At 36.0% G+C, this 62,026-nt stretch overlaps 1 protein-coding gene, 1 non-coding gene and 1 pseudogene across 2 annotated transcripts; 2 read left to right on the top strand and 1 right to left on the bottom strand.

Moving 5' to 3' along the window:
- Window positions 1-2,906: 2,906 nt before the first annotated feature.
- Window positions 2,907-3,398, bottom strand: LOC143582526 (ethylene-responsive transcription factor ERF011 pseudogene; annotated as a pseudogene).
- A 27,006-nt stretch (window positions 3,399-30,404) lies between these two features.
- On the top strand, window positions 30,405-32,889 carry LOC143582525 (uncharacterized). Its single transcript, XM_077065064.1, has 2 exons — window positions 30,405-31,248; window positions 32,384-32,889. The coding sequence occupies exons 1-2, from the start codon at window positions 30,405-30,407 to the stop codon at window positions 32,887-32,889; spliced, it is 1,350 nt and encodes a 449-aa protein (XP_076921179.1).
- A 941-nt stretch (window positions 32,890-33,830) lies between these two features.
- Window positions 33,831-33,911, top strand: TRNAL-AAG (transfer RNA leucine (anticodon AAG)). Its single transcript has one exon. It is a non-coding gene; the product is annotated as a tRNA-Leu (tRNA).
- Window positions 33,912-62,026: the final 28,115 nt, after the last annotated feature.

The raw sequence follows: 62,026 nt of genomic DNA, 5'->3' as shown, positions 1-62,026 counted from the left end.
TCGTCTTTAACAAACGGTCATCTTTCTAAACATAGTAACCCGTCATTAACTCGCTTGTCAACACGATTAATTTTGTGTGAGTTATGACATGATTGATTAAGATCCGATCCGAAACGACCTGACAACTTGTACTAGGTACCGATTAGATTGGCATTTTATTTCTTGTTAAGCTTTTTGTGGAATCCTGTACACACATTTTAAGGTGAGTTCACACTTTTCATTACCTGATTTTTAGAATAAAACACAAAAACTTTTCCAAAACTGGTTTTCGGGAAGTAAACACCAACGATTTTCATACACATGTTTTTTAGAAGAAAACACAACTCTTGTCATACACTTGGTTTCAAGAAAAAACACAAGTGTCATGTTTTAGTTTTAGTAGTTTCTCTTATAATACTTGTCTACTAGATGCTTTTATCACTAAAGTCCTTACATTTTTAACCGTTAAAGATGGGATTCGCGGAGTAATATTGAGTAGTACTACTAGATTTGGCAAACCCCCGCCCGGTCTAGTCACGCTAGCACGACTGTAAGTCGTAAAACGGGAGTAACATTGGCCTAACATTCATGCCAACGTTTTGTGACAGAACTGGTACAAAGGGAACAATATACATAATAATCAACTTCGATTCAATCGTCTAGTATCATGTAAATAGGCTAGCAACCTAGATATTAGAAATGTAATAGAAACCAAACCCATCATTTACTCCATAACTTATGAACTCAACAACCTCGTGGTGACACTTGAGTAATTATACTTTCCAGGTTGCTAGGCATTTTGTTGGATTCATGTCGCATGCACTTGCTTTAGAGTTGCACGTTTTATTTTAGACAATTTCTTTTATATATGTCTTGGTTTGAGATGGGTTGTGTGTGTTTAAGCACTTGTTAATTGTTTTTGAATTATTTTACTTTTAACGCTTCCGCAAAACTTTTTAACCGTTTGGTTTGCTTTATTTTCTCATGTTTGAATGAGCCTAAAATTCAAATTAATTACTTTGTATGGATGTTTGGTATAGCGAACGAGCTAGATCTTGGTATGTCACATGTCTCATGGTAAAACCACATTATCTGAAATCTGAGGGTGTTACGTATTTCGTCGATAAGTTGTTAGTAAATACCGACTATTCAATTAAGTCTTTAATTTATTTGTATGCCTAACGTCGGATTCCTTCGGCAATTAACGTTGGTTCTTGTACATCGATCATACTCCTCTTCTAGGAGTGAACTGGGAATTTTGAATTATAGCGAATTGTACGATAACAATGACATTTCAACTCGATATGATGATCCATCTTAACATCCGATTTTGATAAATGGTCAATAGTTTAGATTATTAAAACTCAGTTTTCATATATGTGACACATCAATAGTCACTCTACCATACGTGTATCATAGACATGGTCGTCCCCGTGAATCCCTAAACCCGAAAAACTGGGACGGGTATACCCGAAACCCGACGGGTATGGATAGGGTATGGGATTATGATTTAAAAGTTTTTGCGGGTATGAGTCGGGTATGGGATTAGATGATACCCGACCCGATTAACTGAAACCACATACCAGTTTACCCGAATTATATACCCGAAAAATTCTTTGTATTTTTTGGGTTGTAAAGTGTGTGTGTGTGTGTATAATTATATAAATATAAATATTATAATGATATTATTTATTTATTGCAACATTTATATATATGGATTGTGTATATTTTAATTTGTAATATTTATTGTATGAATAAAAGCTATAAAATAATTATAATGATAAAAAAAATGTACTTGAAAATTCCAACGAGCATACCTGATACATGCGTTTATGCTTGATACCCGACGAGTAATTCAATAACGATTTTCCCTACGGGTAATGGGCAGAGTATGGGGCGCGGTTTTACAAACAGGTTTGGACATGAGATTACTAATACCCGGCCTGAATCGTCCCATTGTCATCCCTATTTGGTAATATATCCATTATGTTAAAAAAAGGTTTTATAACTTGAAGAGTGGAATCGAACTTAAGCATAGCGATACAAGCAAACATGTTTTCGCACTCCATTATGTTAAATGTGTTGTATTTATGAAAACAAATCTATATGCATATATATTTAAATATATAACTTTTCTAAGTTTTGGGCCCAAGAAATGAGTGGGCCTTAGGCCATAGCCCTCCTCACCTCTCCATTGGGCCGGGCCTGCTCATGGAGATAAGCAAATGGGACCCCAACTGTGTACGTTTGGTACCCATTTATTGAGGTTTTAGGCTCGGTACCAGTATTTCATGGATTTTTTTTGTCTTTGTTATAGTTCCCGGTACTTTATCGATTTTTTTACATTGGTACGAATATCGAGCTCATTGCTATTGTATCGTAAAATTGGATGTTTCGTTTCTCCATTTCCTTTCATTCTGACACACTCGTTTTCTCCATTGCCAGATTGCATTTAAATAAATAACCTAGTGGGATAGTTTTAAGCTTCACACAGATATTCTCTTATATTTTGTTAAGATTCTTTGAAACTACCTTTAATACCCGAGTGAGTGAGTCTTTTGAATACGAGATATCAACGGTCTTAAGTATTGTTATAAAAACCTCATCTGACAAAAATCTTAAGGCGGCAAGAAAATAATCGAAGTATGATTGTCCATCTGTCGCTCAGTAAGACAGTGACTATCAATGGAGAAAACAAGAGATAAGCCATGAAGAAGCTACAACCATGATGATTCTAATTTCTTCTGGATTAGCTAAGGACACCACAACATTAATACAATAGTAATAAATAATAAACAATGGATGAAGGACATGTATTATATATCCTTTCCGTTTATAAACTACTTTCTATCTTCAAATATCAAAATACAATTAAAAACCATTAATATAATTATATCAACAAACATTAATCTTGATTCCATCTCACCTTAAACTTCCTCCGACGATTCCGGACTCGGGTACTCGTTTAAGTCCGGACCTGAATATGTCACCATCGACTGCGACTGATGGTGGTGGTTTGAGCCACCATTCTGGAGTTGAAGTTGAAGAGCATCAACTTTAGCTCCAACTTCAGTGGCTTTCTTTCTAATGGAAGCAGCCGATAAGTCATGAAGATAACCATCTTCTGCAATGGAGTCAGGGAAGTTGAGATGAGCCGTAGGACCACGGAGGTAGAAGACGGCGGTGTCGGAGGCTCGAGCGGCGGCTATGGGGGTGGAGTAAGAACCGAGCCAGATACGGGTTCGTTTGTTTGGTTCCCGAATCTCAGCCACCCACTTGCCCCACTTCCTCATCCTTATCCCCCTGTAGGGTTTCTCCACGTCTCTATTCTTTCTTTTCTTATTGTTATTATTATTATTATCACTGGTGGATGTGGATGTGGATGTGGATGTGGGTGAACATCTGCCGTCTCCGCCCATGTGTGACGGTGGTGCACGGCGGCGTTGACTGAAAGAAACTAGAGAGAAGAAGAGTTTGTGAATTGTGATACGAAACTACTAAGAGAGTAGATTAAGTTTTTATATGAAAAGAAGACGCACATATATCCCACCATATATTATATAATAATATGTATGTGTTTTTATCAGTTTTTAAGTAATTGGGCTGATGGTTATCTCGAGATTTATATAACATTATAGTAAAAGGGGGTTAAAGGATTAAACGTAGACACCTTGACTTTTTAGAAAGTAGATGAATATTGCAATTAATGTGTTCTGGATTTTTATTTTTTTTTTATTATATATAAGTAACTAGCTTTTGAACCCGTGTATTACACGGGATTTATAAAATAATAAAGATAAAAAAGATCCATTATCTGAAATAATGAATAAAATTATAGTTAAAAAAAAGATAAAATATATAGTACAAATAATAAGAATTATAGAATCTCAAATTTACAAATTCGATTTTTTTTATATACAACATTGCAAAAATTGTTTTGACCAATTACCCGTGAATAATTATGATAATGAGATGAGAGATTAAAAAATTAGAAGAGAAATTATAACCTATTTCTCAAAATCGTTCTGTCCCATGACCCATGAATAGGTAGGATAAATAAGATAATAAATTAAATTATAACACATTTGACAAAATTATTTTGACTAATGACTAATGAATAGTTAGGATGAATGAGATGAAAAATTAAAGAATTAGAAAGAAAATTATAACCCATTTATCAATATAATTTTGCTCCATAACCCATGGATAGGTAGGATGAATGAGAAGAGAGATTAGACCAATAATGAATGTAGGATTGTCACATCATCCTCATTATTTTCTTTTATTAGTATAGTTAGATTTGCAAAAATTGTTTTGACCAGTTACCGGTGAATAACTATGATAATGAGATGAGAGATTAAGAACTTAGAAAATAAATTATAACATATTTCTCAAAATCGTTCTGTCCCATGACCCATGGATAGGTACGATAAATAAGATAAGAAATTAAAGAATTAGAAATTAAATTATAATCCATTTGGCAAAATTATTTTGACTAATGACTAATGGATAGTTAGGATGAATGAGATGAAAGATTAAAGTTTTAGAAAGAAAATTATAACCCATTTATCAATATAATTTTGCTCCATAACCCATAGATAGGTAGGATAAATGAGAAGAGAGATTAGACCAGTAATGAATGTAGGATTATCACATCATAATTATTATTTTCTTTTATTAGTATAGTTAGATCTTATGTTTTATATCATAATTAAAGTCATTGGCTTGCGAAAAAACCGTGCATATCACAATTTCTTAAAGCACATGTATGAATGTAAATTTGTGATAAACAAAAATAATCTTGCAACTAATAGGTTTTAATCTCCTTTTAAGTGGTTCTAAGTTTTTGACCGAAACTTTAATACTTAATTCATCACAAGTTTGATCAAGTCCATGTTCTACTTGGAACGAGTGACATGTACCCCGTATTTTATTTAGCACACGGGACATGACTTATGGGACTGACTGTGCGAGTTGGACTTAATGCCCCCATGTTGTACCAGTTGCATATGTGTCGTGCCTTGCAGCTTATCTGCTACGCGCCACACATTATGTAATTGAATTAGTCGCACGCCATGCTCACACTCAATAGCTTGCCATGCGATACAAAGTTACTTGCATCGGTTAACTGGACCATCACGCCATTGTGATCCTAGATCCTTCAAAGGAGACAACTTGCACAGTGACTCGACACATCATCACCTTCATACCATGTCCCTCGGCTCCTCATGCCCAACATTAAGACCAACCGCTCCTAGTCAACGCCACGTGTGTTCCACAAAAATTGTGTGCTACCCATGTAGTACGCCCCAACGTGGCAGTTTTGTTTGCCACCTGTGTTTACACATGGTGTACTTGGTAAAAAACAAACGAAAATCTTAAAGTGCAAAATTACACAAGGCGCGACCATTTAGGGTCCCATTAGTGTAACAAGTGACAACTTGATCCATTGCTAAATTGTTTTTTGAAGTCATAGGTATATATTTTTTTATATTTGTATTAAAATATTAAACTTTTATCCTAAATTCATGAACATTATAATAAGGCATTTCTCTCATAATGAAATCAACTGTTTGAAAAATTTGGATTCATGAGTCATGACCGTAAATGTGACGCGGTGACCGCGGAAGACCCCTGTTAGGCTGTTACATTAAAAATATTGCGGCTTAATTTGGCAACTGTTACAAACAAAAAAAAAACAAATGGGCTGCATGATTTCGGATGTCGGTGCCTCGGTGGTGAGAATTACTTTCCGTGTAAGGAAATAAAAACTATAAATAGGTTGTATTTTCTAATTCTATTATATTTTTTTAGTTATTAAATTAATACCGACATCCCTTCCTTTTCTAGTTTTCTGCTCATTTATTTTATTCCACTTGTTCTATAGAAATGTCGTATAATTAGAAAAAGGATAATATTTTATAGGATTTGTCAAGTTAGTATGAAAATCAACTATATATGAATGTGAGATCTCATTACCGAGGTCCCCAAAGTTAAATTTGGTTAGTTAAGTGGTGTGCCTCACAATCAAAGGGTTAAATGTTTAAATCTTGGAGTGTAGATTAATGAGATGTATTTAATTAGTTTAGAGAATCATAGAATCGTTGTTAGTAAAACATATCAGATGAAAAATGGAATATAGTTTCTTTGGATGGTTTTGGAAATACGGACGTATACACAGAGACAAATATGTGAAAGGTTTTTTTGTCCCAACAAATGATGTAAAATTGAAGTTTGTTACTTTTGTCCCATACTCCTCTCTCATTTTCAAGGGATACTTTTAATCTTGATTGGAATTGAAGACCTTTATCACACCCCATATACAAGTTTAGTCTCAAAACATATTGCACAACTATGTAAAATATATTGCGGCGGTTTCGTAATTGTAATTCATAAGTTCATGACAGATTCTTAGATACACAGATTCGCAAAATGATTGTAAACTAAAGCTAATTTGAGAAAAGTATATATCAAGATAAAGAACAATAAAACTTGCTAACAAATTTTAAAATTCTGATAAATCTCTCACTTTAATTATAAAGTCAATGCAAACATGTGATTTGGGCCAATAACCAGTAAAATAATTAAAACCAGGTACGGTATTACGAAGGTCTTAAGTAAAATTGTGTGAATGAAGTCTTAATAAGAAAGTGGTAAAAGGTTATCCTACATCGAATTAGGAACAAAATAAAGAGTGGTATATAAGGTTGAGCTTTCACCACTTATTTGAATCTTTATGACATGTTTTACCACAAGCCCTACGCGCGAGCAGGGAGTGCAAATTTGGGTTTCTGGACTAGAAATTTATCGTACTCGTGTGTGCCCGCACGTCCCGCTAGCACGAATACAACCCCCAAAACCGGGCTCACGTGAGGCAAGTGATCGAGTCCGGCAGTGCTATGCTTTTGCTTCGAACCGGAATACCCTGGGAACAGACCGCGAATCTATTTAACACAAGCCCGGTTCACTGTTTCGTGTTTAATTCTGTTCTTCTTTCTGATTTTATTATACAAGATTTCTAACAAGGTATTATGAAGGTCTTTTAAGTGTAAAGTTTCCAATATATAGATAGGGATGAATCTTGCGAGAAGTGAATGTGTAACTCCATTAATCCCTAATTTCACTCTCTTTCTTATGATGCTACTTAGATGTATGTAGGTTGGTTGTATTTATGTCTTAGTTACACACATTCAAACCTACCTACACACATATACATTCGTACCTACACACATACAAACGTACCGAGCCACATTCAAACCTACATACATACACACATACAAACATACATACACATATACAAAAATACATACCTACACACGTACATACGTTTGAATGTGTGTAGGTATGCATGTATATGTGTGTAGGTAGGTTTGAATGTGTGTAGCTAAGACATAAATACAACCAACCTACATACATGTAGATAACATCATAAGAAATGGAGTGAAATTAGGAATTAATGGAGTTACACATTCACTACTCGCTCACTGTAAAAAAAACTTTTGAAATGATCCAATACCTATATATAGATAATGTAAAAGAAGTTTTTAAAGTTAGACAAAGGGCATCTATTTTCAAGGCACGCCTTCAATCGGGAATTGAAGCCCGTGACCTCGCCCCATATGCAACTTAGTCTCACAACATCAACAATGCAATCAATATCACAACATTCACAAGGCTATGTTATGGTTTTTAATGAACTGGTGACCTAACTAGTGTTATCATGTACTTATGATTTAACGTTAATAAGTGATTTTTTTAATGGCAAATTTATTTAAACATTGTCATATGCGAGACTTTAACCGAAGACTTCTTTTCCAAACCCATGTGTTTTAATTTTTAAAGATTTGGCTTTGGCAATGGACTACCACCCCATTAGTGAATAATTAAGTAATTGACACATTTTACTATTATTATTATTATTTGGAGATAAAACTTAAACTAGACATGTTAGTGTTTGCTTTTTAGGAAAATAGTGCTATCAGTTCTCTTTTAATTCATTTCAAAACAAAAAATATCAATTTTTACTGATTTGAGGGTTGGTGTGCATGAGTGCATCTAGACGAGAAGACATCGTTCACACAACACTATTCATAAATTCATAATTAATTATAGCAGCCTTTTCAGTTTTGTAATTAACCGTCATAGCAGCCTCGGTTAGAGTATCACCAATAAGGAGGTTTTTGGATGGTGTTTTTGTATGGATACATGACAATTGGCCCATCAAAAATGCATTTTCTTTCTTTCTTTTCTCCCTCTCTTCCATCTCCTCTCACAAATCAAGTTTTTAGAGATTCTTGGGAAAGAATCTCACCTCTACTTCTCTCCTCCACCTCATCATCTCTCTCTTCCACCTCACATTTTTTTCTTCTAAAAACACATAAGAATCTTCTATTGGAGATGGTCTTACACGCATAACTCTCAGAGTCCTTTTATATAGTTCTCTACTGCGAGTAGGGAATGTATATCCAACCATATCCAAGCTACTGACCTTTGCATCTTAAAATTTTGTAATACAGTAAGTAATATATGTTGTTATTTACATGCAAATGGCTATTTAGTAATTCAAGGTTTAACTTATTGATTGATAATAATTTATATCGATAATGTGACAGATGATACTAAGTCTTACTCTTGTTTTTAAGTTCAATCCAGTTAGAATAGTCATCATAATTTAACCCTTGATTTTCACTCGAATTCATTCAGCAATGATTATGTGCAAACTGGGGAAATGTACATTCTTTATAAATGAATCGAGTGGAAATCTATGATAATTTGTTAATGAAATCAGTAACAATGATAATAAAAGTAGGAGTGTCAATGCTTAAATTGTAACTTGTATGAATTATTTGGTCTATTTGTTATAACTTAGATTATTAATGTCCAATTTACCGACAATTATATATATATTAAAACATATATATTTATATTATTTCTTATCATGTTATAATTATTTATATTGTTTAAATATTAATTTGAAATTATAAATACGATGTTATAGAAAGCAAGACCCACAATAGAATTATAAATTACGCTGACGCACTTGGCAGAAAATTTTGTCTTCAAAATTAGAGGACTCATGTTTGTATTTGTGTATGTGGCCATTTGGTAGATTAGGCTCTTGCCTATTAGATGAGAGGTCTCGAATTCAAATCTAGATAAAAGGTATACATGCTTGATGATGAGAGGTCTCGAATTCAAATCCAGACAAAAGGTATACATGCTTTGGAGTAATGTAGGAGTCAGGTAAATTTGCCATTTAAAAATAATCATTACTAAAAATATATTACTGGCATAAGAAATAGTAATTTTGATGACTACTAGACCAAGTGATTAATAACACTCTTGAAGAGAACAAAATATATGGATTGATTTTTTTTCTAATGGAGACTTTCATTATGTTTAGGTCTTCATATTTCTTAAATTGAAGAGTCTCGTTGTATCACTTTGGTCAGACTATGTTGTTTTAACCGGACCCACCGCTGGTTTCAGAGTTTACCTTAGGCATTCCTCTGGAAAACGATACCGATGGCTGTTACTTGACGTCGTTGTCCAGCCAAAATAGCATAACTCTGTAGCGTAGCACACGGTGGGACGAGAATCCGGGTGGGCTCGGGTTTGAACTGACAACCTTGTTCAAGGCCTAACTTAAATTCTTTAATGTCTTAGTTTATCAAAAGTGACACAAGGGGGAATCAAACCTAGGAAGGTAAATTCAAAACAAGTTTAACATATTATTGTCAAAATATTATGGGTCATTGGATTTTAATAACCCCAGCTTTCACATGTTGGTCGTTACCACTCCTAACTAACCAATTAACCACCACCACTCTATACTTTAAACTTGTATTCTTGTGTCAACCCCCCCCCCCCCCCCCAAACACTAACCTAAGTTAATTAGTTATGGGAAAAAAAGTTTCATTTGCTAAGTTGATGGGGTAAAATGAAAAAAAATGTTTAACCAAGTTATCCGGCTAGTTGCAGGTTTATGGCGAACGTTACTACCACCATATCATCCGTTGGCACCCCCAACCATAATCTCCACTCCTTCTTACCCTTCTCCAACCTTCAGAAACCCCACACCAAAGCCACCACCACCTCCTCACCTTTTTTTTGGTGAGCTTACTACACCTTCGGCAACTCGCTAGAAACATTCACCAACAGCTTTTTTAGTCGTTAAAAACGTTTCACCACCATCGTTCATCACTTCTGACAACCAGTGACATTAGAAGCCACCTCCGACGGCCCAAACATTTCCGGCAAGCCGCCGGAGGTGTAGTGTTATCTTCATCATCCTGGTACCCGCTGAAACTAAATGACGGGGGCAGGAATCGAACCTAGGCACATGGAACACCAAATATCTCCTTTACCACTCCACCACCAACTCATTAACACACCATCAAATATTATTGGTTCAACGCCTTTAATTTTTACGATTTGTATAATGGAGTTGAATTAATACAATTAAGTTAAATTAAATCCATTTGATTATAAGTATATGTGAAGCAATTTGACTATTTACCGCATGACACTTCTCAACAAAAGAAACTTATAATTATATAATTTATATACTAAGCAAGTTGTCTTCTTTGAAAATGTCAAGATTGAATAGCCATCAACCGACCAGCCAAAATTTTGGAAATTATTGCGCACTCATTTGTCCCTGTTTTGGCTCGCTCCTTTCTCATATGTATCCGCATGACTGTAGACATGGAGCTAGAATCGTAATGAAGTTGAACTCCGGGAGTTCAGTGTATCCTGTAAATCAAACAATTGTAAGTCTCATTAAACTAAGGGTCAGAAATTTTCGGTGACCAAACTTCGGTGTGCAACATAAGTATCAATTGAAAGATGTAATAGACAAAATTCAGGGTCGTCTCTGAGAATCGCTAAAAGAATTTGGGTCGAAGACGAGTATATATTGGGGCCTTAAGCAAAATTTTGAACTTCGACCGTTGACTTGTATGTCTTCAATTTTCTTAGTCCAATCTTATATATTTTAAACTTTAAACAAAACTTTCAAATGAATAACAACTTTTGTTTATGATTTGGTATATAGTGTTGATAATTTGATTATAAGTTTGATTTATGAATGGTCTAGATCTGGTGGCTGGTGTTAAAGTTTAAACACAATCTATTTTTAAAAATATATATATTTATACAATTTTTTTTAGAAAAATTTGGGCCTACAGGACGATCGACCTTCCTACCTTCCCATCTAAATCGGGCCTGAAAACATTCATTATAATGTGGCGCTTTATTTGTGAAGAGAGACTTAATAATATCTTTCAAGAATGGACTTTAGAGTGCATAATGTTTCTTCATCATTAGTTTTCTCTCTCGACGCAACCACTAGCCGGCTCTTTGTTTATAGTGGATAAATTTATAACTCTACAGACCTTAGTTTATGTCACTCATTTGCATACCATTGAGATCCTTAGCATTTGACCATTGAGGTTGAGTAATATTGATAAGGTCTGGTCTGATTTTAATATCTTGACCAGCAATATTTGTTACTTTTGGTAGAGATCCTGGAGTTTGAGGTCCAGCTTGATGTCGGATGAACTCGACCTTTGACATGCACTATGTCGTCTTCCAGTTTGACCCGACTTTATTTGGTCCTGCCATTTGACCTACGAAGCTAATTACGGGTTAAATCTCGTTTCAGGCGTATGCTGACTTATGCGGGTTTAGTGAGTTATTATGTCAAATGCAATCCACAACACGGGTTGGTTGGGTTGACCCCCAAAGGTTATGTCATTAGGATACTTGGACAACTATATTTGAGACGTAGAAAATGAGTATCAAATACTTCATAATACAAACTTCTAGCGTCATATGAAACTTACGACAAATACGTTTTCACTCTGAATATATTTCTCTCTTGCTCCTCTTCATAAAATTCCCATTAGATGTCAATGACATTTTAGATCTAGCATACTAATAATATTTTGTTACAAATATGATGTGGACTAGCATGGAAAGTTAAACGAGAAATTTGATTTAGTGTATCCGAGGAGGGTTATAAATCTATGGTAACAAGCGCAAACGTTACATATCTTAGAGGTGATGTACGTAGTGGTCATTTAAGAGGCGCTAAAATGATGATCTGGATGTAAAATTCTAGCTAAAGCCACTACGCACTATGTAGAATTTTTTTCACCATGCCCATGGCGGAAAATCCATTAATGTTAATTTGTTAAAAAAATGCACTCCCAATCTCCAATGCAATGTTGTAAAACTTGCTAAACGGTCCCTAGGCAACCAACCCCCTTGTAAGGAGTACTCAGGGAGTACTCGGCTTGTACTCGTACGTGATAAATATAACATAAACTAATTATTAGATATCTATTTATAATATTTATAAACGAAACCCTTAAAAGCTACCGGTTACTCCTTACGTTCTCTCAAACCACCCGATTGCATTATTGTAAATGGAGGTTTCTCACTCATTTGAAACGAATTCACGGGTATGGGTCTCACCAAACCCAGATATTCCTTAAACGTATGTTATAACATCTCATTAAATATAAACTTAATCTCACCAAATATATTTGATATGAAAATCTTATGAAATATGAATACACTAAAATTAATATATGTTTTTTTAGAAAAAGATATTATTTATAATTAAGACCAACTTTACAGTAAAAAAAATAAGCGTGTTAAGGGTTTCACCAAACCTATATAGCTTTTAAACCATGTTATAATATCCCATTTATTTGTGAAAATCCTTCATCATCAAATTCTAAGTATATTATTCACTTCCTTTCAATAAATAAAATTAAAATACAAAAAATATATATAAATATTATAAACGAATAATATAAAACAACCACGTAATACATGGGATAAAAGCTAGTTGTATATATGTTAAGACAAACATAATTCACATCAAAATAAACATAATTCATATGAAAAAAAACATAATTAAAAAAATTCATGTTTTGTTGTCATTATTTATTTTTGAATAATAAAAAAAAATTGGTGGCGAGTTAATCGTGGCCGAGTAATCACGAGTACTCCGAATTTTGACCAACTTGACCCCTTGGCGATTAATGGTGGCTGAGTTGGGAAAATGCGGTTGATGTCCGAGAACTTGGAATCGTCGATTCCAATGCCTTGGAATCCGACTTTACAACACTGCTCCCATGTATAGTTATGTGAGAGCATTCTCAACAACTCCTTTATAATTATGTTAGAGGAATCTCTAAAATATTATAAGGGTTTTGAGTGGAGTTGAGAGAAAATTTTTAAGAGATAGAATATATTTGGATGAACACTATTCATCTCTATTTATATTTTAATTTTTTGAAAGTGATAGTGAGTGGAGTATAGGGAAAAAATAATGATAAAGATGTAAAAAAAGTATTATTTAATTGTATATGAGAGATAAAAGTGTTTTGTAGTATAATTATAAAGATAAAGATAGAGAAGCTGTCGGAAATGCTCTAATTCGTTACACAAAAAGTTCATTTTTCCGTTGAAGCTTAATTATCTATCTATGGTAAAGTTTAAGTTTAGTGTCACAAAGCCATAATTGGGTCAAGTGACATCACCTCAATGGACCAACATTTTTATTAATTCATTTATTTGATTAAAAAAAATTATTCGTAATGAACGTTTTGTTTTTTATAATAAACATCTTTTGAACTAAATAAAAATCAAAGGGAAAAACATTTTAAACGCAGAAAGTTTAAATAAAATATTATTAAAAATCATTTGTGGCACTGAGCTGAAGTTTGTCTAAAAGTATAATTGATTAACAACTTATTTAAGTAACAAAAAAAACTATTATGTATATAAAAAAGAAATTAAGCAATAAGCGAATTGAGTTAAACAATTACACTTGATTTAAAAGGGATTTTAATGAATTTACGTTTGTCTTCATGATGATTACATGGCATTTTACCTAAACATTTACCTTGTGTTCCTGAGTTTATTAAACAAGAGAAAGGAAAGGAAAGTTTTTCATTCCTTTCTATTCTTTTCCATTTCTTCTCCTTTCTCTCTTTCATTTCTTTTCCTTTTGATTCTTTCCATTTTGGAAAGAAAGAGATTCCATTAGTTTTCTTCTTTGTTTCTCATACTTTCTTTTCCTTTCTTTCCTTTAATGAATCTTGGGAACACAAAATAATCTTCCTTTCCTTCCAAAAAACTTGGGAACACACCAATCCTTTTCTTTCCTTTCAATCCTTTTCCTTTCCTTCCTTTAATGAGACTCGGGAACAACCTAATATAGTCTTATGCTAGTTAGCAATTTACTTTTTAATATATTAATTGTTTGGTGTTAATCTAATCATTATTCAACAATAAAATGGTAACAAAATAAAAAATAATTAATATTAACTTTTTTTGAACGAGCAATGAATCCTTCAAATGTGCTATTGGCTAAATTTATTACATCGGGATACATTGGCCTTTCGATCCAGGAAAAACTCTCACTTAAGGTGAACGTCCGTGAACACTCGACATTTAACACGACAATGCAATGCGATATAACTCGTTACGTTCAAGAATCCAACTAGTGACCGTCATCTATAACGCATTGTGAGTAAATGAATTGATGACTTTCTAAGATATAGTCATATAACACAACGCTTCACTATAAAGAATGTATTGTCCCGACTGAATTGGACAGACAACTCCATCGCCTTCGTGTAGCAATCCTAGAAAAATAAAAGATGTACAAGTCGATAAACGAATATGAGTAAAGTGCAAAACATTCCATATCGAATTTGCATAGAGAAATAAAGTTTTAGCCACAAAATAAAAGTGGTCTTCTAGGTTGGAATATATGAACCACTCGTGTCGTATTATATACATAAACAAATAAAAAGTAATAGTAGTGAACTAGAATGCAAGTATGTCCATGAAATGATGCCCCACATGTAGTCACCCCAAAGTGCATAAGCATATAAAAATGTTTTAGACATGTATAGGGTCCAGCTAGGATGAAACCGCACATGGATATCATATCAGCAAACCATCGTTTAGTTGATTAAAAATTGTCTTTTCGCTGTTTTATAAATCCCCACAGCTGCTTTGTTCTTGGATTTTGGCTGTCCGTCATCTTCCCTATAATAAGATGCTGCTTCCACCTTCCATATCTTTCCATTCGTGCTTAATTAACCGACACTACTATGGCACTTGCGGCAGACAAGATATGTCTCAAGATTAATTAGGAATTTAATTATTTTACTAAGAAATCTGTCTCAAATTATGACAGGAAGATAAGGTTACTAGTGTGGTGGTTTTGGATTTCGCATGTGACTGGATGTCTTTCTGAATCACTGTTTTTAGATTAAAGTATTTCGTGTATCATGTAATGACTAATTGGATAAGACAAAACGTTTTTTCAAAGAAAGAGAAATTCTTCTCAGTGAAAATTCTAAGTATGTAATATTGCAATTATGAAATCATACCGAAATCGGTTTCTTATATAGAGATTGAATAGTTGTAAGTTATATAACCGTCATAACAACCATTGGTATTTATATAACTACCATTGGTGATTATAATCTCCATAAATACCAGTGGTGAAGCCTGAGACCCCGTTGTTCATTGAGCTTCACTTACTATTAAGTATAAGTTCTTATAATAGTTTTGATCTAGTGTACACTACGCACTTCATAACTTGTATAAATGCATATTATAACTTCTCATTTTGTCTTAAGTAAACCTATAATTACCCATAATGGTCTAATGACACTAAAATCATTAACAACCACTAATATCCATCCTTTACATATACAAAATATAAAAACTTTTATTGTGAAACGTATTCCCCCTTTATTTCCGAGTTAGGACATACCTACTAAGTGGAATTCGACGTGCAAAATGTTAGAAAGCGCACTAAAACAAAAATGAATTTGCAAATGTTTATGATCAACTTGTCATTAGTGTTCGGGCTATATTTATACCGAGGCTAGAGCAAAAACTGGAAGAAAAAAAATTCTAGACTTTTTACGAACTCAACAAAATATATATTGGGAGTATATGAATTACTAGATATTGTTAATGTGGTATGGCAATAAACAAGTTTTGAATTTGAAGGAAACCATGAAAATGAAAACAAAGTTTATAAAATATATTAACAAATAACTTATAGTACTTGTCTCGTCACATGAAACTCTTCCATAGATATTGTCGGGGTTGAAACTTCTAATTGCAAAAAAAAAAAAATAAGTTGTGCAAAAACATTTAAAAAAGAAACATTTTAACAAGTGCGATCATTATTAACAAAAAAAAATATGGGTCAACAACCAACATACCCGAATCGTTAGGTTCATCATTAACTATTTCAAGTAGGAACCTAACTTCAAAAATTTTAATGATTTGAGATATAGTGTGAGTGAATGGCAAAGAGGTAATACACCAGCTAGCAAGCTTGAAAGACATGGTGGAACTGATTTTTTATCCACTGTGTGTTGTTTATATTGTGTACCTGGAAGATGGATTAGATAATATATTAAAACCTTTGATCTTGATTTCAATCTTCAAATAATCAGTAGCCTGGATTAATCTCTGAATCGTGTGAAAACTTTCAGATAAACCTATTTCGCCGGTTACACGCGATTGATTTATCGGATAAGACAGAAATTTCTCTTGTTACTAGAATTGGATTTGTATGTTTCTTGAGAACCCATGAAGAGCAAAACATGGTAACCAACCGTCTGTTCTATATCCAATCTATCGATCAAGTTACATGTATGTAGTCTCCATATATCTAATTAAAATGGATGTCATGGGTTTAAACCAAAACCCATTTAATTAGTAGCCCACAAGATTATCTATTAAGGCCCACGTTATTATATTAATAACAAAACCCAAATAACATTTAGAATTAAATCGAGCACGCACTCCAGCGTCACCCAACTCGTTTAATCTCTAACGTTATTTACTCGATCGACAAGTTAATCCAATACCCTAAAATACACGTTGATAACACTAAAATTACCAACAATCCTCCCCCATTTTAGTGATATCCATGATCAACTTAACAGTTCTCACAGAAACTCAAACGCATGCTTAAATGAAATGTCGTGACAATTGAATTTCACATTAGTATATTACACATTCCAAATATTCGAATATCGGGGTGTCACTACGGATTGAACCCTTGCTATTCATAGTGAATACTTTAAGATAATATGCACATACGTTTATAAATCCAAATTCCACTTGACACAATATTTTACTAGCCTGTGTCCCAATCCTTCAAAGAATATATCAAAGCTCAAGTCCAAAGCTTCTTGAAGCGGCTAAACTTCATAATCTTATAGGTAGTTCACTAATCTTGTACCCGCACTGCAATTTTTCAATGAACTATTAAGAAGCTATACTTCAACCTCCTTTATCTCGCGGTCCGAACACATACCTTGGGATGATGCTACAAATGTGTTCCAATTTCTAGATGTTAAGCTTTCCGCATTGAATTCAGCATCTAACATCATATTAGATGGGAATTGGGTATCTTAACATGAGAAATTTTATATGGACTTTAAACTCATCCCTATGGCTGATTTATTCACGAGATCTCTTCCTAACTCTTTAGTTAGATCATCAGCCAAATCATAATCAGATATCACACCATGCATGATGAATCATGCTTTGTATAATATATATATATATATATATATATATATATATATATATATATATAACCGTCTAGACTTTCCATTATACATCTGACTATAACTCATAGTCAGCACTATCACACCTAATAGATTTTGGTGATATCAGTTAACCACAATGGAATTTGATAATACTAGTTTCTTAAACATTCAGCTCCCTTTTATAAGTGGTTACAAATGCTACAAACTCACATTCCATTGTCAATCGATGCAAATTCATTCCTTAATTACCTAAGAAATGAAACCTTCCCCAAGAGAGAATACAACCCATTTAGTTATACAACTTGCGCCAGAATAACCTTCTAGACCTAAAGGAAAAACTTAAACAAAACATAATTCATGGTTCTTTTAATACCTTAGTCGAGAAATAAAATCACCTTTATTAGACTAGACATAAGTTTGATATTATGATCTATAGGATTAATAACTGGAGGACAATCAAACTGATTGAATTCTTTCAATACTTTCTCAATGTAATGAGATTGAGTCATAGCTATACCATTGTCACTCCTTTTTATGATCATAACTAGAATAACATCAACCTCCCCCATATCATTCATATCAAACAAAAAAAATAACTTCTATGTCTTATCAATCACTCAAATCCGAGTAAGTTTAAGTATTTTCTTCAAGATTCCATTTTTTCTTTCAGCCACACCATCATATTTGTGGTGTATAAGAAACCGTGGTTTAGTGTATTATACAAGTATACTCATATACACTGAATCATAATACTCTCCACCTCTATCATTTTTAGATTCTTACTCAGACCACCTTGATGACACTCTATTTCTTGTTTAAAGATCTTTAATTAATCAAGAGCTTCATCATTTGAACACAACAAACAGACATGCCTTTCATTCTAAAGGAACTAACATAATCTAACTAGCATGTCACAAAATATAAACATAATTTACCATGATTTGAGACGATGATATCAAACAAACAAATACAATATCAAACGAGACATGTTTATAAAGTTTAAACATTCAAAAATATTCAAATCTAACAAAGGTTTCATTTCAAGATAAACAACTCAATGATCTGTTTAAAACCAAAATCATTTAAAACAATCCCTAGAACATGCAACACGTAATCCAACAATAAATGTTTTTCAAAAGTAAATACAAGTCGAACTTCCCCATTCCTTTGATAGGATAGGTTGCTAAATTTCTCATCCCAAGTACAGATCTATCTTCAAATGATTTGAATTCTTCAAACCAACTCAGATTCTTGCATATATAACTTGTATCACCTGAGAATTTCCACCATGCAAGCATGTCATCATGTACATAAAGGGATTCCGAAATAAACTATCCATAATTCTCAACCGAATTATTTTAGAAACCATTGGACTTTTTTCAAGTCCAATAGCAAACCCAAAGATGAGTTTCGTTTATTTCACACCCAAAGGGTTTTCCCAACTTGTATAGTTCTAGTAGTTGACTATTACCCGGTTCATGACCCATCAACCCTATGTGGGTACCATTTGGACAAATAGTTTAATAATATTTTTATTTCATTCAAACTATAAAATATTTTTTTTTCTTTGAATCACATACAGTTTCTTATAAAATTAACATGTTCCAAGTTAATTATTGAATCCAAGATCCGCCCCATTAAACTTGTTTTAATCTGGGTAATTCCACCTTAATCTTAATTATTTTGAATTATATATGTTACGTCTATAAATTTAACAGCAAGAATAAACTTTAAAAAAATCACAATCCTAAAATTCCTAATTAAGAATTCCGAAAAACTTATTACCCAACTTGTTCACAATTCTACATTTATCCAACTTGTCCATAATACTAAAGGACCTAGGAATCACAAGACTTTAATAAACATATTTCTACATGGGAAAACATAATCCAAGGTTACCCACCAATGAGAAACCCTTTCATGTCTCATATCTTATTTGTACTTTCTAGTAAAATAAGAACAATGAAGTCTAATTGTCCATCCATGATACATGTATCTTTCTAAAACTTAAGATAGTGTTGAATTATCCATAGTTTCATGAAGTACTAATATCCTTCCAACGTACTTTTCACGCTTACTAATCTTTTTATGACATGTAATTACAATTAAGCAAATAACTATTTAACTACATATCATGCATATTAAATTACCTCCCATCTTTTGGTATTATAACAAGGATCATGTAGCTAGCATGACACAAATAATTAACCATGGCTAGTCTCTGTATCATTACTTTACCAAAATAGCATATTTGTCCTTGGCCTTAGATTTACACATGCAATGTAATCTAAAAGTTTCATGATCTATTACTGAAGATAAACATGATCTATTAAATCATAAACTAGCCATGTTATATAATATATCAATCATATCAACATGCCCTTGTATTTATATCATGATCCACTACTGAAGATGAATGAAAATTGTGTATCTTTGAGCATGATTTGATAAGGCTTGATATTCAAAGTACTTCAAAGTAATAATATTTCTTGATTCAATTAGATTTTTACTTCTAAATTGATCACAACCCCTTCAACATTATTGCATTTTACTTACGACCACAAACATGATCGCTTGCTTCTCATCTTTTTTTCCCATATCAGAATTCATTTAGAACAATCGGTTCGTGATTTTCGAACCCTTTAGAATCAAATAAACACTTTGTTTCAATTTGGATTTGAACATAACCATTATTTCAAAATTAATTAAGAATCCATTCAATACAGAATCTATTTGGGATGACTATATTTACCAAATCAATTCTTTTATTCCAAATATAAAACATCCAAATAATAGATCTAACTCAGAATAGATAGGCCATCCATAATTATTGATTTCGTGATTTTAACTAAACAATTTTATCTACCGTACACTGAACTTGCGTACCAGTTTTGAAGAACCAGAAATCAAATAACTGGAACCCAGATCACGTTGGCAAAATTAGTATTGCTGAACCCAAACATCAGTGACCAAAACAATTAGTTAATCATAATTTATTATTATTATTATTTAATATTAGTTACCATCAAATATCTTAAAAACAAATTTCCATTGCATTCATATTTTTATAATAACATGGTATATGCAATGCAATCAATTGAAACCCTAGAAATCAATTTTCATTTGCATTCAATTTTCGATGCACTGTCATCATTTATATATTCATCAAAACATTCCAACTTGTGTTGTAGGGTTCCAAATAATGGTTCTATTACCCAAAAAACTTCATAAAATAAATAAAATTTCAGTTCGTAAAACTGAAACTTGAAAACAAGATCACCAATTTCAATCACATCACTAGACTATTAATTTTACTAATTATATGCAATTAGGGTTTCTGGTAAAAAATTGCAGTTGACAAAGTTTCAATAGACATATATATAACCGTCCAATTGAAACTTAATAACCAAATTAACCAAAATAGGTTTATCTTTGTTGTTTATATTGTGTACCTGGATGATGGATTAGATAATATATTAAAACCTTTGATCTTGATTTCAATCTTCAAATAATCAGTAGCCTGGATTAATCTCTGAATCGTGTGAAAACTTTCAGATAAACCTTATTTCGCCGGTTACACGCGATTGATTTATCGGATAAGACAGAGATTTCTCTTGTTACTAGAATTGGATTTGTATGTTTCTTGAGAACCCATGAAGAGCAAAAAATGGTAACCAACCGTCTGTTCTATATCCAATCTATCGATCAAGTTACATGTATGTAGTCTCCATATATCTAATTAAAATGGATGTCATGGGTTTAAACCAAAACCCATTTAATTAGTAGCCCACAAGATTATCTATTAAGGCCCACATTATTATATTAATAACAAAACCCAAATAACATTTAGAATTAAATCGAGCACGCACTCCCGCGTCACCCAACTCGTTTAATCTCTAACGTTATTTACTCGATCGACAAGTTAATCCAATACCCTAAAATACACGTTGATAACACTAAAATTACCAACACTGTGTGCCACGTAGATTTGGTGGAACTAGATATTTTGGCTTGGTGGAAACAAGGGAAACCCCATTATCCCATTTTGCGCTATGACACTTGATTTACGAACCGTAAAAATCCACATTTTCTTTTAATGGAAGGGTTTTATCTGTCCACATGACTAGGCTCACTCCGTAGTCGATAAAAATGTGTTATGCGCTAATGTGTGTTTACTTAAAAGACCACTCTAACACGATAACATATTAAAAGTCACGAAAGTGAACTCATTATGAAAGAAGACTTGCATGAAGAAGAAATATAAATAAAAGTGTCTTCATTATTCCAAGGAACTCGCCTACAATCAAAGGGCATGCAAAACAATAAGCGAAGACAATGGCGACAAGGGGTGTTCACCGGATCGGATAACGGATTATTCGGGTTGTTCGGATTTGAAAATTTTTTGACCCTATCCGAAATCCGATCTGATCCTAATTATGAATATTCCTATCCGATCCGAATCAATTCAATTCGGATCGGATTCGGATATATCCAAATAATCCGAAATTATCCGAATAATCCGAAATAAACATAAAAAAAATTTCTATTTTTATGTTCCTAACATTTAATAATTTAGAATCACAATAAACATATAAACCGGAAAATACGAATTACTCTTAACATAAATTTTAAGTTTAAACTTCAAATAATAGTCTAATAAATATACCAAACCGGAAAATAGCACTAAAAACATGTTTTTTATTCGGATTAAGCGGATATCCGAATAATCCGAACAATCCAAATTTTTTAAATTTCCATATACGAATCCGATCCGAATCCGAATTAGTTATTCGGATATTCGGATTGATCAGATCCGAATATCCGAATAAGAATTCGGATCGGTTTATTTGGGTTTCGATTTCGGTTCGAATTTCGATTTTTTTCGGATTTCGGATTTCCTGAACACCCCTAATGGCAACCGTGATGATTTTTGTTGTATGGAGATTATGATCTGTTAATGCAAATATCTCAAAAATAAATAGAAACAGCTTTTATTGAGTTTTCTTTTTCCATCCCTCACTTGTCAGCTGTTTGTCAAGTAATCCTTTGGGGCCTAGCCTTGCACAATGCGTAGACTGATTTTATTTGGGCTTCAGATCTATGCTGGACCCATTGGTTGATGCTATGGAGTATGGACTATGGAGACACCTAAAAGAAGCACTCACTAATTATAGGCCTTCCCAAGTTCCTATCATTAAATCGAAATTTAACTTGTTCTATAAAAAAGAAAACACTTGTTTTTTAAAACCTTTCTTTTCATAACAATTTTTGGTTCTTTATAAAAAGTTCGATAATTATATAAAAAATTAATGCTTTGTATAAACTAGTTAAAACTTATTAATAAAAAACACTGTAAAAATATATAATATAAGAATTTTATAATCAAAACAATACATATGTTTATTATTTTACCCGTTTGCTACATTTAAAATGATTAAAAATTAAAATAAATGTGATGTGTTGCATATATATGGCCTATATGATTTAACCAATAAAAATCTATTTCACATAAACTTGAAATAAGATAAGATGAAAAATCCAACACAGCTCACCCAAAACGTCTGACTCTTTATCCCACAAATATGTCGTAGGCCGTGAGTTGGACACGATCTAGAGAAACAAGACTGCAGGTTTAAGGTTTTACTTGTCACCTTTCACTAAGATGTGTTGTGACTTGTGAGAATATGAAATGTGGTGGGGTGGTAATAAAAAATTGAAAACATAAATAGTGAGATAGAGCTGAGTAATTGCTTTTTATATTCATAAGTAACTAAAAAAATGTAAAGAATCATCATTCGTGCCCACCCCCGCGACACCCTCCACGCATTTGCCCTCCGTGCCGCATACATCGCGGCGTCACACCCAATATGCCCACGTGGTGGGGCTTAACGCCCAAACCACGATTACACAACAACACATAGCCTTAACAATATTTAGTGGATAAATCTTCTTTCGATCATATGCAAGCTAATGATCATAAAAGCCCATATGTGTTCCATCATTATCACGCTTTCAATTTAGACGATCTAGAATACTCAAATAACTGGATTGACGTGATAAGAAGGCTAGTGATATATGAAGTCTCTTACTAATTGAAATCATGTGATCAAGGATAAACAAATTCGGTCGCATGGGGGGTCATGTCATGAAAATTCACATATGATAGTATATTTTGGTATTTGGGTTATTTTTCTTTCTCAAGTCCGCGGTTTACACATGACATTCTTTCTCGAGATGACAGGTCATTCTACAAGCCTCTCACAATACTCATGTAGTCATGTTGGCAATTTGGCATAAATGCCTCCCATCAGTTCGTCAATGTTTGACCCTATTTTCTAGTACAATCTCGTCGACTTCCGAGATTACCTACAAATCTACGATGTATTCCAAGTCTATCTCTTTATGCATGATCCTAGTTAACCTCACTTAAACTCCTATGTTATTTGTGTATACCGATTGAAACTTGGTTGGCAATTGTGACTTACATATGTTGAATGTCTACATCGATCGGGGGGGGGGGGGGTATATATGTTGGTGTCTGGTACAGAAGTAATGAAGTTGAATATAGGGGCACCTTATGTAGTTGGATTTTATTGGCTTCGTAACCTTCTTATTGTCATATACTTTATCCAAAGTCAATGGTTTTATATGCTAACAATGTGGTTGTCTTTACTTGACTAGTAACCTAATACAACACTAGCATCATACATTTGGAATTGATTTAGGTGACGTTAGAGGAAGAATTTCTTTTGAACGTGTGCTATCGCCTACCAGTATCATCAACTTATGAAATTTACTACATATTTAGGGGGTGTTTGGGATTGCTTATTTTATGCAACTTACTTTTGAAAAAGTTAAATGTTGTTTGGTATTGTGTGTTATTATGATATGACAAGTTAATAAGTTACAAAGTTGTAACTTATTAACTTATAGAAAAAGTTATAAAAAGGTAAAATAAGGAATCCAAAACATCACCCCCCCCCCCCCCCCAAATCTTAATCTGTAATACATATTTATATTTCAAATTCTCTATATATGAATGAACTTTTAAGAAAATACAATAAGCGTGCAGCCGATTAAGTTTGATTATAACATAGCTAGGGTACTCGATTTATCTATTTGAATATCGTAGTTTCGAGATCAACTAATGAACTTTTGATGCACTTACTTCTTACGAGCAGCGAATATCAAAACATTCGCATGTGAACTGTGAAGGTTTTTTATTGTATTTTATTTTATTTTTTAATCATTAATCCATGGCAATGTCAGTTTTTGTTAATTACATTTTATTTAGCACTTTGATTAATTTTCTTACAAAGGGGTACATATCCTTATTAGTATTTTTATTTTTTCGGGATAACATAAACAACAATATATTTGATTTGTTAGGTTACTGGGATACAAATTGCTAACTGTTTTTATTTATCATTATATAATGGCGTTGACAAAATATAGGAAACTAATGGTTGTGCACCAATTTGTTATTTTAATAAAACATATGTGCCAATCATTAAATGAAAAAATCACAATTATAATTACTACTGGGTGGGTTACACCAACGCTCCATAGCGGAGTGCGGGCCTTTGGTCGTGCCATGAATAGGGTAACGGGTTAACTCTGGTCAAATCACTCGAATATCAAAACATAAGTGTAAGTATCAAAACAAAAATATATCATTATAGTTATCACTCTGTCGTAGAATCCCGAGACATCAAGGAAACGAAAGGATGAAAAGAAATAACATCAACATAACATAAGTGTATGTATCGTGTAGGGAGCTCCGCTTGGGTCCGAGTTTCAAAACGCAGAACGATAAAAATTGCAAGGAAACAACTATTACTTTGAAGCAAAAAAAAAAAAAAACACTTTTAAAATATCACCCTAAACCAGCCCTAGTTATATATCTAACTAGGAAATTAAACCAAGTAGAGAAATTAAAAATCAAACCAAGAAATATATATAAAAATGAAATATTCACTAATTAACTAACACCGACGTAGGGTTTTTTTAGAGTTTTCACGTTTGGTACGTTCATTCTTGTTCTTAGAATTTAGCCAAACATCATTGTAGGGGTATGGTACTAAAACCCGGTTTTACGACCCTAAATCTATTATGTTTGGCTTATTTTATTACATGGACTAATACAATGTTATTGGGCTGAGGGGGTTTTGTGGAGGTAACCCTAACTGGGCTAGGCCCATTAGGGTACCATGATAGTGGCCATGAGGCTCTTTATATAAGGAGGTCTCCACCTCCTTATTAAGGGGGATGCTCAATAAGAGCCACCACCACTTTTTTGTGTCTGTAAACAAGAGATCTTTTAGATTTCTTAGCAGTCGCCTCCACACCCCCGAAAAACCATTGCAGGTCTCAAGCCACCGGAGGAGAAGATCAAGACGAGGTTCGTTCATCTCGAAAATCCGTGGAAACATCGTCATGGATCAGGTCAGATTCATTTCATGCTTCGACAATCATATTTATATTCAAATTCCTTTTAACTTTTAAAAGTCTCAGATCTCATTCATTTTATTTCTCTCTTTATACTACTAAACAATATTTATCACGACCACTAACAAAAATTTGAGAAATGAATAGTGAATCCCTAATTAAAGAGAATGAGAGGTTATAGAGATAAGGATGTTATGTGGAGAAGGCGGCAAAGCTCTTAACAATCACCGACAAATGAATCTCTCAATAACCATCGAGTGTGCCTGTCAATAGATCTCCACAAACGTTTAAGTAAAATTGAAATAAGCAAAAACTCGTCGGTGGTTGAGATTTTGTCAAGATCCGCATTGTATTGATTACCAACGATGGATATACAGAGAGATCCATTCATGATGCATGCCTGCACCACCGGGAGATCTCGACAAAATCTTAACCAAAATATAATATTCATGTAAAAATTTATTTAAAGTATATTTATACATACGAAATATAAATATTGTGAAGTATATATATTATGAACAGGATTTAAATAAAATGCGATAGCTTTATAAGAATATAATACATAATTGCATGTAGGGGTGAGCAATTTAACCGTCATAACCGTTAACCGAACCATAACCGTCGTAACCAAACCGATAACCGTCATAACCGGTGGGTCGGTTTTAATGAAGTATTGAAAACAGCCAAATGCGAGTCGGTTTTGGTTATAGATACTTCCAAACCCGCCATAACCGAACCGACCCATTTATTTAATAAACAATATGTTTGGGATTTATTTTCAACGAACATATTGTCGGATTATACCATTTTGATGTGTTCGGTTCAACTTTTGTTATCAAATTAACTTAAATTTCATTGTTAGATTATATAATGTCATTTTTTCAACATTTGATATTAATGTTATGGATTATATATTTTGTTGAATTATGTCAAGTCATTTTTTCTAATATTTGGTATCAAACTTTTAGGCTCAATTAAATTGTTTTGGTTACGGTTAACCAACCCATAACCGACCCGCTTTAACCTTCAAAACCGATTAACCGAAACCGCCATAACGGATCAGTTATGGTTATGGTTATCCATTAACCGACATATCGGTTATGGTTATGAGTTTGGCTCAAAACCGCTTCAAACCGACCCATGCATACCCCTAATTGCATGTATCATTCTACTCTGTTAAATCAAAGTGGTTTTTTTAAGAAAAAAACAATGCATTTAATATCACCCTTTACAATCTCGGATCTAAACCAAGAAAGCTTTTGTAAATGTATTTTCGTTTTTTGGATTCATTCTCGTGATTTAGTGTACATATTGTAATTATGTTAGTGTTTTTGTTCTCCATAATGTTTTAAATTTCCATGCTATTTTATATGCAAATAGTGTTTATAGTGTGGTTTGGTTCTTGATGTTGTTCATAAATGTGTTTTAATTCTTTTTATGTTAAGATGAATAACAGAGGATTCGAGTTAGAAAAGTTACGTATCATGTTTTAGTTCGTGACACAAATGCAAATCCACTTGTTCACTGCGTATATGGATGTGTTTTAATTCGGAAGTGTGTTTTAGTCTGTCACTTTCAAACATTTTGTATAAATATTGTAAACATGAAAAATACGTTTTATATATATCTCGGTGTTTAACATTAAATCATTGAAGTTGAATATAATAATTATAATTCATATGAATAACGATTTACTATATGAACATTCTATCATTTATTTATATGACTTTTTTGTGTAGTAAAAAAATTAGCAACAAGAAGATCAATATTTAGCTTTTAATATTTTCTTTCATAACTCAAGACAAAAATGCTCCAGAAACATATATTTTATGACTTGGATTTATACTTTTTTATACATTCAAATATATTAAATTTAATATGTCTTATATGACAAATTACTTAATTAAAAGAATTCAAATTTTTAAACAAAAAAAAATCTGTTTCAATCCCTTTCCACTATTTTCGCTTTCCAAAAATCTTTTAGAATATGAAAACCTAGAATATCGTTTTCATCAGTTATTCATTCAAATCATTTCAATATTATATTACTTATAATTTTATTTTTAGACAAATATAATGATTTGAGGTTATGTTAGTGTTACCTGTTGGGTAGTACATAATTAAAGTGTCTATTATAGTTTATATTCAAAATAATAAAACTATAAACAATTTTTTTTTAAAAGAAGAATTTACTGTTATTTTAACATGACTTTAATGTTAGTATGTCTTTGTCATTTTTCATTCATATGAAATGAAACAAATTATTTTATTATATTTAAATTTGAGTTTTATATGTTTCTTGATTTTACAATTGTTAATTTTAATATATAAAACTAATTAAAATTTGTCATATGCAGAATATTAATAACAACAAATAATTTATCAGATTAATCAATTTCAGTGTCTAAGGATGATTATATATCCAAGTTCAGGTAATCTGTTTTTTTTGGATAATCATTTTTTTTTTATAAACATGAGCAAATGATCTCAAATGACATCATATATATTAACTAATCAAAATGTGTGCTATTTTATGTGCATGAATATTTTTTTTGGTTTCATGGATATATAATATAATTTATCTAGGGTCGCGGTATGTACTTGAATAACCTTATTTGTCACATAGACAACTATACATGATTATATATCAAGAGTTATAAGTAGACATATATGTTATCTTATAAAGAGTTACAAGCAAACATGGACTAAAGATTTTGATTTTTGATAAACAATGTATACCAACCAATATAATCACAAATGTAGTATAACATATTTGTGTAATCTTAGTTATGTAATTTCTATATTTTTCATATAAATTGTAATTGTATTAACAATATATGATCATTTTGTTAACTGTAATTCACTTAATGGTTAAAATTTAAAATTTTCAATTTTTATCAATTACCCGTGTAATACACGGGCCTCAATCTAGTTCAAAATATAAAACATACCATCCTTTTATTGACTAGATACAATTCTCCTTAACACCTAAGATCTAATGATCACCCCCGCATTTTTTTATACAATTTTTAGAAAATACTCTCTTATCATAATTCCCCACCCCATATATCACCATCATGAATTTTTAAGAGGGAAAGGGGTATCCATGGGTATTACTCATCTATTGATCAATCATGTACAACTACCTCATTTTTACCCTTAATTACCCACAAACCACAAAATTACGGGCAATATCTACCCACAAGTACCCTAGAACTTTTTTAATTCATTTTAATCCTTCAATGATCAACAATGAAACAAATTTATGTGGCAAACATTTGCCATTGATTGAAGCCATGCGCCTTACCCGCATATAACAGAATACTGATGTTGCCACGTGATTTAAAAGTCATACACCCTATCCATATGGTTGTTCCGTCATCTCTAATAGTTATGAAGACAAAACTAACATGAATATAAATAAAGCTTTGTAAATTAAAAGTATAACTGAACAACTAAAGTTTTTGGTTATTGATAAAATATATGTTCACATATGATTCAATGTATATACTAATGGTATTATATAGAGTACTCTATTATATATTATAATGGTAATAATAGGCATGTATTATAACAAAAGTAAACATTTAACCATATAAGATGATGTCATTGGTAAGACATGGACATTATATAATGTATTTTCCGCTCTTTTTAATTTGCTTCCCTTGAATGAGGGAGTGATATAAAGACCAAAAGGAGACAATCTAAGGTCAAATACCATAACAGCACCTTAATTAATTATTAGGGATGTGTATGTTTTGTCACAATCGAACAAACCTACTATAATAAAGAAATTCGGTTGATGTGGTCATAAACTTACTAACATAGTTAGGGATGTGTATGTTTTGTCACAAGCGGTCCTTAGATGCACGATTTATTAACTGGATCTTCATCTATATTTGTAGTATTCTTGACACTTAGACAGTAGCCATACTCAAGACATATTAAACAATACAACATCACCTTGGTCCAATCACAACCATATCAGCTTCTAATTATTTACAAAAAGAAAAAAAAAATTATATATTCTTAAACTAATAAGGGGCAAGTAACACAACTCCAATGTTTATACGGTTTAAAGCATGTGTGTCGGGAGAAGAAGAAAAAAAAAAGAAGGCAAAACAAAACAGGTGGTGTCTGGTATGGTGTCAGAATTAAGTAACAAATCAAATTATATTAGGAGAAGATTAACAGAAAAAACTATTTAATCGCTCATATTTTATTCCATAATTACATTTTTACTTAATTGCCGTCCCCCTTCACATATGATATAACATCTCACCACGCTTCACAATTTCAATTTCAAAATTCCATCACCAAAATTAATATTATTAATAAATATTGATACAATACAACTATACAATGCTCGGGTGGATACACATTACACTGGTGGCAGCATCCGCCGGAATAATCCTCTTCCTCCTCTTTTTCCTCTTCAAGTACATTTTCAGTCACCCTAAACCACCGCCGCCACCCGCAGAAAACACAACTGTTTCCCGACATGAAACAACATCCAAAAAATTAACATTGTTCAAATGGTCGGATAACCCCACACTCATAACAGACGCAATAGAAAACGGGTGGTCAAGATTTGCTTTTACTGATTATATCTCATCATCGTCCGTTGGATCAAGCCGGTTTCTACTCGGCTCATGCGCTGGCGGCGCTGGTGGCGTTGACGGCTCCGGAGAGTACGAGGATGACGTGGAAATAAGTTGGGAAGTTTGTCCGGGATCTGCGGATTTCATGCAAAAGATTCGGTTTAATTCCGGGTTGAAGAAAATCATCAAAACTACGACGTCTGCAATGTCAGCGGCTTCGGTTATAAGATCGGCTTTGCCGTTACCCGGGCCAGAGGTGGGGAATACGTCGCCGTTTCCGCAAGAAGCATATTTTGAAATTACGATTTTATCATGTTATGAGAGTGAAGATGGAAAGGGTGTTAATGGAAAAGGAGGGGTGAATATTGGAGAGGATGAGAATATTATGTTGATACAAGAGAATGGTGTAAATGGGAGGGGTGGGAATGTAAATATGGAAGAGCTGAGGGGTCGAGGTTGTGTGAAGGAGATAGGTGGAGGGGGGAATGAGGTTAGTGTTATGTTGTCGGTAGGGTTTACCGTCGGAGGTCCCCTTCCGGTGAAGCTTCCGGGGAGTTATCCCCGGTCTATTGGCTTCTATTCTGATGGCTCTATTTACTTGGATGGTATGCTCTATTTCGTTCTCCTTAGTACTTAAAAACAATCATAATCGACATAAAGTCATAAACACTTGCACACTAATTATTCTAGCATGATGTATATATAAGATCATTTGGGGCACGGGTTCGAGTTAGTACGGGATTATCTTAAGAAAAAAAATGTTCTTAGTACTTAAAAACAATCATAATCGACATAAAGTCATTGCACACTAATTATTCTAGCATGATGTATATATAAGATCATTTGGGGCACGGGTTCGAGTTAGTACGGGATTATCTTAAGAAAAACATGTTATTTTGATTCAGGTTAGAATGGTGTAGGGTAATTGAACAGTTAATACTGGTTTTATTGGATATGTATTATAATTAGCATGTATAATTCTTAACAAGTTAAATCCAACTGAATAAAAATTGAATAGTTAATACTGGTTTTATTGGATATGTATTATAATTAGCATGTATAATTCTTAACAAGTTAAATCCAACTGAATAAAAACAAATGTAAAGATTAGCAAAATCGTTGTTTTCACTTTTGCATATAATATTCTTTACTTTTCATTACTCTTATTTAAAAAATAACCTTAGAGTAGAAGAAAATGAATCTTCTTATACATTATCCTTATTCTAAGATGTATTAAGCAATGTAAAAAGAATATTTACATAAGACAAAATAATATTATTGTTTCATTATTATTTAGATGGAACTTGGAAGTGTATATAATATTAATATAACATCAAGAAACATAAGTGATAAAACAGCCTGGTAGGTCCACCTAACAACCAACAAATTCTTATTTAGCTCAAATAATTTCACACTTGGAAAAGTGTATAATAATTTATTTCATGCCTACTTTTCATGTTTCATTTTTAAAATAACAGCTTCTATGTTACGGAGTATATAACAAGGTATAATATGTCTTTATTAAGGTCTTTTCGGTCCTAACTTTCTTATATGCATTTAGATATTGAGTCATTTGTAATTAGATTTAGATATTATATATGTAATTTTATGTAATTTTGTTGTTAGTCTGAATACTTAATATAAATTTAACTTTCATTTAAGCTAATAATGCTTTTAGTATCTTTTTGAACTGATATTCCTTTTAAGATATTTGGTTTAGTAATTTACTTGATTTTGTAGGAAATAAACTCATAATTGAATCGAATATCGAAAGATGGGAAAGATCAGATAAGGTGATCGGTTGTGGATACAATCCAAATCTGAAGAAAGTTTTTTTTGCCGTAGATTCCAAACTTGTACATGAAATCAACTGTAAAGGAGACGAATTTGGAACCCCACTCTATCCGGTGTTAGCAACAAACAGTGATGTTGTGGTGCTTGTAAATTTCGGGCAAAGTGTCTTTAAATACGGGCCAGCAAATTTTCAAAGAACTCAAAATCCATGCTTCATTGGACCAATGGCAACTTCCTCATCATCGGGGTATGAAGATAGCAAAGAGCTTTTTTCCATGGGAAATATAGATTCACAATGGTTAAACCAAACAGCAAGAAGTGGATCATATCATGCCAATGTTAATAAAGGAAAGATGAAGGAATGTGATGAGGCTTCTGAAGGAGATTTGTTTGAGATCATGATAGAGAGTAACAGTTACCGAAAATCACCGAGCATACTGTCTAAGCCATAAATATTACTTATATGAAAGTCGATTCGTTGTTGGTCCAAATGTCCAATATATAATCAAAAGACTTTAACCTTACAAAATGAAGTATTGTTTGTTTGAGATGAGGTTTGAGTTTATTCATTTTGATTCAGATATTCAAACTAAGGTAGTTTTTTCTTGTTTTTGAGGTGTTTATTGTAAAATGTTGTGGACAAATTATTTGTCAGAGATTATACCAAAGAGAGTCATATTGACATTTTAAATCAAAATTTTTCAAGGTAGTAACATTGATTTCTCTTCTTCACCAATTCTCTTTGAAAACACATGAATTTTTTGTTATAACATCCTCTTATTAGAAATATGAAGCCATCATGGCATCATCAGGTATGCCCTAACACTTTTGTAATCTCAAGAGATGAAGTTAGAGCAACAACAAAATCGTCATGAGCTCCACTTAAACAGGGAAGTATGTCAACCGGGATGGGTTTTGATGAGAACCTTGTGTAATTAAAGGTGCAACCAGTTCCCTAAATTCTACTCGTATAATAGTATCAACTAGTACACATTCATTGTGTTCAATTAATAGAACCTAAAAGCATTTGAATACTCAAAGATAACCAATAAAGGTACATTAAATATCTTTTTATAACCATCCAGGATTGAATGTCCTTTTTAATGGAAGTTTTTAGTTTCAGGCTCATCAAGCCTTGCCACTTCCCTACAAGCCAAACATCCAGATAATTCAAGGTTGTTATGTGTTAACGTAATTCTTCAAAAAAAAACCATTTGATATATTTGAATATTTAAAAGTTCCATTTTGTGGTTTATGTAACTTAATTAGGAGGTATGAATTTAAACCTAACTCTGAATGTCTCAAAAAGAAAGAATAAGAACGCTCAAAAATGTCACTGACTCAAGAACTTAACCTATATATTTATATGTAGTACGTGCAAAAATAAATAAAAGTTGAGATGGCCGAGTTGGTCTAAGGCGCCAGATTAAGGTTCTGGTCCGAAAGGGCGTGGGTTCAAATCCCACTCTCAACAAACTGTTTTTTGTAGTTTTTTAAAAGCTGATTTAATTTCTTAAACTATGTTTATACAAAATGCATTTTTTTAATTTCGTCTTTTAATATGAGAACCAAAGGCAAGTGATTTTTTTTCTCTTATTTTGGTTATATTTTGGCAAGCGTGCTGATAAAGACCAACATATTCGATTGGCTTTCACCCCATCTTCATCTCCAACATGCAATATACCGAAGATTAAGGAAAAAGAAGTGCATTTAACAAAAAAAGACAATTTTATGTAATGATCAACTGAAAGTGAAAGTGTATCACGAAGGGAGGAGGCTTTTACCACTCACACTCGCTTAGTTTTACTCACTTAACATATGTAACTGTAAGTGATAATAATCATGTATTTATATTACTTTTTTATCCATCTGATGCAGTTTCGACTAGCAATCAAATGGCTTAAGAACACAATGATTTTATTTAAATGATTCGAACCGAATAATTCGGTTAACAAGCTTAAAACTTACAAATTCTTTATTAAAAAACAATCGACTAACTAAAACAAAAGACCTAACAATCATATTTATAAATAAAAATAAGCATTTGGGTCGGGCTGGGCCGGCTTAATGGATCGGATGCCTCCTGCATCATACTCCCCATCTTGAAAAAAACTCGTTCTCGAGTTTTGTCTATAACTCAAATCCACCTGGATCAAATGGAAAATCAATCCGCTTGTTGTTTAATGTTTATTGCCATTGCGGCCTGCCAAAACAGTTTACTTTCATGGCTTGTCTCGCCAGACTCTAGACATGACTATCTTATTGACTTGGTCACATACTTTAGCTCCAATTTTGAATACAAGTGGAAAGCCAATACCACGATTCTATCAGTAATTGGAACCGTGTTAAACGTCTTTTTTTGTTGGGCTGTAATATGGCTTCTAGTAGGCTTAAAGGACAACCCATGATCATTAATAATAGGCCCACTCATAGGAATTAATGGTAGGCATTGTTGGACACCACCGCGTATACTTGATTTATATTTTCATGCATATTTTCTTGTTGACAACCCCAATAATTTTCATATTTTGATTTTGCAAAACCATGTCATGGGATTTTAATTCCAATTCTTTTGAATTTCCACGAATTCTGTGAAACGAACACACCCTTAAATTATCCTTAATTATGAGCAAAGATATTGGGATTTTAAAATTTAAACCAAAATTACCAGTTGACTCCTCCATGAATGTCGTTGGCGTATTGATTGGAACTTCAAAAACCAGGTCAACAACCTCTAACCAATTCATTGCCACCGGTATCCACCGCAACATTACCAATCTCGCGAGCACAAGTAACTCCGCTAAGAATATTTTGCACAAACGGATATTCTTCTTCATCGAAATCACTCACATCTTCATCGAATATGGGTTTGTCTTCCAATAAACACTCTTCTTGATAGATCGGCTCGTCGAACCAAGGGTGGGGATGGTCGAAAGAATGCTCCTCTTCCTCGTTCACATCGTCCCAGACGATAGTTCCCGATTCAGTTTCCTTAACACGCATCTCCTGTTGTAACTCAAGATCTCGGACCCGATGGCCAAGCCGTTTGATCTCAAGATCCCATGGATCAGGATAGACTCCATCGTTGCCTTGGACGACGAATCTGCAAATAAGGAGTCGATATTCTCTACGAGCACGTGAATCGAACATACTTCTCTCGTTGCCTCTGGCGGCGAATCTACGATCGAGCAAGCATCTCTCCCCACGCAAAGCCATTTGAACCACCAAAGCTCTGATACCAACTGATGCAGTTTCGACTAGCAATCAAATGGCTCAAAAACACAATGATTTCATTCAAACGATTCGAACCGAATGATTCGGCTAACAAACTTAAAGCTTAGAAATTCTTTATTAAAAAACATTCAACTAACAAAAACAAAAGACCTAACAATCATATTTATAAATAAAAATAAGCATTTGGACCGAACGGGTTGGCCTAATGGATCGGATGCCTCCTGCTTAACATCTCATTAATATTAAATAATAAAAATAAATAACAATTAATTTTTAAACACTTATATATAAAAAGAACATGTACAAAGTATTAAAATTAATATAACGTTTTTAAACATTACTTATTAAAAAAGCACCACTTCAAAAAAAAAATATACATAAAAATAAAATAAAAAAAAGCCTAGTCATCATATCATATCAAAATCCACCAAATATGCTATATCAAAATCCACATAAAGGTTATATTTCTCAATTGCGAATCACCTTGTGGTTTGCTTGTTTCACTTCCTGACATAGTTGTAGAAACCTCAAATGAATCTTAATTAGTGTGTAGGAATAATGTGAGTGGTTGATTATGAGAAGTTTCTTTAGAGATGTTTGAGAGATGATCGGTATATAAAAGTGAATAGCTTGGTTTTTTACATGTCGTTTACATTATACAAATCCCTCTATATAAAGGGTTCAAAAGGAATCTCTCCTTCCAGACCGTTGCCTGGGGACACATCCTATTATCCAGCGGTTTTTTACATTCCTCTTTGACTTAAACAGACTTCTCTTTTCTATCCGCCAGACGATTCCCTTTTGCCTCAGACGTGCGTCATCTTGACCTGATACTTCCAGGCTCCAAAAGGGACCCTTCATTTGTTGACTTGTCCTTTTGTCTTGGAGGGGCCTTGGGCTTTAAGGACTAGGCTTGCTTTCTTGGGCTTCACTTGGGCCGGATCATATGTAATCTCTTCAAGTCCCCTAGTCTATTACTCATGTTATTTATGACATGAGCAATAGACTTAATTCTTGACCCACCATGATAGCTCTCTTGGTCTTTGTATTCGTTGGGACTCTGGGTTACTGATTTGTACAAGATGGGCCTCTGGGTTACTGATTTGTCCGAGATGGGCCTCTTATAGATGAATGATTGTCACCGGCCCAGCTTGGTTGATTGCAAAGGCGGTAAAAAGATATGGTGGAGATTGAATTACACGTTTTTTCACGCAGTGATTAATGTCCTGTTCCTTGGCGTCCCATCTCATAAATCACTCACTTCTTTTTACCTTTCTCTCTCACAATATCCAGGCGACCTTTCCTTCCCCCTTTGGCCTTCACTCTTCGATCAGGTTAGTGCTCTTTTCCTTTGATCCCATCTTTCCTCCTTCGCCATGAGCCGTGAAGGCTTGTCTTCGATAACCTCTATCTTAACTCAGGATCAGATGCTTCAGATATGTGCTCGTTATCAAATACCTTTGTCTTTGTCCCCTGTTTTACCCAAACCTCACGAGACGGCTCTAAGCCATCCCGAGCTGCTCACTTTGTATACCAAAACCTTAGAATGTGTCAATGTTCGCTATCCCCTAACGGAATTTCAGTTAGCTTTGTTGAAATTTCATAAACTAAGGTTCGATCAGGTTCACTCCCTAGGTTTTTTGCGTGTAACCCACTTTGAAATTGCATGTCGGGCTATGGAGGGCTTTGCAACCGTGCCTCTGTTTCGTAGGTTTTACCGTTTGTAGGTGGACGGTGATTGGTTCACCTTTGAACGCCGTCCTGTGAACAAATATCCCTCATGTTGTTCAAAGATGCCTACTAGGTTCAGCCCTAAGGAGTGGAAGAATAGTTTTTTCTTTGTGTCTCTTAATTTTGCTCCGGGTTTCCATAGCCGACGACTTACGGATTCTCTCATTCATGATACGCATCCTCGACCTCCAATGCCTCAAGATGATTTATACAGACTGTTGATTAGCAACCCCACTGAAGCTCTGACCTACCCTGAACCCTTGTTATGTATGGCTGGGTTGAGCCGGATATGGTCAGATCCTTCTACTCGTCTGGCTATATTCGACGGTGACCGAGGTTTCTGACCTCTTGTTTCTCTTTTGGTTTGCTTACTTGTCATTTTGGCACTCCTAACCTGTTACCTTCTTTGTGCAGAAATGAGTCTAAAAGAGCCTTTGTTAAAAGGTCCCTTGAAGGCTGCTTCTTTCGTGTCGGTTCCCATAACTCCTCCAGCTAGCTCGGCGACCGAGTCTGCTTCCTCAGGTCATCTTGCTCCAGGTACCCATACTGATGTATCAGATACCCCTAAGCGAAAAAAGGCTCTGGTTAACGTTTATGGAGCCTCCATGAAGCACCGTTTAAAAAGTTCAAAACGACCTTATCTGGGCCAATCGTCCTCATCCCGTCCCGTGACCTCTTCTGTCGAGCCTGTAAATTTAGAAGACGATTTCAAGTTTCCTGTGGTTACTCCTGCTGAAATGCATGCATCAGTTGGGTCAGACCAGGTTCAGTTCGATTCCCCTGATAAATATCTTGAAGGACCTGGCCCTGCTCCCCAAATTTCACCCGTCCAAAATACGGAGGATTCGGATAACGATCCTGTGTTCGTTCCTCCATGGGGTTTGAGGGTTGGGGCATCTGTCATGACGCCTCTGCAAGCGCATGATTTTCTTTCCTGTGCCATTCCTCCCGTCGATTCAACTAACATTCGGGCTTTGAACCGGGATCGCTTGATTGGTGACTTTGGGACCCACTTATATAGAGCTCTGGCACTTGGGGCAGCCACTCGTCAAGCCGTTATTGATGATGGTCAGGTGTTGCAGCAACTGAAAGAAGAATTTCGTAGGCTTGAGCAGTTGAATGAGAAGAATCATGGGAAAATTAAACATCTGAGACAGCAAGTTCTTCTGGCTCAGGGGGAGTCTCAAGGGTTGCCAGGGTTGAAGGCGGATTTGAAGAAAGCACAGGACGAAGCTGTCCGGTTGGGTGTGGAGCTATCGGAAGCTCTAGTTGAGCAGGATAAGGTTTTGGAGGTATTATTCTCCTCTTCTTTTCTTGTTTCTTTGCCTTAGTATGTAGGACTTATTTGATTTCTTTTGTTGTCATTTGGAAGCTAGTTTCAAGAAGATGTGTGAGGAGAACGAGAGGTTAAAGAGTGAGGTGGATGAGAATCGTGTTCACAAAGACAGGTTGATCGGGGAATTCCAGGAGAAGTATGAGAAGATGGAGGCTCACAAAGACCAACTGATCGGGGAACTCCAAGGAAAGTATGACACGATGGAGCAGACGTTCAAGGGTTCCCAGGCTGACCGGGCATGGATGGTGTCTGAAGGGTTCAAGTTGGTCTTTGGCAGGGCTCGGTCTTGCCGTGAGACTTGTTTGGTTAGAGATGCTATGACTTGTGCTGTTTTCTCTTCAGGATATCAAAGCGGTTTAAGAGAAGGTTACGAGTTCCAAGCTCAGGGTATTCCCCTTGCTGAGACACCCACCTATTCCGAGACCATGGAGGCAGAGGCGGCTTTTGGTACTTACGTTGCTTATGAACCTCCGTTTCTGGATCAGCTCTCAGCCATCCCTGACATATCGGTGGAGGAGATTCGAGCCATGTCTTTGGTAGTTGACCCTCTTACTCCTTCTCCCCAAGGATGATCATGGACTTACTCGGATCGTTATGGCTTTTGACAAACCCTCTTTTCTTTTGTTGTTTTTGTTGACTTATTAGATGTAAAAACGTTCGTATGTGTTAGCCCCCTGGGGCCTAGTACTTTTGGATGTAACCGATGTTTTCCCCCTTTAGGGGTTGGACTTTGTTTGCCACTGAGGTGGTTTGGTAGTTTTAATCATTTGAACCGTGCTGTATTTAGGGTTACATTTGGTTATGTTCTTAGTCCCACTAGGTAGCTTATGACTGTTTGATCATTTGATTTCGCTTGACAAGCTTTCTGGTTAACCATGTAGCCTACCGGCGAGGCTTCCCTCCCATCTTTTCGTGACAGAGGGGTATTTACTAAATTTTTGTTTGGTAATTGTCTCGGGGACAGGTTTTTTGGTGGAATAGTTAAGTTTCACAGAGAAAGCATAAAGAAAGTTTAATTCCATGTTTGGTATTAAATCGCGTTTAGTAGATTGATTTCAAAAAAGCAAAATAAAGCTTCAACGCCTTATTACATGGATTCCCTCTCGGAGAGGTAATTATTAGAATGTGACGTGGTCACCCAAAGGAGTGCAGTTGGATATCACAAAAACGTTATTGGGGATTTCTTTGCCTTGTCTCCTTTCTTCTCTCCCTTGATCGAGGCTCTTAAGCATAGTATTTCCTCAGTTGCATGGCATTCCACATACGGGGTACTTCTTCTCCCGTATGGTATGCCAACTTGTAGCCCCCCTTCTCTTCAGCCCAAATGATTTGATAGGGTCCCTCCCATCGAGGTCCTAACTTCCCCTGATTATCTTGTCGACTGGCCTCATTTTCTCGCAGTACCAGATCTCCTACTTTAAATTTCACTTCTCTCACCTTTTCATTGTAGTACTTCTCCATCGCCTTTTTGTATTCAACTTTTCACCGTGCTGCTGCCACTCTTCTTTCTTCGGCGAAATTCAAATTTAACCTAAGGTCACCTTCATTCTCTTCTTCACTCAGACGTGTCCGATGCGTGGGTACGTTTATTTCTACCGGTATCATTGCTTTGGTGCCGTAAGTTAAACTAAAAGGGGTTTCCTCATGGCTGACCTTCGGCTTGGTTCGATGGGCCCACAAAACGTGTGGCAGCTCTTCGACCCATGAACCCCGTTCTCTTCCCAAACGGCTGGAGATACCCTCCACGATGCTTCTATTAGCTCTTTCTACTTGCCCATTTGCCTGGGGATGTGCGACTGACGTGAAAACCTGCTTGATGTGCAGCTGTTCACACCATTCTCGATAGATTCCTCCCTCTAATTGCTTCCCATTATCACTCACAATGGTGTGAGGTATTTCGAAGCGACACACAATGTTTTCCCATACAAATTTTTTGACCTGCTGCCCTATGATTGTGGCCAAGGGCTTCGCCTCGACCCACTTAGAGAAGTAGTCGATAGCCACTACGAGGAACTTAGCCTTGCCCGATCCCTTCGGGAAAGGACCAACAATGTCGATCCCCCATTTTCGGAAGGACCAGGAAGAAGTAACCGGTACAAGGTTGAGCTTTGGCTTTCTCGTTACTGGGGCATAAATCTGGCAGCTGTCACATTTCCGGATTTCTCGCAAAGCACTCAGGAACATGGCTGGCCAGTAATAACCGGCTCGCATGGCTCGGGTTGCGACCATTTTAGCTCCCATATGGATCCCACATATCCCCTCGTGGATTTCCCGAATGATGTACTCCGCCTCATCGTAATTAATGCATTTCAATGACGGACCCAAGTAGGATTTCCTGTAAAGGGCCCCGTTTATCATCTCGTATTGCATCGCCTTAATTCTTAGTCTCCGGGCTTCTTGTTTCCCCTCGGGAACAATTCTCTCTTGCAAATATCGGATGATGGGGTTCATCCAACTGTACCCCGGTGTTTCTATACTTCCGACAGTATTTTCCAAGATTGATGGTTGTCCAATGGTTTCCACCCGGACTTCCTTTGCGAGGTGATCAAGGGCTACAGAGGCTAACTTACTGAGTGCATCAGCTTTCTTATTTTGTCCTTTGGGGATGTGTATCACCTTTGCCTCCTAGAAGCCTTGTAGTAACTCTTTCGTCTTCTTAAGGTACTCTATCATTTTGTGATCTTTCGCCTCATAGTCCCCATTGACTTGATTGGCTACCAGCAAGGAATCCACGTGAGCTTGGATACGTTTGAACAACATTTTCTGTGCCACTCGTAGGCCAACAAGTAAGGCTTCCTACTCAGCCTCATTGTTGGTGCTAGCAAAACTCAATCGTATGGTGTATGTGAATTCAGTCCCCTCCGGGCTGACTAATATCAAACCTGCTCCACTTCCATCTTCATTGGAAGCCCCGTCCGTATGCAACTTCCATACTGGCTCGTTTTGATCGCTCAGGTTTTTCCCCTCAGTATCCCCCCGGGAGGGGACCTTCTCGCTTCCCTCTGATGTTTCCCAGGGAGGAACCTCCTCAATTTCCAACGCTGGGGCTTCAGTGAGGAAATCGGCTATCACTTGCCCTTTGAAGGCAGTTCTTGGTTTATATTCGATGGAGTATTCTCCCAGTTCTATAGCCCACTTGGCTAACCTGCCAGATATCTCTGGCTTCATTAATATTCGTTGAAGGGGTTGTCGGTCAACACTTGGACGTCATGTGCCTGAAAATACCTCCTTAGTTTCCTGGCTGTGTAGACCAATGATAATACCAGCTTCTCAATTGGAGAGTATCTCTCTTCCGGGCCCTTCAGGGTCCGGCTTACGAAATATATAGGAATCTGAGCTTCCTTTCTTTCTACCATCAGCACCGAACTGATAGTTTGGTATGTGTAAGACAAATAGAGGGTCAACTTCTCCTTCAGTAACGGTGAGGTGATTAAAGGGAGTTCGCTTAAGTGTGACTTGAGCTCTCGGAAAGCCTCGTCAGCTTCCGTGTCCCAAAAAAACTTATTCTTCTTCATACACCTTCTTAATACTGCCATAAATGGGAGAGTTCGATCTGCAAGCTTTGAGAGGAATCGGTTCAGGGCGACTAACCTTCCTTGTAACCTTTGTACCTCCTTGATGTTCCTTGGGGGACTCATCTGAACTAGGGCTTCTATCTTCTCCGGGTTTGCTCGAAACCCACCCTTGGTTACAACGACCCCCATAAACTTTCCTTCTTCGACCCCAAATGAACATTTGCCCGGGTTGAGTTTCATGTTAGCTCGGCGAAGGGTATCAAAGGTCTCCCGGATGTCATTGAGCATCCTTTCTTCGTCTATGCTTTTGATGACCAGGTCATCCACATAAATCTCCACATTTCTTTCTTTTTGGTCGTCGAATAGTCGATCCATGAATCGCTGGTACGTTGCTCCGGCATTTTTCAGGCCGAAAGGCATCTTGGTGTAGCAAAAGGTTCCTACATCTGTGTAGAAGGCAGTTTTCTCTTCATCATGGGGTTCATCTAGATCTGATGGTATCCTTTATACGCGTCCAGGAAACATTGGAGTGGATATTGGGCAAGAGACTCTATCTTTTTCTCAATTTACGGGAGAGGGTATGAGTCCTTTGGGCAAGCCTTGTTTAAATCTTTAAAATCAATACACATTCGCTATCTGTTGTCAGGTTTAGCGATCATTACGGGGTTTGATATCCAACGGGGATATTTGACCGCCCTTACTATCCCGGCCTGTACTAGTTTAGCAGTCTCTTCCCGGACCGCCTGGCTCTTCTGAAGTCCCAGACTCCTTTTATGCTTGACTGGTTCCATCCGGTGAAATTCATCTAGGGTGTGTTGTGTCCAGGTTCGGGGGACTCCCGTCATATCCTGGTGAGTCCATGCGATCACGTCTGCGTTGTGTAATAACAACTCCTTCAGTCCCGATTTTCCTTTGTCGGATAATTGTGATCCTATCCTCACCGTCTGCTCGGGGTGCTCTCCGTTGAGCACCCATTCCTCCATCCCCTTCCTCTTTTGTGTGTTTTGATTGACGCTAGCTATTATTTCCGTGGAGGACCGGATGGTAGCTATTCCCTTGGGAGTGGGAAATCTCACGTATCCGTGGACCGTGGACGGGACAGCTCTTAGTGCCCTAATTCCCGGTCTACCTAAAATGATGTTATACTTCGACGGGGCCCGGACTACAGAGAAACGGAGGCATACGGTTCAGGTCTTCTCCCCGTCTCGAAGAGTGAACGGTAGATTGAGTGATCCTAACGGTTCTACTACCTCTCCTGAGAATCCCATCAATGGGCATATATCCTCTTCTAACCTTTCCTGGACCTCTCTTTGTAACCTCAGGAAACAGTGCTCATACATCTACATGCACACGAGCTACTCGGTGTCCGGCGACGCTAGACGATATGTTCAGTGGCATTTCCCTGGCTTAACTTTCGGTCATGCCTGGAAACGGACCTCAGCTTTTATCCACTCCAGATTTGTCGGCAGGGATTCTTTCCTCACAGTTTTGAGGGGCCGCCCCGGATTTCCCTCTTTCTCGTCTCTTCTTCTTATCATGTACACGAAGTGTCTATCTTCTTCTTCCTCTTTAACTCTGGGTAGGGGTTTCCTAGCCGGAGGTGGTAACTGTCTGGTTTTAAGGCTGCTTCCCATAACCTTTTTAGCTGGACACAATTTTCAGTGGTGTGTCCGGTGCTTTTGTTATAATTGCAATACCCGGTGGGGTTGGGCTTGTACGCTTGTTTAAATGGGCTTGGGGTTCTTATGGGATATTTGGCTTTATCTGCCACCAACACATCCTCCTCTCTTGGATTTATCTTTCCTCCGAAGGGAGGTCGGTATCTCCCTCCCTCGGGTCGTATACTGGGGAATCTAGGAGGGTGGTATGTTGTGGAAGGTACGTACCCTGAGTGGTGTCCCGGAGGTCGGTATGGCATGAAACCGGCTCTATCGAAAGGTGCTCGTATTTTACCGGGACTTGCACTTCCCACATTCTTTCCTCCCAAAGTCTTGGGAGGCCCCTTCTTTGTCTCCCACTCTCGCAGCTTGAACCCTGTATCTTTTCCCCTGACGAAAGCTTGAACCCGATCCATCAATTGATCGAAAGTGGTGGGAAAATCTTCCCCTAACTTCTCTGTGAGCTGAGAGAATCTAACCACGTTTATGAATCCGCTGATTTTCATGGCCTCTGGTACGCCTTTGATGTTCATGGTTTCCGCTACATATCGGTCCATGAATTGTTCTATCTTTTCTTCGTCCTTTCTTCGGATATGCAGGATCTCATTGGGATTTTTCATGGCTTTTCTCTGCTGACTGAAATTTCTCAAGAACTTTCCCCTCAGTTCTTCATAGCTATCTATGCTTCCAGGTTCTAGGCTGTCGAACCATACCCTTGCTCCCCCCATCAGAGTTTGGGGAAACATTAGACACCAAGCGGGCATGGTCCATCCGCTAACCATTCCTGCACCTCGGAAGGCGTGCAGGTGATCTTCCGGGTCTTGTGTTCCGTCGTACTTGTCTACTGTGGAAGGATACCAGAGCTTAGGAGGCAGGGTAGCCTCGGCTATGCGTCGGGTGAACTTCGACACGTCGGAGGTATCCGAGGGTCGATAAGGAGCATCTAGGGTGTTCGGGTTAGACCTATCTTTTCCTTTGACAAAGGACAGAAAAGTCACCAGCGAATCCTGAAGAACTCCGGGGTCTTTACTGGTTCCTTTATCGGGTTCGTCGTCATTCTGGGATCTCGAGGGGTCGAATGATAGACGCGTCTTGACTGCTGCAAATTTCTCTTCCTTTTCTTGTTCGTCCAGGCAGGCTCGGAGCGCGTCCCTGTGAGTTCGTATGAACTCTGGGGTTATCTCCCATTTTTCATTGGAGGCTTGGTCCTTCTCCCGCTCTTCTCTCGAGTCTTCCTTCTCCGTCACGTCCTCTTTGAGGACAGGTCCGTCCATTTCTCTTGTCTTTAGCATGTTTGCTTCATCATTGGCTCCGGTAATGGTGGATTCGTTTCCGTTGGTTGTCATAAGTTGGGATCCCCCCAGCCTGTTCTGCTCTGGGTTCGGATCGACCATCTTCTCTGAAACCGTAGCGTGGGATTTCCTGGTTGAAAGGGTCTCACGGATGGCGCCAATGTAGACACCTCAAATGAATCTTAATTAGTGTGTAGGAATAATGTGAGTGGTTGATTATGAGAAGTTTCTTTAGAGATGTTTGAGAGAGATGATCGGTATATAAAAGTGAATTGCTTGGTTTTTTACATGTCGCTTACATTATACAAATCCCTCTATATAAAGGGTTCAAAAGGAATCTCTACTTCCAGACTGTTGCCTAGGGACACATCCTATTATCCAGTGGTTTTTTACATTCCTCTTTGACTTAAACAGGCTTATCTCTTTTATCCGCCAGACGATTCCCTTTTGCCTCAGACGTGCGTCATCTTGACCTGATACTTCCAGGCTCCAAAAGGGACCCTTCATTTGTTGACTTGTCCTTTTGTCTTGGAGGGGCCTTGGGCTTTAAGGACTGGGCTTGCTTTCTTGGGCTTCACTTGGGCCGGATCATATGTAATCTCTTTAATAGTCATCACAACTATGCTGCTATAGAATACGCAATTTAATTAAGTATAACCGTAACTGAGTGCAACTAACCAGCATGCCATGTATCACATATGATAGGATAAATGCCGGTGATCTTGAACTTTTGTCCTTTTAGAGGAAATTGTAAGTATGCTGTAACAACTACTGCATAAATATTTTATATCATTGTATACACAAAACTCTCTAGGAGAAAGCTCGCTCGAAATCGGCTCGATTGTAAACGAGCCGAGCCTAGAATGACTCGATTTCTAAACGAGCCGAGCTTGAGCTAGCCCCGGCTCGACTCGAGCTCGCTCGATTGGCTCGAACTATTTTATTTTATATTATTATATATATACATACATGCATATAATTATCGAGCCCGGTTATTTTAACACATGGGCTTTCATTTAATCCAAACCAATTTCTTTTCTCAGTCCATAGTCCATATTCATAATTCCATATACGAAGAGTAACGGAGAGATGAGACTTCATAGTTCACATACTCAAAGTATACGTTCCATTTTCCATCCTAACCCTAGACGCTCATATTCACTTCTGTCGACGCTCATATTCACCTCCACCATCGGCCGCCGTTCATCCTCCGCCATCGGCCGCCAATTATCTGCTTAATTTTGTATTAGACGTATTTATTTGGTTTGTATTTGGTTGGTGTTGATCTCAACGTCATATTTATTTAGTTTAACTTGATGGTTGTATATAATTGTTATTATTACATGTAAACTCGAGCCAAATCGAGCCGAGCTTGAGCTCATATTTTTAGCTCGATTAAGAGTTCGAGCATGAGCCGAGCCAGCTCGATTGAATATCGAGCCGAGCTTGAGCTTGCCTTGGCTCGGGCTCGTCTCGGCTCGTTAACAGGCCTAATCTAAACTGTACTGGAAAACTAAAACTGGTTATTTTTTGGGAAAATTCCCAAAATAGTCCTTGTCAGGTGAAAGAATTCCCAAAATGGCCCGTCAGATTTCAAATTTCCATTTTAGTCCTCGAAATCCGTCTTTCACGTGACATTGGGAATTTCCCCGTGACTTTTCAAGAACCAATCATAATCTGACACATGTCAAAACTGTCCACCTATCACGCGAGTTTTTAGGTCAAATCCGTCTTACATGTTGGATTTCTCATGGAAACTTACCTGATAAAAACTGTTTTTAACGTGATGTTTCAAACGGTTTCTATCTTCCACGTGAGTTTTCAAAAAAGTTGTTTTTGGTTTTATTTGAAATTCATCTCCTAATATGAATTTCGGCTTTTGAAAAAACCCAAAACATCTTCATCTTCTTCATCATATTTATCACATTCATCATATTTCCGGCCACCGGCAACATATTCCGACCAACCATGGAACACAACCCTACCTAAACCCAACTGCCCAAGAATTCTGACCAACATATTCCAACCCTTTGACATATTATCCATACACACATCCTTACAACTTTAACACTCCACTACCACCACCACCACCACCATTGGTGGTTTATGTTCCACCGTCGCTACCACCACCACCGGTGGTTCATGTTCCGGAAAGATGATGGCGGATGCCCGTGGTGACGGTGGCGGATGCCCGTGGTTCATGTTCCACCGTCTCTACCACCACCACCACCGCCGTTAACAACAATATCGTGGATGTCCGTGGTGGCGGTAACCGGAATAATGATGAAGGTGATGGAGATGAATATGAAGATGATGAAGATTATTATCTTTTTCAAAAGACGAAATTAAAATGAAATTCATCTTAGGAGATGAATTTCAAATAAAACCAAAAATCATTTTTTGAAAAACTCACGTCGAAGATAGAAACCGTTTGAGATATCACGTTTAAGATTGTTTTCATCAAGTAAGTTTTCATGCGAAATCCAACTTGTAAGACGGATTTGACCTGAAAACTTGCATGGTAGGTTGACAGCCTTGACATGTGTCAGATTATGATTGGTTCTTAAAAAGTCAAGGGGAAATTCCCAATATCACGTGAAAGACGGATTTCAAGGGCTAAAATGAGAATTTGAAATCTGGTGGGGCTATTTTAGGAATTTTCCCTTATTTTTTCTTCTGTGTTTTTATAAGGGCTCCTAATTTTAGTTTACATCTTTCTTACATTCTATTAACTATATATGCATGCAACTTATAGGATTTGAACCCTTCAACTTTAGAATAAAAATGAGACACCTTATCATAAAATGTCCCTTGATACTACAATCAAAATTGTTAGTGGTGGTCTACAAATATTAGTTTGTATATCCGCAAGTTGTTTAAAAAATTGGTTGTAATCATTCTCTTCGGGTAAATTTACGAGTTATAATCATGGGAATAAAAAGATATACACAAAATTCGGCTAATTTTAAAAATATAAACAAAGAAAAATCTATCTTATAATGTTTAGGAAACAAAGTGGTACTAAACCAAATGATAAGACTGATCATAAACTAATTAAAGACACCGAGTAAAAGACCTACAAGAGCCAAAAGTTATTTTTACTAGGCAGTTTAAGAGTTACTATTTTTTTATGGCAAACCTTGCTAAAATATACGTTATTTCAAATCGATAACTTTTTAAACCAATTTGTTTTGATCTGAATTCTGTTTCGACCCGTACTGTTCTAATATGAAACATGTTCTAACATGGCCCCTTTCGACTTGAAACCGTACCTAAACGAACCGAACTAAATTAATCATTTTTTATCGACTAACTCTGACCAGGGGTGGACATACTTAGAAACTAGGAGTAGCCTCCGTTACCCCTCAACTTTTCGTCGGTAGTGTAAGTTTATGTCACACCCCCATCTTAGGCCTAGGCGTGTGACTCGATAGTTGGTACCATATTTGTATATAAATAAGAGTTACGGTTAATTAGCGGAAGACTTATAAAATATAAGGATCAAAGTTATAAAATATTTACATTACAAAAGATGGAAACAAGTTCCATTTTTGTTTACTTGTTTTAAGTTTACAAAACCACCATTTAGTTATATTAACATTTAAAATTTATCCGATCCATCGGATTCTTGAGCCTTCGTCCTTTAGCTCTAATCTTGGTTACCTGAAAAAACGTTATAAAAATACGTCAGCAACGAATGCTGGTGAATATGCTGATGCGAAAACATTTTCTTTTACTTTGTTACCCCTCGAGGGTTACGCGTGCCTCAGCCCATCTTGGCTTAGGAATAACAAAGTTAAAACAAAATCATTATAAACTTGAGCCTCTACCTAGGTCACCCTAGCAAGACACCGCAGCGTCCCGACGCACTTAGGTACCATAAATATACACAAGGTCATTCTCACTCGAACATACTTTGGTTCGGCCCATTGTGGCTGGAGGTCGTGACCAGGCGTGGTGCGATGTGCCCACCGCATTTTACCACATATGTAAGGATCCAGACAAACGTATACTACAGCTTGAGGGCTAGGCTTTTACTCTTATTAATAATGTTTTTTAGAGACACTTAGTCTCATATAAAGTTTTACACCTAACACGTTTATTTATTTAAAAACAAGTTTGTAAAAGTGGGGCGTATTCACCTTTGATCGGGATCGGTTTCCAACACCGTCCTTGCGTAATCTTTCTTGCTATCTCGCACCTATAGTACGAGTATAACTTTTATTAGTCGGATATACAATCCGGCTTAAGACCTTTAGTCTTATTACCTCGTTGAACCTTTAGTTCATTTCTTTTACTTCAAAACCTTTAGTTTTAAAAGCAATATTTATAAACCTTTAGTTTATTATAAAAACCCGACGTTTCTTCTTTTCTAAGAAACATATTCTTTTTCTTTTATCATATAAGAATATCCTTTATTACTTATATAATATTCATAACAAAGAATTATATATATTTCACACACATATATATATATATATACACACTTCCATATTTCTTTATTTTCTTTTCTTTGTTATATAATTTCTTTTCATAAACATCGAGCATAATTCCGACTTAGGGCATTAAGCCTTTATAATATTTTATTATCATATTAGTCGGGTAGTAAGCCTTACCTTTTCTCGGCTTATTATTCCCTAGATACTCGAGCATCACTTCTACGCCGCTTAGCCTTTTCAACACTTACCTTGATCGTCACTTCACTTCGGCATGCAAATCGAGACACCTAATATTCTCGGCACGCACTTCGAGGTGATCGTCGGGTTGTAAGAACGACACCACCTTCTTGCTCGGAACGTCGTCGGGGAGTGGTACGAATATCGAGGTATGGCACGTTTATCGAGGAATCGGGGCACAGTTTTCGAGGTGGATCGTTGGCACGAATTTCGAGGTTTAGAGAGATGTTTAGAGAGAGAGTTGTAAGCTGAGTTTGGTGTGAATTGTGAAGACCCCGGACCTGCTATTTATGGGCAAAAATTTGGATCCTATAGCGATACACGATAGGCTCCTTGTCACCCATCGCGTAGCGCGATGTAGTTTTGCATCGTTCTCACGTAGGTCTGCCACGTGTTGCTACGTGGCAGACGGTGTGCCACGTGTTAACACGTGGCGGACGATGTGCATGTGTTGCCACGTGTCGGGACACGTGGCGAGAGGTGTGCCACGTGTGTACGCGTGGTAGTCTTGTGCTAGAGGTGTCGGGACACTTCATCGCGATACGCGATGACGTAGGTTCAACCAGCGATCACGTATCACTTGACCCTTCCAGAAGGTTTGACCAAGCCCCATCGCGATACGCGATGGCTTGTCCCTTGTCCCCATCGCGTAGCGCGATAGGACAAGAAAACCAATTTTTCATTTTTAACTTTGGAGTTTGAATTTGGCAGGATTAGTCCCTTAACTTTGGAGAGTTGTCATTTTTTGCCCAAAATTCCTGTGATGTTACATCCTCCCCACCTTGAAATAAATCTCGTCCTCGAGATTGCTTCACGAGAATAAGTGGGGGTATTTCTTTCTCATTTCAGACTCGAGTTTCCAAGTATACTCGGGTCCTCGTCGGGAATCCCATTCACTATTTTCAAAGTTCATCTTTTGAGCTTCTTAAGTTTTGAATCTTCGATCTGAATTGGGCGCTCAACAAATTTTAAGTTCTCATTAATTTCAACATCTTTTAACGGCATTAAGAGAGATTAATTGGCTAAACATTTACGCAGATTCGAGATATGGAATACATCGTGTATCCCTTGCATTTCCTCGGGCAGTCGCAATCGGTATGCGACGGTACCAATTCGTTCAAGTACCTCAAATGGTCCAACAAATCGAGGACTTAACTTTCCTTTCTTGCCGAAGCGGACTACGCCTTTCCATGGCGAGACTTTCAAAAGAACTTTATCACCGACATTGAATTCTAACGGCTTACGACGGACATCGGCGTAACTCTTTTGGCGATCACGTGCCGTCTTAAGTCGTTCGCGGAATTGGAGGACTTTGTCGGTAGTTTCTTGGACTATCTCGGGTCCAGATAATTGGTTATCTCCAGTTTCAGACCAACACACGGGCGTTCTACATTTTCGACCATACAACGCCTCAAACGGTGCGGCTTGAATGCTCGCATGATAACTATTGTTATATGAAAATTCCATTAGGGGTAAGTGATCATCCCAACTTCCACCTAAGTCTATCACGCAAGCTCGGAACATGTCCTCCAACGTTTGAATTGTCCTTTCGCTTTGCCCATCAGTTTGTGGATGATAGGCGGTGCTAAGGTTAAGCTTTGTGTCGAGTGCTTGTTGGAAGCTTTTCCAAAAGTAAGACGTGAAACGACTATCTCGATCAGAAATGATGGACAACGGTACCCCATGTAGGGCCACAATATTGTTAACATAGATACGAGCTAATTTGTCCATTGAGTAAGACTCATTGATGGGTATAAAGTGTGCGGATTTTGTTAATCGATCCACAATTACCCAGATTGCATTATGTTGTCGAGTCGTTTTAGGGAGTTTAGTAATGAAATCTATAGTAATCAACTCCCACTTCCATACGGGAAGTTCGGGTTGCTGAAGCAATCCCGAAGGTTTTTGGTGTTCAGCCTTGACTTTTAAACACGTCAAACATTTCGCCACATGTGAAGCGACATCTTTCTTCATTCCATTCCACCAATAGTTCTCCTTGAGGTTATGGTACATTTTGTCACTCCCGGGATGCATCATGTACTTAGACCTATGGGCTTCGTTTAAGATCTTCTCACGCAATCCTCCCACAGTTGGTACCCAAATCCTGTTGCCAAGTCTAAGGATACCATCGTCACCTTTGACTAGCGAGTCAATGGTGCCATCACGTTTTTCATCAGAGATTTGATTCTCATTGATTGCTTGAGTTTGGGCGGATTTTATTTGGTCAACAAGATCGATTTGAAGTTCTAGCCTTAACGCTCAGACTCTTTTTGGCTTTTCGTGCTCTTTACGACTTAAGGCATCAGCCACAACGTTGGCTTTACCTTCACGATAAACTATTTCGCAGTCATAGTCGTTGAGAGTCTCCATCCAGCTTCGTTGGCGCATGTTGAGCTCCTTTTGATCAAAGATATGCTTTAAGCTCTTATGATCAGTGTACACGGTAAATCTTACTCCGTAGAGATAGTGCCTCCATATCTTAAGTGCGAAGATTATGGCGCCTAACTCTAGATCGTGAGTCGTGTAATTCTTCTCGTGTACTTTTAATTCACGAGAGGCATAAGCGATTACTTTCTTTCGTTGCATCAATACACATCCCAAGCCGGAATGGAACGCATCGCAAAAGACGACGAAATCTTCGATACCATCTGGCAAGGCCAGTATAGGAGCTTGGGTAAGCTTTTGTTTAAGTATATCGAACGCCTCTTGTTGTTTTGTTCCCCATTCATATTTTATGTTCTTTCGAGTCAAGGAGGTTAGAGGAACAGCGATTCGAGAAAAGTTTTCGATAAACCTTCGATAATAGCCGACCAATCCCAAGAAGCTTCGAATCTCGGTTGGCAACTTTGGGATCTCCCACTTTGAGATAGCTTCAATCTTAGCGAGGTCTACTTGAATACCATTGACGTTGATGATATGACCAAGAAATTGCACATCGTGTAACCAAAATTCGCATTTTGGGAACTTGGCATACAATTTCTCGACCCTAAGAGTTTCAAGTAACGTTCGAAGGTGATTCTCATGATCGGCCTTAGACTTAGAATAAATTAATATGCCGTCGATGAATACAATCACAAACTTATCTAAGTAAGGCTTACAGATACGATTCATCGTATCCATGAACGCAGCTGGCGCATTAGTAAGTCCAAATGGCATAATGGTGAACTCATAATGGTCGTACCTTGTTCGAAAAGCGGTCTTTGGAATGTCTTCAGATTGAATCTAAAGTTGGTGATAGCCGGAGCGGAGATTGATCTTGGAAAAGAAGCTAGCACCTTGGAGTTGGTCAAACAAGTCGTCAATTCGGGGAAGTGGGTATCGGTTCTTGATCATAACTTTATTGAGGGCTCGGTAGTCTATACACATTCGCATGGATCCATCCTTCTTCTTGACAAAAAGTATCGGCGCTCCCCATGGCAATGAACTTGGTCGTATGAATCCTTTCTCGAGAAGCTCGTCAAGTTGTTTCTTCAGTTCTTTCATCTCGGTTGGTGCGAGGCGATATGGAGCCTTGGCGATCGGAGCAGTGCCGGGAATGAGATCGATTCTGAATTCTACCTCACGATCGGGGGGAATGCCGGGGAGTTCGTCGGGAAAGATATCGGCAAAATCGGAAACTACAGGAACGTCTTTGATTTCCTTAGGTTTAGGTTCTTCGGTGACGTAGGCCATGAATGCTAAGCATCCTTGATTTAAACATTTGTTAGCCTTTATCATAGAGATTAGGCTAACTTGGCTAGCGTCCTTATCCCCTTCGATTCGTATGGTACGTTTGTCCGGGGATTGGAGCTCAATGATCTTGCTATTGCAAAGGATACGGGCATGGTTGTCGGATAACCAATCCATACCCAACACAACATCAAAACCAGCAAGAGTCATAGGTAGCAATTGGATGGGTAAAATGTAACCGGCTAATAAGATTTTTCCGTTTTCTAAAGCTTCGGAGATTTTAACAATTTCACCACTAGCGGTCTCGACGCTTAGAGTTTTATTAAGTTTGATTAAAGGTTCGTTTAATAGACTACAAAACTTATAATCTATAAAACTTAAATTGGCTCCAGAATCAAACAAGACTCTAGCATAGGCATTGTTAACAAGGAACGTACCGGTAATGGTTTCCGGTGTGTCAGCCGCTTTCTTGGTATCCAGGACGAAAACCCTTGCATTGCCCTTCTTGGGCTCACTCTTCTGACCGCTACCACCCGCACCACCAGTCGCGGGCTTATTCTTGGGGCACTCGAAGCTAAGGTGTCCCATCTCCTTGCAGTTGTAGCAAGTCATCTTCTTCTTCCAGCAATCGGCCGTGGCGTGGCCAAATTTGTGGCATGACTCACAAGGACGGGGAGTTAGATGGCATCGACCCCTATGGTATTTCTTGCAAGTTTTGCATTGTGGGATGCCGGAGTTGAAGCCTGACCTTCGTTGGTCGACTCCCTTACCCTTGAAACAGGTATTTCCATCCTTCCTCGTATCTTGTGTCGACACGACCTTCTTATCTTCTTCTTTATTGCGGATCATTCCGTCCATTAAGTATCCGGCCAATTCCATCGCGGAGTCGGCGGTTTGAGGCAAGTGCGACCTCACCATGTCACGAATTTCCCGCGGTAGCCCCCATATATAGCGTGTAACTTTGCTGGATTCCGGGGTAACCAGCTGGGGCACCAAGCGGCAATACTCGTGGAATTTGGTATTATACTCATGAAGGTTCGTTCTGAAGACCTTGTGAGCTAGGAACTTGGTTTGGATTTGGTCCGTTTCATGCATCGGGCAGAATTTTGACATTAACAGTTCCTTAAACTCGCTCCATGACAACCCATACATTGCCTCCCTTCCTCTACTCATGATTAGCGTGTTCCACCACTCTAGCACTTCGCCTTTGAACATGAGGGCGGAGTATTGAATTTTCTCATCTTCCGAACACTTGCTCGTGATTACAATCATTTCCATCTCTTCAAGCCACCTAACAGTCGCGATGGCTCCCTTATCGCCATGGAATTCTTTCGACCCATAATACTTGAAGTCCTTGAACGTACACCGACCAATCTTAAGCCTCTTAAACTCTTGACGAACGCCTCCATCGGCGTTTGATTCATGTACACTCTCATCTACGTGCGAGGGTCTAGAACGGGGTTTGGAAACAGATTTTCGGGACGGATTAACCGAGTGAGAGTGAGAATGTTTCGTTTGACGAGATTGGGACCTAGCCATTGATCCTTCCCTAACAGCGTCTTTAATCATCTTTTGAATTCGATCCATAAATATTTCGGGAATTGGATCTTCTTGTTCTTTTTCAGGTCCTTTTCCTTTTTCTTTTTGTTTTTCAGATTCCTTTCAGGAAACCTCAATGTTATTACTTCGTTGAGACATATTATCTTTTTCTTTTTATTCTTTTATATCTGAAATTTAACAAATGTTCTTTATTACACACACATTTTATTTCATCATTTGTATATACCATGCATGGTATATACAAAGATTATTACAACACACTTATATATATACATTCATATCCGATGTATATATATATATTTATTTTCTTATCCATACAACACATTACAAGCAAACTACATTACACACACATTCTTCCTACGCCATTTCCACCATCGTCTCAGTCCTTCAGAAACTTCTTGACAACCCTCGTCAGTTTGTTGCATTTGTGAAGAAGCTTCTCTCCTATCTTCTTCTTCTTTTTCCCTTCCTCAGCCATCTTCTTTTTCCAGTCATCAGTCTCGTGCAATGCGCGATCAAGGTGTTCCAGAAGGTTTGACCAAGCCCCATCACGATACGCGATGACTTGTCCCTTGTCCCCATCGCGTAGCGCGATAGGACAAGAAAACAGATTTTTCATTTTTAACTTTGGAGTTTGAATTTGACAGGATTAGTCCCTTAACTTTGAAGAGTTGTCATTTTTGGCCCAAAATTCCCGTGATGTTACAGTTTACTTTGAAATTACTTATGAGCAATTGAATATTTTTTAGAACAATGACTTTCTTGTGAGTTAGACCACCACACTATCCAATTTGGAGATTCATGTTGCCTCATTTTAGCCAGACTATATTGTCTTAACCGAACTCACGCTGGCTTTAGAGTTTGGCTTAGGCATTATCTTGGAAAACCATACTGCCGGCTGCTACTTGACAGTCGTTGAGCATGACTCTCTAGCGTAACACACGGTGGGACTAAAACCCGGTGGGCTCGGGATTCGAACTGACAACCTCGCAAGGCCCATCTCAAATCTTTCATTGCCAATATTCACCTAAAGTGTCACAAGTGGGGATCAAAATTGGGTCTCCATTTGAGAACCCAAGCCTGCTATCACTAGGCTTGAATTTGATTATGGTTTATTGGATATTTGGATAATGTAATTGGAAATGGTAATTAATTAAAAATTTAGGGTTTATGTCTAAATTAGAAATGTAATTAATTAGGTTTTTAAGGTTTATGTGTAAAATGGAATTGATTATGGGTTTAAGGTTTAAAATTTGTTTCTTCTAAAATTAGAGAACTTGAAAGATGAAACGAAAAGTCATATTAGCAATCTTTTTAAATGAAAATTCCAAGAAAATGATTATATTGGTCAAACACGAAATTCAAACAAAAAAAGAAAAGAAGGAATTTATTGTACGAGACACGGTAAAAAAAATCTATTCTTGTATAAAACACGACAAAAAAAAAAATTTTGTTTACATTGTATGAAATACGGTACAAAAAAAATTATTTAACTTTACCCCTGAAATTTGATCTAGATCCGCCATTGGCTCTGGCCCTAATTTCGTACTAGTTTTACTAAATTAGGGTCGGAATGAGTCGATGCAAAAAGGGATAATTTAATTTAGTTCGTGTTGGTACGGTTTCGAGTCGAAAAGGGTCAGGTCAGAACATGTTTCAGATTAGAACAATGTTGGGTCGGAACGGGATTCGGATCAAAACAGGTTGGTTTAAAAATTATCTATTTGAAATTACTGTATATTTCAGCTTTGCTTCTTGATTTTTGTCACCGGTTACACGTGTACTGCCTTTGCACGAGTTACACGTCTACATTCGGGTTATGTGTGCAGTGTCATCAGGTGAATCATGTACTGCAATGATTATGTGGTTGATGTCAGGTTGCGCACCACCCACACCGCCAGTATGGGCATCCATCTAATTTTATTAAAAGCTCCAGCTACTCTGCAAAATATCTAAATATTTCTAAAACGCTACAACTATAGTTTCAGCTTCTAGCCACCAGCTAGTTTTACCAAACAAACCCTAGTTGTTACAATGTAACATATGATTACAATAAGCCCTCTAGTCTATATATATAAGATTACGATAACCATAGCGGATCGGTATTTGACCAGGATGACGTCATAAGTAATTTAAATATATATTTACATATCTATAATATATATAAACAAAACCTTTAAAAGCTCTCTGGTTGCTCCATACATTCTATCAAACCACCAAATTGCATTATTTGTAGATGGGGGCTTCTTATGCATTTGACCCGAATTCACGGGTATGAGTGTCACCAAACCTAGATAGTCGTTAAACGGGTTATAACATCTGATTAAATTAACATAATATCACCAAATATTTGATGTGAAAATCCTATAAAATAGAATATATTAAAAACTAATATTTGTTTTTTTTAGAAAAAAATATTATTTATAATTAATAAATAATTTTATAGTAGAAAAATAAGCGGAACATGGATCTCACCAAACCTATATAGTTTTTAAACCGTGTTATAACATCTTGTTTATTTGTGAAACACTTTCATCATCAAATACTAAGCATATTATTAATTTCCTTACAATAAATAAAATTAAAATAAAAAAAAATATAAAAATATTATAAAAGAATAACATAAAACAACGTACCCCGTAGTATGAGGGATAAAAGCTAGTGCATATATATATATATATATAGAGAGAGAGAGAGAGATGTTAAAATAAAAAAACAAAGTTTCGTAAAAAGTGTAGGAAAAGATCTAGACCATTGGATTGAATATAACACACAACGACATTTTGGTCTATATTTTTCATAGTTAAATAAGGCAATTATTGGGTGTGTGACTAAATTTCTATTATTAAGTCTCCGCATAGTATCTAACAATTATTTATGGAGATTATATTGTTGTTAATCCATACAAGAAAGTCAATTTTCTTAGAAGTCTGATTCTTGAACCAAAAGAAAACCCAGCGTGTCCTTAAATCACAAAACAGAGGAAAAGAAACAATAATATTTTTGTTCAACAAGCAATAAATGAACCAACTTTCTAATTTAATCATGAAGAACTGGCACTCCAACAGCCAACGTCAACCTGTTCGATTCCAATCGCCAGCCACCACCCACCCTACTGTCTCCAGTTTTGGTTCTGTGGACGATGATTTTGTCAACGCCGGCACCGGCGCAGATTCCCTAACCAGGACCAGTTGCCGGAAGCATGATCCTCGCCACCGTCGCCGTTGTCAATGACCGATTTAAGGTAATAAATCGACACAACAGTTATTCTCATGTCATATCGTAGTTTTGATTTCTTAAGAAATGTAATCATTCTCACGCTTAAACGGTTAAAATAGTTTTCAAACAAGATTAACTAACTTTTGGCTTCTGAGTGTTAGTCTTTAGAAGTGAAAAGAAAGTTCAATTTTTATTATTGGATAAATAAATCTGAATTTCTTTATATTTGTTCAATACAATTATGAATGGAATCTTGGATTGGTAAAAAGTTCATTATTTACTTAATTTAGTTGTTTTGTTTGCATTTATTCAATACTGGTTATAGTGTTTTAATTCATAAACATTAACTTGTGTGTTTTATTTGGATCTTCGGTCTTTTATCATGCTGGTTGTCCATGTTTTTTATATTGGTTTATACTATTGTCAATCCCAGATAATGAGTTTTTATTATTTTGCTAGGAAACGATGACGATCAAGGATTGCAAAAATAAAACACAATGAGGATGGAGTTGTAGAATATAAAAACACTCATTAGGGGTTGAAGAACAAAAATACAAGGACATAACACTCATTAGAAATTGAAGAACAAAAATACAATGAAGACGAGATTTTAGAACTCAAAGGTAATATTCTTTATAGTTTGTTGTCGGTGTGTTTTAGTTCTAGACAAATGTTCATGATGATACACAAATTAGTTTGTTGTCGGTGTATTTTAGTTCTAGACAAATGCTCATGATGATACACAAATTGTTTTAGTTATTTATGTTGTGATGATCAAATGAGAACACAATATTATTTAAATATTTAGTTGTTTATTTGGGTGTTCTTATTTTTATGTTATAGTTTTTTTTTTTTTTTTTTTGAAATTTTGATTTTAAAATTGATATTTTCCATAAGTAATATAACACATTAGACGATTATGTCCTTTGTGTGTTATAAAATACAAAAATATAACACATCATAGATTAGATCAACTTTCCATCTTGACCATTGGATAACTATATCTAATGGTCAAGATCTCTTCCTACACTTCTTAGACACTTTGTATATTTTATAATAACCTCACCATATATATATATATATATATATATATATATATATTTGTATTTTCCTATACTTCTTAGACACTTTGTATATTTTATAATAACCTCACCATATATATATATATATATATATATATATATTGAGAAAATCCTAAAAACTCTATTATATTCATCGATCTAATCAAATGAAGGGTTGATATTATATGATCAAAAAGTAACTTTAATAAATATTATTTTATTGTTTCAAAAGTACCAAAACGGCATTATAGTAAAACTACAATCCACATTCTCTCTCCGTATTTTGATTTTGATTCCATATCAAATTAATCTCCCAAACACAATCTTCTCACCACTTCTTGTTCTTCCAATCACCTTCTTATTGTTCTTCAAACCAAACCACCTTCTTCTTGTTCTTAAAACTATCAACAATCAACATGTTCCAGTAACCTAAAAAAACATCTTTCGTGAACCCTCGACACCAGTTTCCGGCACATGCTGATGGCGGAGGTTAAGATCTCGGGTTATCGAAACTTTTTATGACACCGTGAAAGGTCTTGATGTACTATAAACCCTTTATAACATTGTTGGTCTTCATCTTTGACCACCACCACGTATCAGCGACCGAGTTTACAACTTGATTAAGTGATTTTTCTCTACAAAAGATTCAGATCTAGACATTTTATACTGACAAATTTCTGAACAAGAATATTGTTCCAAAACGTGTTGTTCCGAACACGCAAACCGGCCCACGCCAGACCGTCCCAGGCCCATCACGTGAGAGGTAAATCAGCCTCACTCAGCGGCAAGACGATTGGCGCTTAGGATCGGTTTCGAACCCACGACCTCTAGGTTATTGTTCCAAGTCTTACGACCCCCCCCCCCCCTTAACCAACTGAGCTACACGGCGGGGACTGAACAAGAATTTATGGATGAAAGCTTCTGGGATCTCGCCATTTTTAGTTTTATTATTAATTTTTTTTGGTACTATGTTAACAGAGTTCAGATCTGGTCATTTTAGTATATTTGTTTTTAAAGATATACTTAAAAATTTTGATTGGAATTGAATCTTATTTTACATTTTTTGAAATTTCTTATTTTAAAATAGAAAAGGAGCTTCATTCTTCTTTTTATTGTTGGCCATTAAAAAAATTAAAACTTTTTTTTGTTTTTGTTGCGATTCTTGAAGATATCTTGAATTTTGTACTAAATCTTCACTTATTTGTGCCGGAAAAAAAAAAGACGGCATGGTGGGGTGGTCTTCAGAGTTTGTTTCTTTAAACATATGTTACTTCTTCCTAAAAACGTATGTATTTTTTATATGCGAAAACGTATGTTACGCCTGTTGACAGAGTTTAGATATGGTCATTTTAGTATATTTGTTTTTAAAGATATACTTGAAAATTTTGTTTGGATTTGAACCTTATTTTACATTTTTTGAAATTTGTTATTTTAAAATAGAAAATGAGCTTCATTCTTTTTTTATTGTTGGCCATTAAAAAATTTTTAACTTTTTTTGTTTATTGTTGCGATTCTTGAAAGAATCTTGAATTTTGTACTAAATCTTCAACTTATTTGTACCGAAAAAAAAGATGGCAGGGTGGGATGGTCTTCAAAGTTTGATTTTTTAAACATATGTTACTTTCGTCTAAAAACATATGTTTTTAACATGCGAAAACGTATGTTACGCATGTCTTCATATATTTAAATATGCAAAAACGTATGTTACGTTTGTCTTCGTATTTTAAATATGCAAAAACATATGTGTTTTTTTTTTGTATTGGAATGTTATTATTCAATTTTTCTATCTAATTAACCAATATTACTAATAAATTAAATTTTAAATCGTATATCTCCTATTTAAAACAAAATTTCAAACAATTTACTAATGATTATTATTACGCAAACGTTTTCAAAAGAACTTTTGAAGCACTTAAAAAAATGTGTATTATAAGATTTTTAAAACTTTCCTGTACATTAAGATGATGCTATTAACATAAAAAACTATACAAAAATCAATAAGGATTTGAAATATTTCAATAGTCAACATGAGAATATGTCAAAAGTAAAAAGGTGATATGACCTCAATAGTACTTTCCATCACCTTGAAAGATGTACTTTTATTAAAAGTATAAAATATGTCACAATCACTCCCATTACTTTATGTCACCATTACACCTATTACTTTATGACACAATTACTTTCTCTCTCTTTATTGTAAATCCTATTTTAATAATAACAATTTTTCTATTAATTAACTTAAATCTCCAAATTATTGGGTTCATTTGTTTTCGAGGCTGTGTACTGCAGGCCGTCAAAAGAGGAGGTGTGTGGTGTATCATAAGAATTTAAAAACTCTTGTTCATCAAGAAAATATTTTTAACGTAAAAAAAACTATATAAAAATCAATAAAGATTTGAAAATATTTCAATAGTTAACATGAAAAGACATCAAAAATAAAAAAATTGATATGACTCAAAATAAATTTTCACTACCTTTAAGAGTTTACTTTTATTAAAAAAAAATTAAAATTTTCTTGTTCATTAAGAATATATTTTTAACATAAAAAAACTATATAAAAATCAATAAAAATTTGAAATATTTCAATAGTTAAGATGAAAAGACTTTAACAGTAAAAAGTTGGCATTACTCAAAATAA

The sequence above is a fragment of the Bidens hawaiensis genome, unplaced genomic scaffold (assembly GCF_021521415.1).
Source record: "Bidens hawaiensis isolate Kalapana, Puna unplaced genomic scaffold, B.hawaiensis_p1.1 tig00031774_1, whole genome shotgun sequence".
Taxonomy (NCBI): domain Eukaryota; kingdom Viridiplantae; phylum Streptophyta; class Magnoliopsida; order Asterales; family Asteraceae; genus Bidens; species Bidens hawaiensis.
This window is presented reverse-complemented; position numbering and strand designations above follow the sequence as displayed.

What these genes read in the sequence shown, in the direction of transcription:
- LOC143582525 (XM_077065064.1), top strand. Translation starts at nt 30,405, where the DNA reads ATGCTCGGGTGGATACACATTACACTGGTGGCAGCATCCGCCGGAATA. An exon ending in TGGCTCTATTTACTTGGATG is followed by an intron (nt 31,249 to 32,383) that starts GTATGCTCTATT and finishes TTGATTTTGTAG; the next exon opens with GAAATAAACTCATAATTGAA.